The sequence below is a fragment of the Wolffia australiana genome, chromosome 2 (assembly GCF_029677425.1).
Source record: "Wolffia australiana isolate 7733 chromosome 2, ASM2967742v1".
Classification (NCBI taxonomy): Eukaryota; Viridiplantae; Streptophyta; class Magnoliopsida; order Alismatales; family Araceae; genus Wolffia; species Wolffia australiana.
This window is the reverse complement of record NC_135836.1, coordinates 11,871,813-11,941,546: the sequence shown is the minus strand read 5'-3', so window position 1 is coordinate 11,941,546 and position 69,734 is coordinate 11,871,813. Positions and strand designations below refer to the sequence as shown.

The 69,734-nt window shown below is 39.3% G+C and overlaps 8 protein-coding genes across 15 annotated transcripts; 3 read left to right on the top strand and 5 right to left on the bottom strand.

Annotated features, from left to right (window-relative positions):
• The first annotated feature begins 1,404 nt into the window (after positions 1-1,404).
• Positions 1,405-6,131, top strand: UBC23 (ubiquitin-conjugating enzyme 23). 2 transcript variants are annotated; one of them, XM_078592130.1, is made up of 9 exons: positions 1,405-1,607; positions 2,331-4,085; positions 4,189-4,326; positions 4,429-4,509; positions 4,588-4,875; positions 4,957-5,026; positions 5,096-5,235; positions 5,328-5,639; positions 5,731-6,131. In XM_078592130.1, exons 2-9 carry the CDS (start codon positions 2,331-2,333, stop codon positions 5,980-5,982), a joined length of 3,036 nt encoding a protein of 1,011 aa, XP_078448256.1. In that variant the 5' UTR covers positions 1,405-1,607; the 3' UTR covers positions 5,983-6,131. The 2 variants fall into 2 exon arrangements, with proteins under 2 accessions (XP_078448256.1, XP_078448254.1); XM_078592128.1 differs by having other exon boundaries at positions 4,429-4,875.
• A 19-nt stretch (positions 6,132-6,150) lies between these two features.
• On the bottom strand, positions 6,151-8,178 carry LOC144716873 (Putative methyltransferase family protein). Of its 6 annotated transcripts, none has more exons than XM_078592133.1 (7): positions 7,861-8,088; positions 7,431-7,534; positions 6,985-7,084; positions 6,858-6,908; positions 6,698-6,791; positions 6,525-6,609; positions 6,151-6,448 (listed from the first exon to the last, which is right to left on the bottom strand). In XM_078592133.1, exons 1-7 carry the CDS (start codon positions 8,032-8,034, stop codon positions 6,295-6,297), a joined length of 762 nt encoding a protein of 253 aa, XP_078448259.1. In that variant the 5' UTR covers positions 8,035-8,088; the 3' UTR covers positions 6,151-6,294. The 6 variants fall into 6 exon arrangements, with proteins under 6 accessions (XP_078448259.1, XP_078448260.1, XP_078448261.1 ...); XM_078592134.1 differs by having other exon boundaries at positions 6,985-7,071; positions 7,430-7,534; positions 7,861-8,084; XM_078592135.1 differs by lacking the exon at positions 6,858-6,908 and having other exon boundaries at positions 6,698-6,794; positions 7,861-8,178.
• Positions 8,179-24,522: 16,344 nt separating this feature from the next.
• On the top strand, positions 24,523-26,725 carry LOC144716872 (GDSL esterase/lipase At5g55050-like). The gene is made up of 5 exons (XM_078592132.1): positions 24,523-24,847; positions 24,918-25,033; positions 25,126-25,365; positions 25,997-26,246; positions 26,316-26,725. The coding sequence occupies exons 1-5, from the start codon at positions 24,613-24,615 to the stop codon at positions 26,531-26,533; spliced, it is 1,059 nt and encodes a 352-aa protein (XP_078448258.1). The 5' UTR covers positions 24,523-24,612; the 3' UTR covers positions 26,534-26,725.
• A 4,850-nt stretch (positions 26,726-31,575) lies between these two features.
• On the top strand, positions 31,576-33,353 carry LOC144716869 (putative UPF0496 protein 2). 2 transcript variants are annotated; one of them, XM_078592126.1, is made up of 2 exons: positions 31,576-31,696; positions 32,099-33,353. In XM_078592126.1, the coding sequence occupies exon 2, from the start codon at positions 32,100-32,102 to the stop codon at positions 33,183-33,185; it is 1,086 nt and encodes a 361-aa protein (XP_078448252.1). In that variant the 5' UTR covers positions 31,576-31,696; position 32,099; the 3' UTR covers positions 33,186-33,353. The 2 variants fall into 2 exon arrangements, with proteins under 2 accessions (XP_078448252.1, XP_078448253.1); XM_078592127.1 differs by having other exon boundaries at positions 31,597-31,681.
• A 10,494-nt stretch (positions 33,354-43,847) lies between these two features.
• On the bottom strand, positions 43,848-47,233 carry LOC144716868 (putative cinnamyl alcohol dehydrogenase 6). The gene is made up of 6 exons (XM_078592125.1): positions 46,976-47,233; positions 46,778-46,891; positions 45,683-45,910; positions 45,175-45,518; positions 44,351-44,446; positions 43,848-44,213 (listed from the first exon to the last, which is right to left on the bottom strand). Exons 1-6 carry the CDS (start codon positions 47,068-47,070, stop codon positions 44,014-44,016), a joined length of 1,077 nt encoding a protein of 358 aa, XP_078448251.1. The 5' UTR covers positions 47,071-47,233; the 3' UTR covers positions 43,848-44,013.
• A 146-nt stretch (positions 47,234-47,379) lies between these two features.
• Positions 47,380-51,775, bottom strand: LOC144716867 (putative 26S proteasome non-ATPase regulatory subunit 3). Its single transcript, XM_078592124.1, has 6 exons — positions 51,514-51,775; positions 51,261-51,451; positions 48,801-48,938; positions 48,590-48,726; positions 48,465-48,519; positions 47,380-48,377 (listed from the first exon to the last, which is right to left on the bottom strand). Exons 1-6 carry the CDS (start codon positions 51,611-51,613, stop codon positions 47,523-47,525), a joined length of 1,476 nt encoding a protein of 491 aa, XP_078448250.1. The 5' UTR covers positions 51,614-51,775; the 3' UTR covers positions 47,380-47,522.
• A 6,410-nt stretch (positions 51,776-58,185) lies between these two features.
• LOC144716866 (translation initiation factor 3 (IF-3) family protein) lies at positions 58,186-62,337 on the bottom strand. The gene is made up of 7 exons (XM_078592123.1): positions 61,788-62,337; positions 61,566-61,724; positions 61,022-61,120; positions 60,026-60,082; positions 59,228-59,296; positions 59,085-59,162; positions 58,186-59,020 (listed from the first exon to the last, which is right to left on the bottom strand). Exons 1-7 carry the CDS (start codon positions 61,986-61,988, stop codon positions 58,499-58,501), a joined length of 1,185 nt encoding a protein of 394 aa, XP_078448249.1. The 5' UTR covers positions 61,989-62,337; the 3' UTR covers positions 58,186-58,498.
• Positions 62,338-62,842: 505 nt separating this feature from the next.
• Positions 62,843-65,984, bottom strand: LOC144716865 (aspartyl protease family protein 1-like). The gene is made up of 10 exons (XM_078592122.1): positions 65,638-65,984; positions 65,436-65,571; positions 64,536-64,777; positions 64,225-64,449; positions 63,910-64,045; positions 63,760-63,833; positions 63,568-63,661; positions 63,424-63,487; positions 63,260-63,331; positions 62,843-63,185 (listed from the first exon to the last, which is right to left on the bottom strand). The coding sequence occupies exons 1-10, from the start codon at positions 65,946-65,948 to the stop codon at positions 62,947-62,949; spliced, it is 1,593 nt and encodes a 530-aa protein (XP_078448248.1). The 5' UTR covers positions 65,949-65,984; the 3' UTR covers positions 62,843-62,946.
• Positions 65,985-69,734: the final 3,750 nt, after the last annotated feature.

Here is a 69,734-nt window from a genome sequence, read left to right as displayed (position 1 = left end):
CTTTTATAGGCACAAACCAAGGCCTAAATCCCCCCTAAAAACTAGGCACGGTCCTAGAAAGTAGGCACAATCCTATTTTCAAGGATGTGCTAGGTCATCCTACTTTCTAGGATGTACCAAGTCAATCCCCGCAATCCTGAAACTTAGGGCTGGGGGGTTTGACATTTTCAACACCACCACAAACCACGCCGAGTACGAATGCTCAAAGTCCGCTGTCGAAGGCCCCCCCTCTCCGGTCTCGTTGTCTCCGTTGCCCCCACGAGCTCGTCGTCAGAGGCGCAGGCCACGTTCGAGCACTCCCCCCAACACCCCTCCCCACCCACCCCACCCACCCACACCCCGAGTTGTGCGAATTTGTGCGATGTGCGGTACGGATTTCCACACAAATCCACACCGCACATCGCATGGAGCTTCTTGTGCTGTAAAAAATTTGCACAGTCGGTTTGAATTTTCCCAATTGGCTGGGTTGCATGTGCTTAGATTGACAATCTATGTTGTGCCTGCTTCAGTGTGGGCGCTTGTTTGTCGTGATTGACAAAGTGTACTTGAGTGCATGCTTGAGCACTTGACAGCAAGCTGCGGATGTGGGCGCCATTGCTACCTGCTAGCTATGGATAATCTGCCTCGTCTCATTTCCCTTTATTTTTCTCTCTTTTTTTTCTCACATTCAACCCTTGAAACATGATTAACTCTGGATAATATTAGTCAAAAATTTATTCCACTTGTTAAAACCATAATGACAAAATAAATATGGCATTGTGACATTATCTCTCTCATATATTTAGTATGTAAATAATGTAACATTGATAGTGGAAAATTGTCAAAATAATATAATAAGACAATCAACGGATTAGAAATAATTTTGCACCAAGGTGAAGAATATATAAAACACAATATGAAATATAATGGTTATAACTATTCAATCTCTTTAACTATTAGAATATGTTTCTAATCCATTAGTCCAAACATTATATTTATGTTGATAATGGCATAGATATAAAGTTGAACCTAAAAATTATGGAATATAATTCTTCAATTTTATCAATGTAAAAGATGAATATAAACATTTTAAGTTCCTAAAAACTTAAACCTATGGCCCCATCATCCGTCCAGGAGAAATTTTTCCCCGTGGTAATTTCATCTCAAACCACTGTCCCCTAGGGCAACTAGATGATGCACCCCATATATTTCATTCATCCTACCAGACTAGACAGGACCAAATAAGGAAACTTTGGATGTGCCAATTGAACCCAGGGATAATTTGGATGTTCCAAAGGAATTAAAATACACTTGCAAAAGAGATACCAGTCAACAGGGGTGTCATTATAATTAACGGAAGATTGAGTCCTATTTCAGAATATAAACAATAAGGAGGAAGTATAATAATAAAAAATCGGTGCAGTCGCTTCCTTGGCTCGCCGATGCGGCCTTTCTCGCTGCCCACCGCCTCCAGCTCGCAGGCCACACGCTCCCCTTCTGGGTGTTCGATGAAAATGGTCGACACCCTTTTTTCCCTGTTTGGGGAAATGTAATTGGCCAATCGTCGATTCGATTAGGGCTTCTTCTTGTTCGGCGATTCGATTTCGTACTAGATCTCCGATTCCCTGGTGGGTCTTTTTCTTCGTCTTTGAGATGTTGCTATTGTTCCTGGGCTCCTTTTAGATGGTCTTACCAGGGCTTCCAACTGAGTATTTTCCCATTTTTTCTGTTTTTCTGCTTGGGAATCCAGAATATGAGATGCGATGGATTTTCGATTGGTGCGATTGTGTGATTTTTTCTGTTTTTCTTCGGGTAACATAGAGTTTTCGTCTTCTTTGTTCAATATGGAAGAGTTCTTTTTTGTTGCTGGTCTCTGAAATTCGTGTTTAGTTTCGATTAGACTTGAATCAGCTTCTGTTATGATAATTTTGGATATCCCTTCTGGCTGCTTGGAAATTACTAGCTGGGAAGAATAGCTTGCCTTGTTTTATATTTTTTTCCACATTAGAATCTGCTTGCAGTTGAGCCGTTGTATTTTTGTTCAGTTGGTCGTTCGCTGTTTTCCGCTTCATCAGGTACGAGTAAGGCGGAGCTCATATACCCCCTTGGTTCGAGGGCCTGGCTCTGATGTTTTATTTTATCTTTATACAAATGATCCTTTTGCAAACATCAATGCTTGGAAACTACATGTTTGTCGTGGGATTATATACTTGCAAACTACATTTCATTACAAGAGGGTTGTCATTCGATCCTGTTATGATTCCTAGGAAATTACAAAATATCTTTACTAGCTTTTCTTCAATAATTTTAGCGAAAAATCCGTTTTCCTCATAAAATCTTCTCATTTGCAGATGGAAAACGATAAAGTTCAGGGAGTTATGGCCATTTCGAAGGAAGACACCGAAAAAGACAATGCAGTTAAACAACAAGTATCACCATCGAGTCCCATCAAACAGGTTTACATCTACAGACAAGACATTGTCAAGAGCAACAAATCTGAAGACTTGCTCGGGGTTGTATTAGAAGTCTCTGGCGATTCCGACTCGGACGGGGACGTCTCAGACTCCAGCGACGTCGAGAATGATGAACAAAAATCAACCAATGACACAGAGCATAAAAGTGTTGCTGATAGCAAAGATGCAGGCATCACGATTGAATCACAGGGGGAAGTTGAAGTGAGAGTTATGTGGATTAATGGATCAGAGACTACCGAAAATCATGGTGATATTGCTGTTGTGGATAGGGAACTCTTGCATGGGGACATAGTCGCATCCATCTCTGATCCAACAGGGCAGCTCGGTCTAGTCCTCGACGTCCACATGTCCGTTGATCTTCTATCTTCCAACGGAGAAACGACGAGGGACGTGCCGTCTAAGGAGCTAAAACGCATCCGTGACTTCACCGCAGGTGACTACGTAATCCATGGGGCTTGGCTTGGCAGAGTTGATGATGTTCTGGACAATGTTACTGTTCAGTTAGATGATGGGTCCATCTGCAAAGTCATGAAGGCGGATCCACTGAGACTGAAGCCTGTGTCTCAAAGCATTGCAGCGGATTCCGGGTTTCCCTATTACCCTGGGCAGCGTGTGAGAGCAGTTTCATCTTACGTGTTGAAAAATTCAAGGTGGCTATCTGGCTCATGGAAATCCAGCCATGTCGAAGGAACAGTGACAAATGTCCAGGCTGCTTCTGTTTTTGTATACTGGATGGCATCAGCCACGACAGGAACAGGTGATAGTTCTGCGGCAATCCCCTCAGAGGAGCAGAATCCCAAGAATCTTACTTTGCTGTCTTGCTATGTCCACTCCAATTGGCAACTTGGTGACTGGTGCATGTTTCCGGTATCGCAAGTTTCATTAAACAGAGGAGAACCCTGTGCTGAAACTTCTGATATGAAATACTCTGATGATTTGAGTTCGCTTGATACAACTCTTCCTTCTGAAGAGAAAGACGAATCTTCCGGGCCTTCGTCTCATACAGCATCAACGAAGGAACACGCCCGTGAAGCTGCAGTATCTCGAAAGAAACTAAGGAAGATCATCTATAGGAAAGACAAAAAACAGCATAGACGAGAAGAGTCATTCCAGAAGGCTTACTTTGTTGCTTGTACCCGGACAAAAGTTGATGTAATTTGGCAAGACGGGACCAAAGAGTTTAGTGTCAAGGCTAAGTCTTTGATCCCTATACAAAGCCCGGGAGATCATGAATTTTTTCCTGAACAGTACGTGGCAGAGCAGGTGACCAGCGAAGGTGATGATCCTTATCAAGTGAAACGCATAGGGGTTATCAGGACTATTAATGCAAAAGAAAGAACTGCGTGTGTGAGGTGGCTCAAGCCTGTCTCGAGGCCGGAAGACATGCTTGAATTTGATAACGAAGAAGTGGTTAGCGTGTATGAACTTGTGGAGCATCCAGATTATGATTACTGCTACGGAGATCTTGTTGTTCGTCTTACACCCCCGGCAGCCAATATTGATTACCATTCTGACGAGGCAAACGCAGTTGAATCTGATTCAGACTTCTCGAGTTTATCATGGGTTGGGCATGTGACTGGCCTGCATGATGGAAGCATTGAAGTCTCGTGGGCTGACGGGATGGTCTCTTCGGTATGTGAATGTCCACAAACCAATTTTCTTGCAGGATTAGTTTCTGACATTTAAAAGAAATAGCGAAAGCCAAATTAAGTAATGATTTACATTTTTTCCTCAGGTGGGGCCCCAGGCAATTTATGTGGTCGGTAGAGAAGATGGTGAATCATTCAATGGGGGAAGTGAAGTGAGTGATGATGGGGGCAGCTGGGAGACAATAGAAGAAAATGATATGGCTGCCCTTGATGCTGCTAGTGAGGTGGTTCATTATATTAAATGATGCTTATCTTCCGATAAACATATGTTTTTCTTCTCATGTTCTCTCATGATCTTATTACAATTTCTTGTAATGCTTGAGCAGGAAATTGTTGATCAGCCATCCAATGAGAATAGTGTGGATGAGGAAAGCCGTTCAATCATTCCCAAGGACCAAACCGATGCTGTACGGAACGAATCCTCGTCTGTTTTTCACGCCACGCTCGGCGTTTTTACCAGAATATTCACAGATTTCTTCCAACAGGGGAGGAAAGAAGAGAAAACCTCACCCTCAGATGAGGATGCCGTGATGAATACTGAGTCTCATGTTACTAGTCATGGATCTCCGACCACGAAAGATAGTGCATGCAGCATAGCTGATGGGGGGGGCTTATCTTTGGAAACTGGGCAAAGTTTAGATACTGATGATTATTATGATGCACATGAGGAAAAGGATGTCGAGAGCAGTTGTCACCAATCTTCATGCGGATTTAAACATTTTGATTTAGCAAAAGAACCCCTAGACCACCATTTCTTGGATGGAACCGACCAGGTATTAGTTAGTTGGGGAATATCCAGACCTCTTAATTTGTTGAATTTATTGTTTTATTAATATTTCATGTATGGATTGCAGTCGGTTTGTGGGAGGAAGTGGACTAAGAACGTTCAGAAGGAATGGAGCATCCTCGACAAGAATCTCCCTGGTACAAAGAAAGCTGCAATTTCTTGCTTACCTACCAAAGCTGTAAAATTAAAGTGAATTCTCATTGCAGACGCGATTTTTGTGAGGGTTTTTGAGGATCGGATGGATCTCCTCAGAGCAGTTATAATTGGCGCCTGCGGAACACCATACCAGGATGGTCTTTTCTTCTTCGACTTCTTCCTTCCACCTGAGTACCCTCAAGTCCCACCCGTAAACCCTGAGCCCAAAACCCTCAACCATTAAGACCATCAAATAAATCAAGTATTTTCTCTTATGTGTTTTCTTTCTTCTGAATTTTCCAGTCAGCTTACTATCACTCAGGAGGCCTACGTATAAACCCTAATCTCTACGAGGAGGGGAAGGTCTGCCTCAGCCTGCTGAACACATGGACGGGCAAGGGGAACGAAGTGTGGGACCCAAATTCTTCCAGTATCCTTCAGGTCTTGGTGTCCATTCAGGGGCTGGTGCTCAATTCTCGGCCCTACTTCAATGAAGCTGGTTACGAGAAGCAGGTCGGCACGGCCGAAGGCGAGAAGAACGCCTACCCCTACAACGAGAACACCTACCTGCTCAACCTCAGATCCATGCTCTATCTTCTTCGGAGACCCCCAATGGTACTTAACACTAACCCACATGAAAATTATGGAAAATATTTACAACAACGTAAAAATTCATAAAATTATCGGAATTTCAATTATGTTGCAGCATTTTGAGGATTTTGTCAAGGATCATTTCCGGAGCCGGGGGAAGTACATTCTAAAGGCCTGTGATGCGTACATGAAGGGATGTCCGGTTGGGTCGTTGACTAAGGATGGTTGTATGAGCAGTAAGAGTGGGGATGAGCAGTCCTCGGTGGGGTTTAAGTTGATGCTGGCCAAGATCATGCCCAAGCTGTTTGCGGCCCTTAAGGATGTTGGAGCAGACTGTGGGGAGTTTGAGCATCTCTGCGGTTCTTAGTTGGTGGATTTGCTCTTTTTATCTATCCCCCCAGGCACTATACTCAATACCCCCAGGCCCATCTGTCTCCATTTTTGTGATATCGATGGCCGTCAAGCCCCCAGCTAATCAACTGTATTTTTTTTTCATAAGGTCATTATTCAACTTTCTATTCTGCATCCCACAGGATAAATGGAGAAAAATCTTGACATAATACGATATGATATGATATGAAATTTTATGTCTAATGATGATTGATAATACATACAATGATGATACTGTTGCTGACGATGATGATGTAGTCATGATCATAACACAGGCCCTTGGATGGGATTAGGTGATATGGTCATTGAGCACGATCTCGGCCAGCTGAATACTCCCATGGAGATTTGAGGCCTTTGTTGGAGGGACAGTGGAAAAGGCATCTAGAAGTCTTGTGCACTTGCAACCCCATTTCGACATCAAGTACTCAATGAGATGATGGCCACTAAGCAATCCAACGGCATATGTTAAAGTTAAGTCATCAATCAAATAGCGAAACCTTCTGGTATAAAAACACTAACCTCCGGGCGTGATAAGCGGTGATGAAGACGCATCCGGGGCAGTTCTTCATCAAAAACGTCGCCGTGGCAAAGAGATCATCAAAGTCTTCCTTGGTAAATAGTTTGTTTGGAGTTATAATTTGAGGTATAAAGAACTATTAAATTTTCAAAGAAAGATTAATTCTTTTCTTTACCAGAGTTGTCATAAAGAACATCGGCCCCAAGCAGAAAGTCAGGACTCAGGCTAAACAACGGAGGGTCCCATTCTCCCCAGGTGAGCCCCAAAACCTGCTGAAGTGATCAAGTAAGAAGGTGCAGAAACAAATACTCATTTTTCGATCTTGATATCATTACCCTGCAACGGAGTCCGTTGATGTGACATGTTTTTCTCATGTTCTCCAGAACCTTGAGAAAAATATGCTTGATTAATCAGAATTAACAGTATATAAATAGGATAATATGCTTGATTATTTGGTGGTACCTCTGGGTTCTTAGAGTCGTCGGTCAGAGTGACGTTTGCTCCTACTTTGGCAGCTACAAGGCCGGGCAGGGAAGTTCCTGCCCCAAGCTGGTCCACTCCCCGAAGATCATCAACAATCACAGGGTCAGATTTCTATGTATTTATATATATTCCACAAGAAGCAAATGATAATCAAGAAATGGTTAAACACAGTAGAAAAAAATCGGCTTGGGTCGCTGTTAATCTGCGGGAATAAAAAATTGGTTTCCGATGAGTTCTTGATGTTAGTCTCTGTTTTTAATGTTCACAGATTGCTGATTGTAGGTGTTCTACGAACGCGAAATAAAAATGTACAAAAAAGTTTGATGATTTTTTCACAGCGATCATGACTCAATCACAATTAAGTTTGAGATTTCGTGGCGTCCAGCTTGTTATCCATCAGTTTAAAATTCAACAATCCAAGTACCTCAACGACGGATTTGCTCGAGAAACGGGATCTCTGCTGCCACACGTACTCGGCAAGAGCAATGGCGCAAGGCCAAACAAACATCCCATACTCCTCTTGAATATTCTGCAACGTCAAAGGAAGGTTTCGTCAGAAAACACAAATCTGGGAGTCTATCAGACTTTGAAATTGAATCACGAAAGAAGGGATGTTAATCAATGAAAAAAACACTTTCGTGAAGTGTTGATTAATAAAATCATTACTCCTGAAAGCAAAGCTCCCGCAAAACTCTTTAATCCTCTTCCGCGATTCCAGTTTCAACACTATCTATTCGAAAAAAGTGTGTGAAGAAGGTACAGCAAGAGATGAACACTTGCAGTTTCCGAAAAATTCAAGAATCGGGTTCATTCGTCGGGCTCACAGTCGAAGGCAAAGTCGCAATTAGAGCAAACCTCGATGATATCAACGGAGAAACCGTCTCCGGATGAGCGATCGTTGTCATTAGTGAAGTAATGGCGAGAAATTCTGGTCATCGTCTCGTCCGAGACTGCAGACGTGGCGGAGCCAGCAATGGTAGATGAAGCTATGCGCGAGGAATCGTACTGGTCTCCTTCGCCGTTCGCCATTGATATTATCTAATCAGAATCCACGCGAGAAGGAAAGTTAGAGAAAACTGTCATTTTATTTACATTCTGAGAAGAGATGAACTCTCAAGAGCATCAATTTTCTGTAATTTTCACTCGTAGCCTAAGTTCCAGAATATTTAACATGAACGTATAAGAGAAATTGTTTGACTTGCAATCGTTGATTTGGTCCATTTTCTCATTTTTCATGCATTAATCTAGTGGTCGTTCATTCTATTGAAAGATAATTGAATGGAATGGAATGGAAATGAGATACAAAGTTATTCTGGAATTTCTTTTAGTTTTTACCATTTGTCTAGATTTTTAGGAATTTTCCAGAATTTTCAATACATGGTTTGAGATAACCTAGATTTATGTTACATGATTTTGAAGCTGGCTGACCGTTATATGTCAAGTCATCCGACAATGTCAACAACATGAAAAATCTATACCATCCACTTCTGAGTAGACACCACTTTTTTATTTAATAAATGTATGAATGTCTCATCCTATTTTTTCTTTGCCTTTTGATAGACTCTAAATCTTTCAGCACAAGATCCTGTACTCAATTGAATGCTGAGATTCAGATGAATCAATTGGCTCAGAGAAATCATGAATTGATTCAGGATTGAGGGACAAGTATCTGCTGGAACCAAGTGATCTTCGGTTTGAAGCTCAAAGCATAAACCAGGTTAGTTACTGATGCATCTTCATCCTATGATAACTAATAAATATATCAAGGAGTCTGTTTAGATTAATAAATCAAGCCTAAATAAATGCATTTTGTCACTTATAGTTTCCAAGTTTAGGTAATGAAAGACCCATAATTACATGTTGTAGTCTGCTTTTTTACACTAACTCATCCCTAACGAGTTTATGCGCCTTTCCATATAAAAGTTCATCATTAATGATTGAAGTTCAGCAATTTCCCTACGTGTAGATCCCAATTCACAACTGAAGTAATTTAGAGTTGTAATGTCAATGAATATTTAAGTCTAGCTTACAATCACATGCATCTTGAATTAAACTATCACTGATCCAGGACATATTGGTTCTGCCTCCCATGCTTTGACCATTTACAAAATATTTATTCAAGATGAAATTCTTCTACTCTCGAAATAAGCCTCTGATACTCTTAGAAAATTCTCAAAGAGTGAGAGGAGATGAAAATTAAGAACAAAAAATAGGAAAACATTTAACCTAATCAAGGAGAGGAATTATAAATATTTTAGGTCTAATTGATATGTTCATGAAGATCAAGATAACAAGAGGGCTTTGGTAGAGTGAGTTTTCATAGTGAAAAAATAGGATGTCCCATTCATGAGACCCTATGATGCCCCCAAAAACATTCATGCAGCTGTTGAACAACATCTTGGTATTTAAAAATCACATCAAGTCCTATTCTTAACTCTTCCTTTTGGTACCCTCAGTCAAAAGAAAGTCTGAAGTCCTTGCATTGTTGGACAAGGTGGTAGAGCTTCCTTGTCGCCTTTTTTGTTGCTTGATCACAAGAAAAATGTGGTAATAATTATGTTACCCTAGAATAGGTAAATATACATAACACCAAATTGCTTGAACTTATTATAAGCGAGCTTCTTGATTTCTCATTATACTTCCATGTGTTGCGCATGAGTTCATGTTCAAATGATGAATATTTAATGTTTTTCAAATGTTTAAATCTCTCATGTTGTTAACATTATTTCATGAACATTCATAAATTCCAAAAAATATTAGTTTACTTAAATTATTAATTTTTTAAGTTAACCCTACTTGTTGCACTTGGTATAACACATGTTGTATTACTACGAGCCTAAAATTTTGGAATTTTCTTTCTAGATAGGAGAAGCTCAAAGCACTTCAGAAAAAAGCCTTTGAGGCCTATTGGGCTCTGTTAGAAATGGGTGCATTCAGCGAACGTCAACAGTAGGTTGAAGAAGGAAAAAAACACTCTTTTTGTGCTCTGACTTTCATAGTTCAAGTTCAGATATGAAACAAATCAAATCCCCATCAAGGAGTTCTTGAATAAAGGGCAAAAAAGGACCATAAAGTGTTTATCCCAAAAATCAAATACCTCTACCTATATTATTTGCCTCGATGACAAAGTTTATGAAACATTCATTTCAAAATTCAAAATTTATATGGGGGTAATTCAAATTCAAAATCAAATACCTCTACCTATTTTTATGAAACATTCCCCAATTAAAACCAGCTATAAAACTCTCAACAGTATTCATCTTAAAATAGAAGTTACCCCCATATAAAGATGAATGACATGATTCTAAAATCTCCCATTACTCTTGAGTGGTTACACATCTCTGAATCAAATGATATAATCCCAAATGAAATCATTAGAAGTATATTATTTGATCCCTTTAGAGAAATTTTTATTTCAGTTATACCTTAAGCTTTTAATAGTTGAACATCAGCTGAATAGTTCACTATAAGTGCCTACCACAGTAAAAATTTTAGCCCGTACTTCTAAACTGCCCAACAAGCAAATAATAAAATAAATGAGGTCAGCACACAAATGATCAACTACTACATCCTCACAACCATGTATATGTTTGATTTATAAATCAAATCCACATAATAACAAATCCCAACTTAGTAAAAATATAAATTCACATAAGAATATTTTTTACCAAGTAAAAGTATAAAATCAGAATTATCAGAATAAACAACAACTTTACTACATAATGAATAAGAAAAAATTCTTTAAAGCAGATACAATACCAACCCATTATTTTTTATGGTTGAATAATTTATCTTTATGCCTCTTAAAGTATTTCAAGCATAGTATAAAGGAAATCATATTTTTTCACCCTTTGATATAAAATGCTCCTGAAAAAATATAATCATCACACGTTATATCAAACAGAAGTTCCCAATAAGGAGCTTACTATATGGGCTCATGAGTCAAAGGTTCCTTGATCTTTAGAAAGGCAGATTTAGCATTATTATCAAAAATAAAATCAGCCTCTTTGAAGTGATGCTTGTTATTGTTTTTCACATTTAAGAAAAGTTGAATGGATGTCATCTAGGTGCCTGCGTAGCCAAGGAAGCCTCCAAGTTTCTGGATGTTTGTGAGTTATGGTAGGCTCTTGATGACTTTTATTTTTGCCTTGTTTAATTTTTCTCAGTCCCTGTTGATTATGTGCTCCAAATCTATTCCCTATTCCCTAATGAAGTGGGACTTCTCTGAACTTGTATCATATGATTCTCCACACATATATGTGAACCTCGATTATGTTAGAGAACATGAATCAAAACAAAAAATTAATACTGCTAAATCATCCATAAAAATTAAAAACTACATCATAGTAAATCTGAAAAACAGTGTGCTCATATATCTTTGAAATGTATATGGCACATTGTATTATGCAAAATGCATTATTTCAAAATTAAATGTATTATTTCAACCGGGAAAGCAAAGGTAGTTTTCTATTGGTCAGTTTCATGAATTTGTTTCCTCAATTGATGGAAATATATGTGGCCTCAAAGATAATCACACATTCCATATCGCATTCAATGTTTATTGATACAATGTATAGTCATTATAATGCACATATGTTGCCTGTAATGAAGTCCATGAATACATAAAATGACTAAGAGAATTATGATGAGATCACAGTACAGATATCACTATTCTGTAAACATGTATCATAAATATTCATATTAAAAGGATAATTCAAACGGACATCAAAACATCATTATAGAATAGCACCTTCTATTCTTACTCATATTATTAGTATTTACTATCCCATATCCTCTAGTGTGGAAACACCAAGGATAAATGTCAAGTTCTTTTCTAGAGAGAAGAGTTTATTGAATTCATATGTATAGATCTCTGAATATTAGTATACTGAACTATCAATCAGGTTTATTCATTTCACAGTTGTGTCAGTGTTCTTAAATCCTTAGACACCAAATTCAAATTGTGGTAGAACAGACGTGCATTGATGATAACACGTAAATTACTGGGTTGTTTCTGTGAAATATACACATGTGTATGCATTAAAACAATTATAAATACATCTTATCAAGCTTTAAATGTTTCAATCTATTTTTCACAGTGATATTCTTCTTCTAGTGGATTTAATGATATTTTAAAAGATTTTTCCGACTTCATATTCTTAAAGAAATTAATTTTCTGATTCAGAACTTATTTTTTGTGAACTTTTTAACCTTATATTTATGGAGATATGAATTTTCTTAGTCAATATATATATGCATATATTATATTTTTATGACGAATGTAGCCTCCAAGTATTATTTTTAAAATGAATTTTTAAGAATAAAAAAGGGGAAAGAGAAAAGTAAATAATTGGTGTACCCTTGTAATTAATTAAGAAAAAGAAAAAACCCGTGCCACGTTAGGTAATGATTGGGGAATGTTCCCCCTTTCTAATTTGAATGAGACACGTCAATGTGTCATTCACTAGAAAAGGGGAAAGTGGATGAATCTTGTGACACGGCCTAGGGCGATGCAGCGCCACGTCACGCCATGATTAAATAATAAAATGGATTTTGTTTTCCGTATTTTCCTCTTTTCAGGTATGCATGACGTTCTCAGAGCACGTTATCGCAGGAGACTAGGCAATCATGCTAATGATTAGTAGCTGACAATTAGATCACTTAAGCAAAAATGGAAAAAGATGAAGCGTCAGAACCTCTGATGAGGAGAGAGAAAAAGTAGACGACTAGGATTGCTCCAAATTCAAAGTGTGATATTTTACGATCAAGAGGTCCAATTGAGCCAAAATTATTAGAGATGCTTCATCTTCAACCCCTCTTTCCATCTGTACTCTGTGATCTATAAATAGAGGTATTCCACATTGTGACATTCATCCTTAAACTTGCTTCCCACTCATGTAGGCTGATTGAAAGATAGTAAATTTTTGAGATCCATCAAGTATATCTGTGGTGTCAGCGCCGTGTGGGAAGAGGCAATAGAGAAGAGGGGGGGAGCTTACCTGAACTCGCAAAATTTCTGTGATCCTGTCAGAATGTAAATATCTATGGTATGTATCCTTGCCTTTCATTGTTATTCTAGACATCATCATTAGCTTAGATTGATGTCACTATCACATCTCACCATCACCTTACTTCCAGAAACTGTATACCCACATCTTAACACCTTCACATCACTGTCTTGTCATTAACTTACTCATGATTTATCGTACACAACTCGTTTTCTACCTCACTACTACCATTCTTTGCGTTGTAGTCTTTTCATCTTCCCATTCACTCGATCTTCTCAAATTGTCGCTATCTACTAATTACTCTCCTCATCTTATTGTGTCTATCTCACATCACATTTTCTAGTTACTCAATCTCGTAAACAATACGTCTCTCACCTCATCTCAATAATCACTATATTAAGAATATGAAATCCCTAATCATTTTTCCTTGTGGTGATGATCTGTACTCATCACTAGCTAAGATTTATAAGTGAGTACGGTTTATATTTTTATTGAATAATCTCAAAAATACCACCAAAGAGTTAAAACCCTAATTTTTCGAACATATCAATGGCCTATGACTTACAAGTTCCTATTTATGTACTTTGAAATCGCCTTAGATATGGTACAGCACTAAGTTTGCATGATGTATTTAGTGGTCAAGATGGGATCATACACCCTTGCTATCAGAGGAATTAGCTCAAGGAAGATGATATGAGGAAGTCCTTGACGAAGGTCATGGAATATGGAAGAAGCATACCAACATTAAGGGGAGGCAACCAGTGTCCCTATCTCTTGCAGTTGTGAAATCAATATGATTATGGTGTGATTTTGCTCCTCAAGATAACTATTGAATTTTATATATGGCCAATGTTTTTTCAATTTGGATTGCATCAAAGTTTAATTCAGATTTCTTGAGATAACCTCATTGATACATTTTATCAAACACTTTAGGTCAATTTTTAAAATTTTAAATTTCATACTATTCTTCCCTTCGCGTTCATATTAAAAATACCATAAAATACTCTTTAAATCTATAAATATATCCATATTCACACTCTCTTTCGCAAGTTTACCATCATTCTTCCATTAATTCACATTAGTCCCTTGAATTATATATTATTGGTACTCTTATCTTAATTTATATTACTATCTATTTCTTTCCCTTATATCTTATTATAAAAATAAAAATATACTCCTTAACATATATCAAAATCTCTATCTTTGACATGATTCTATAAACAGTTTTTTTCACACTGATCCACTTCCTATCACTTACAAATAATAGATATAATATTTCCTCTCCTAAAATATTATTTGCAGTATTATCGTTTCTCTCCTTTATCTCTATCTATTCTACAGTATTAAACCATTCTGAACGATCTCATAAATATGATACCTAATTATTTTTTGGATTGCTCTGCTTATATACTTATGTATTAATTATCACCATCTTATTCAGCCTACAGTCTTATATAAGTATATAATTACTATATTTCCCTTTATTATAGTAATACATTGTCTTCTTATTTTGTAACTCTAAAGTTAAATCTATCTCTAAGGATCAGTCCTTTTGGAGATGACCCGAGTCACTGCCAGACACCCCGAGTGCACTAAAAAATTAATCAATTTATTTCATTAAAGATTACTAAAACTACAATTCCATAAACATTATACACATTAATATGGCTTCATCACTAGGCACTCATGATGGTGTGCCCCGACATACATCCACTGCTTGCCAACATAACCATTATTGTCGAGGACTACACATATGGTTTCTGTATTTTTTGGTGTATCACAAAAGATAAAATCTATATCATTCCAAAACTTTTTAATTATTTATTCATGTTCTTTCCTTAAAATAAATTATTTAGAAATATCTAAAAATACTAATTATCATTTATAGTCTTCTCTGTTATCATTTAAAATTTTCAAACAATAAAATATAAAATAAATAAATTCCCTTCAAAAATAAAGTAGAATTAAGATAAATTAAGTTTTTACTAATTTTCTACAATTTATAATCTAATATAAATATAAAATTACATTAAATTCTCTAAAATATAGAAAATTTAAAAATATATATAATATTAAAGTGTATTCTTATTTATTTCTTCCAATCTTAGAAAAAAAAAGAAATTTAATTTCAGCCTTCCTATGGATCAACACCTTATTTGTCCTGTATTATTTATAGATGATTCAAACAACATAAGACCATTAAACTTGGACTGATTAACTATTCTTATTCCTCAGGCTGTAAGACAAATTTTGGTTTGTTGATTTCTCAATATTTGAGTTTTTGAGTTTTTTCTCATCACATATTTGAATTTTGGGCTAATTGTATAAGCGAAAGAAAATTCGTGGAAAATATAAGCGAAAAGGCAAAGTGGGTGATACTTTACATTTATTTTCACTTATTTTCCCGCACTATTTTTTTAAGGTGTGGAAATTTTTATTGGTTTTTTTTATCTGCATCTCTATGGGGGCTTCGTCATTTTGTGAATTTTATTAATTTAATCATATTTCATGTAAATAAGATGGGAATAAATTCACAATTTATCTATGAAAAATATATGATATCATCACATTTTTTAATTTATTCCACTGTAGGCTTGCCGTGGAAGAAGTTCTTCAACCTGTTCATGTGTCCAGCCTCTTGATGTATCCACTCAATAGATGTGATGTTAGATCTAGTCCCACTTCAAGTCTACTAGAAGATCTAGTGGATTCCCTAATCATCAAGTCCCACTCAATCGATGGAGTGTTTTGAGAAGAAAAGAAGAAAGGGGGGCACCCAAATATGGATGGCATAGGCTACTAAAATTAGTGTTATCAGCCCCTTTGATTTATACCCCCTTTGATTAAAAAATAAAAATTACCTTAACTTAAGTTTATCCATGAACATCCATAGATATTATGTATGTTACCTTCTAGATCTATGCATTAATTTAGTTAATAAATTTTCCCAATAACATTTAGTAACCATCTTTATAAAATAACTATATCAAAACATATATTAATTTTTCAAGGATTTATTTCAAACAATTGATAGCTTTTGTTTCCAGCATGTGGGGTGTCTATCTACATCTCATGCTCAATAATTTACATAGTAGTTATTTAACGCTCATGGAACCTTTACTCTTTTCAGTTACGTCATACATACAATCCTTCATCAGGAAAGACTCCTAAATGACATAGAGTATGGTTCTCTGTCAAACATAACTCATCATTACATTTAATACTCACATATGTAATAGAAATCATTAGAGAAATCCTCTAATATCTCCACTGCTTTGGCTTGTGATTGATTTCCATCAACTCAGTGAACTTTTTTTCTAAAGAGCCCCCACTATCTGTATGAGTGGTACTATGTTAACTTCAATCAGATCAACTACAATTAGCATATATGAAGGATAAGATAGTGCTATTATTCTGGGTAGTTTGATGTTTGTCTCGAGTAATCATCGAATGAGAATATTTAGAATTTGAGTTTAAACACAAATATCACAATATTATTATCTCTTCATAATTCACTAAGTCATTGCACGTATTCATGGATTTCATTATATACATCTCATGAGAATAATAATAAATAAATATATATTCAAAAAAATTTGAACATGAAAATGAAGTTTGATTGGCTTGAAAGTAACATAATATACATCATGTATGGTAGTAAATATTTAAATCATTATTTATTTGGCTGTAGCTTTTAAGGAAATGTCCCAAGAAATGTTAGACTGGTAGTGTGATCATGGAGGTCAAGTAAAAGTGTACATTTCTCAACATACAAGCAGAGATACACTTATCAAGAAAGAAAGAAAATAATCAGGATATATGTAAAAGCAAGGTAAATTAGTTTATTGATAAGCCAAAAATAGGGGTAAATTTTATGCAATTTTAAACCCTTGACGTTGTCAATTTTAGCTTATACAATAAAATTTATAAAAACTCTACTTAATATGTGTAGTGATAAGTACGAGTGTCGTCCAAGGGAAGCTAGTAAGGAATCCAATTGATATTCTTCTTGAATAATTTGAACCTAATTGGGGTTAATTTAATCTTCAACAGAGATTAAATCACCTTAATTAGATGAGAAATTTGGAAAGGGGGGTAGAATAGATGAGAGAAGTAGAAGAAATAAGGGGCTCTAAATTGAATTGATTGATCCAATTGAAAGGATCAAAGAAGTCAATTCGAGAGATTGAGAAGAATATTTAGATGTGTTTAGGTTGATTCTGTAGATTTGATAATTCAGGAACAACTACTATATTGAATAATGGAATGGGAAATTCAATCTCCTAGAAAGTTACCCCTTTTTATGTTTTTTTATAGTTTTCTTGAAATGCACTTGAATAGCCAGGTATATCTCTCAATTTCTCCTCTCAATCCTAGTCAAGGCTTGTACATGCCGCTCAAGCCAAGGGATTTAGAAGTTCAGACAGAAATTAAGAAGAACGATTACGAGATTCAACTAACAACATTTAAAATACACCAAAAAATTCAAATACAATGAAGGAAAAAGTACCAAGTACGTTGATCCAAGCTAGAGCTCCTCTCTGTCTCGCATCTGTGATAGAGCACCATCAAGAATGAGCTCCCCCTCTCGAAATTTAGCTTTTATACCTAGGTTACATGGTAAAAATCACTATTTTACCCTCATTTAGTAATTAATTTTTATCTATCAATGTAGAGTGTATCTGAATGATCCAACCGTACAGATAGAAAGAGGGGATCAAGACGAACAGATCCATAAAAAAATAGCCTCAATCGGACTTCAGGATCAAAAGTTATTAATAAATTAATTTAAAACCAATTTAATCCATTGGATTTAAATTGATTTATTTATTCATTTCGTTTTTAAACACGCCATGACGTGTCGCTCTCTCATTGGCTGGCACATTTGAATCTTCCTTTTTGCAGAAAAGTCCTTAAAAAGCCTGGAATTGCTGTTGGACGCCGCCCAAAAGTAATCGTGTATATGGCCCTTGCGCACTCTCTCTCCTTTGGTTTCTCCTAAAAACATTAAAAATATATATTAAACAATTGCAATAAAGCCCCATAACATTTTAAATCATATCTTTACGCCTGCAACCACGACCGAGAGCTGTTTTGAGGGTATCATTGCAACAAAACTTTACAAAAAGGCCCTTCAAAGTTCAAAAATAATGTTAATACTCTTTTTTCCTTATAGATATATCTTTTATTCTAAAAAAAAGTATTTCTTCTTCAGATAAATCTCAGAAAAATCGTAAAAAAATCCTAAAAAATCCTAGGAAATTCTAGAAAATTTCCTGATTCATCCCTGTACTGATAAATAACGAAGTTAAATATTAAGATTGCCGTTTTCATTCAAAAATAATCATTTCAAGCTCAAATAAATCCCTTAAAATTCATAGAATTAACAGAAAATTAGGGAAAAATCAGAAATTACTTGAAAACAGTATTTTCATGTAAATCAATGATAACAACCCTATTTTAAGCTCTTTAAATGCCTAAAATTGTGCTAATAGCATGAAATAAAGACCGAATTTAGGGTGTTATCATGTATAATAGAAATTTAATATTTTTGCAAAAATATTTTGCACTTCAGAGAATTTTATATATTTTTTTAGGATTCATACAAAACAAATGGTGGATAGATAGAGTAGCAAATATGAAACTACCCTCAAACCTTCTGCCCAAAAAAAATATTTATTGTTAGATATCATTGTTTGAATTCAGACCAATGAGAGCCATCCAAAATTCTCTTGCGTCTGATTAGTGTGACGGATTGCCAACATGCAATGAAATTCTAGGATGAAATGGAAAATCCAAAGAGTAAAACTATTTTGTAACGTCATCCCAAAACTATAATAAACACTCATTTTTAAGAAAAAAATACACATTATTTTCCAACTTGTAAAATTAATTTGTTCACAAAATGAAAGTCATAAAATCAAGAAAAATCATATATTCATTCTAAAATTTCAATAAATCATTTTGACCTTAATATCATTTGTTTATACTATTTAAATATAAATAATTTCATAAAAGATATGAAATTACTCTAAAAAAATACCATGATAACTATGATTATCTACATTAATGTCCCATTTCCGTATGAGTTTAAATATGAAATTTTAGTATGATCTTCCAACATCCTGTCCAACGCCTAAGTGAAGGACAGTTTTTTTCCTGAAATGAAAAAAAACTTTAATGTCCTTCATTTGGAAGACAAGTTTCCACCTTGGCCAATGTCTGATGCCCTGAATGGGATGATTTTGTCTTCCAAGGATGAAAAAACTGTCCCACTTGCATCAACACACTATTATTACGAGTGCCTAGTGATAAAGCCAAACAAAGGCCTACAATTTTATGGTGTTGCAGTTTGAGTATTTTATACTGAAATAAAATATATTATTTTAAAACTCTGCTGGTATTGCTAATGGTGAATCAATTCATCTCCACAAGGGCTAGCGTTTCAATATAGATCGACCTTTAGAGTTACAAATGAAGAAGAATACAATGAGATATTAAGATACTAATGGGAAAGATCACAAGTATATAGCTATATAAAATATCGACTGAGTACAATAGTGATATTTGAAGTTAATAAGGATATAAGGAGAATAATCCTAAAAATAATAAGGTTACATAGTTATGAGATTGGGAAGTATGGTCTAATACTACATAATAGATAGATACAGAATAGAAGACAAGAACTATTTTTAGTATTGTATAAAGGATACAGATTTAGATATGTGGTTAGAGATATTTTTATTTGTTAACAATATATAACAGGAGTAATAGAAATGAGGATAAGATGAGTAATAATAAAAATATATCTGACTAGATATCTAAATCTCTATCAATAAAAATTTTGAAGGATCAAAAGGTTAATCAGTAGAAGAAAGACGGTAGATTAGCAAAAAAGAGAGTGAATGTGTATAGATTTATAGGTTTGAGTAATTTATGATATTTTTAGTATGTAATTCAAGAGAAGAATACTAAGAAAAGTTAGAATTTAAAAGTGACCTATGGTGTTAGATGAAATATCTGAATAAGGGTATCCTAATCAATCCATTTTAACTTGAATTAATTCCAAATTCAAAAACAAATATTAACAAGAACTTAAAAGTGATATTCATCTAGAAGATGAACATCACACCAGAATAACTGTGGTTTCACGAGTACAAGAGCAATGGGCATCGTTCGCTTCCCCCTAATGTACTTTTGCTTCTTTAATTGGTATCCTTTGTGATGTCACTCTTCTTGGACCATCCTTAACTTCTGGAGCTGTTGGAGAGCTTTCACCATTTTCTTCTAGCTCTCCAAGTCATCAGGCATGTATTCTAACACTTTTGGACTTCAAAAGTGTAAGACGTACTAAAAAGTAGTGAAGACTATGTTTTAATGGAAGATTAAGAAGCTCCTTGATGACATCCATGTTTTTAACCCTCTATTGGACTCATGTGGACATTGTTTGATCAGATCTATATACTTCCCCTCTAGGAATCAGTCGTCCGGTCAAGGGAGGTGATGGCTAGGGGTGGAGATCGGTGGCTGTACCCCTGGCCATCAGATCTCTCTATAAGAGGGACCAATGGTTGTGATGAAATCACAGCTGTGGACCTCTGTTAAATGGTGATTCCCCGATCTCAGCAGCAACCCCAGCAAATAAACCCCCAATCAGCTCGTCACTTGAGCAAGCTTCGGCGTCCACATTAGTGGTCACCAATGAATTGCAGACTACAATTAAAAATAATTAAGCATTGTAATCTCATCATAGAATCTTCTTCAATAATACCACACAGTTGATATTATACTATTATTATTAAATAATGGCATGTTACAGCACCAGCTTTAGATTGGGTTGGCTTCCAGCTTAGTCATTTTTAAAATCTGATTACTTTAAGCTTGCAGCCCATTGGCGAAGATCCTCTTCTCATTTTCCTCAGCCCAACCTCCCTGAAAAATAAAATAATAGCAGGTTAATTCCATATTGGATTGTGTAGAATTCTGAATACATTGTCAACTTTCAAAGAAAATGTATGACATAAAAAAATAAACCTCTGTCGTGCGCAAGGGTCTCCATTCTCTACTTGGTCTCAGTGAAGATGACCTTATTGGGCCAAGTGGGCTACGCGTGTGTGCTCAGATTGACAACATACATCGTGCCTACTTGAGTGCTGGGTGCTTGCTGGTTGCATTTATTAAATTGTACTGCCGTACTTGCATGAGCATTAGTACCCGTAAACTGTTGTTCTTGGCCCTCTCTACTCGCTGGTTGTGGCTGATTTGGCCCATTTTTCCCCCATCATTTTTTAAATATTTTTGGTTCTTAAAATCAACTCCTAAAATGTGATTACTTTCACTTCTTTTACTATGCCCAAATGTGTGACTTTTATATTGTTAAAATACATACCACCATAATATTATCTGTCAGATATTTAACATGTAAATCATGTAAAATTCACAATGAAAAAAGGTTGAAATATTACAATGAGCCGATCAATGCATGAAACTTAATTTTCCACTAAAATGAAGATAATTGATTAACTCAAATTTGGGGTTCAAATTAGATCATTGATTTAAGTTTAATCAATAAAATTTATAGATCAGTACTACCATTACACATCCTCTAATTCATCATAATATTGTTCCTTATTCTCTTCTCCATTTAAATCATAAATCCTAATCACTACCTTCCTATCCTTTCCTTCTTACTCATCTCTTACATCCACCATCTTCCCCTTTCATCCTCCTCTATCTTACTCTCTCATTTCCAATCATCATATTCATTTCATCCTACTTATTTATCTACTTATGCACCATCACACCCTACTTAAATACTTTTTGTCTCCCCTTTCATCTCACTGTTGTCATCACATCACTACCACCTACCCTATATGTATCATTTCTCACCCTACCCAAATCACTGTATAGATATAGTTATATCCCTAAGATCTGTTACCTTATGGAGACTACTCATACTCATCCACTAGCTAGAGTTATTACATGTGATGACGGATAGTAATGGATGGCGATGGACGATGATCGATGATGTATTTGAATAGATGTGATGAGAAAAGGTGGTATGAATCTGACTAATGTGTAATATTATCTCTGTAAAAGTTTAATGTTTAGTATTTTAAATTTAGGGAGAGAGAAAAATAGATTCTACACATAGAAAGTGGTTAAAAGGATGGCTTTATAGAGAAACTAAGGTAAAATCAATGAAAAGTGGGGGAAATGGTTAGGACTAGGGGGAAAATTTGGATCTAGGTTTGTAAATTTATTATGATCATGTTCTGAGCTCCGAATTCCTCTTCTGCAAGATAAAGATGAGCAAATGATGAGCACTTTAATACACTTACTTCAACCAAGTTGAACAAGCAGGACCTTGGAGTGCATTTTCCTACAAGCTATCCACTTCTAGAGCATTTCTAGAAATGGGTGGAGAGAGAGATGAGTATAATATTTATAATAGGGCATGATCTAAAGCATCCTTATATTTTTCCAATTTCTCTCCTTGTCATTCCGTTCCTCTTTTCTCATTTGTTGAATTTATATTTCTAAAGTCCTTTCATCTGAATTTTATGCTCCCCATGAGAAAGGAATTTAGAGGAAATTATAGAGGGATCCAAGATGCGCTTCATACCCCTCTAACTGCTCCTTTCTGGCTGAAACTCAAAATTGCACATACTTGGCTAAATAGCCCAAAGAAATAGCTACAATAATTACATGGATTGCTCAAGCCCTTCAACCATCATACTATTTAACTTTTGTAAATTTATGCACAATTGGTAGAGTAAAATATTGAGTAAATAAAACTTATTGATATAGAAGTCATGTAGGGTTAGTTGAAAATATCCAAAAGATGCATAAAGTGTTAATTATTTGAATGTCGTAAATATTCAACTAATCTCGTTAATATTATGATAACTGCAGTATTTAGGTGATTAAAGTCATATAAAATGTCAGGACTTATATGCACATTTATAATATTATCAACATGTCAAATGGTGACTATTAATGCAGAATCAGGGCATAGTGTTTAGCAAATCTGAGGATTCCACGACACACTAGCAATCTGACATGAGGATCGACGAGAAGGAAAATATCGATGTCTCATAATGACCCCACTTCATAACGCGTTATGTGACGGTCTAGGAATTGTGGGCCAAAATTTTGTGAGTAGATTGATCTCTCTCCTCTATCCTTCCATATCCTTTAATGTATCAATAGATCCATGTATCCTTATAAACTTAAGCTTTGAATTTTCTCCTCTAGACTTTGTGAAATTAAGTGATTCTACGATCCATTGATTTTCTGGGCTCAAATCGTTGATTGAAGTTGGAAGGCTATACAGAAGTGGAGGGGTCTCCTGCGGCCAGAAATTTTATGAGAGTTACGCTGTCATCTCTTTCTCAACTACCCATTCATCCATCCATATCCATCTACCCACATCCATCCATATCATACATCCACATATATTCATTGGTATTCCATAAACCTTTATTTGTATTGCTCATGCATTACATATATCTATACCTATTTATCATCCATTTGGGTTTTCTGCAGTTTATCCCTCATTTATCTGCTGTTTCTATATTCCCCATCTTTCACATATATTCTGTCATTATCGCCATCTCATATCACCATATTTCTTATATTAAAAATATTTCTTAATCACTATTCCCTGTGGAGACGACCCTTGCTCATCGATAAATAAGCATATTTTTTGCGAGTCAATGACTCATAAATTTTTTGCTGATTACGCATAATAAATATGAACGGAAAGTGTTTGAGAAGTGATTCAAACTTGTCCAATCCTGCGCGTCCTTTTCCTCTCTGTGCTAACAGATGGACCGAAGTTTACGATTCTAGTCTGCGTTCGTCTACGAGTCAGCTCAAAATTTTGTTTTCTATCGCATTCATTGGCTTCAACCGGGATCAAGCAGCGGAGAAAATCTTTGAGCTCTAAAGTAACTTTGGACCGCTCAAATAAGGGATCGAGGACGCAATATTTTCTACAATTTTCGTAGGTTTTTCGTAGTTTGCAGCTGTACGCAATATTTTCGCATCGACAATTCTCCATAGCTTATGATTCATTTTCTATTTTTTTCTAACTTCCTTTAGACCTCTCTGCTCTCCTCTAAATAATAAAGCTTCTCATCTTTTCCAAAATGGAAGCTTGAGAAAAGATAAATTTATTTTGGAAAATTCATCCAAGGAAATCAGGCCGCCAAGATACGGAATGACTATTATCAATCAACATCACCGGAATAAGTTTTCTTGTTCATGTTACCATTTTTCTCCTCACGTCGCCTCAAACGGGAATGGACAAATTTCTTCAATATTCTCGTTCAATAATCATGTTACCATTTTTTCTCCACACGTCGCCTCAAACGGGAATGGACAAATTTCTTCAATATTCCCGTTCAATAAAGTCCAGCGATTTAATTACACCCCGTTCCTATCAGCGACTATCACCTTGCTGGCGAGTATTCGTCACTTAGAATTCTGTCTCTGTTCACACACGTTATCAGTCAACAGCCACTCCGAGATTTAGGTTAAGAAGTTCTATCTTGGCAGAAAACAACTATCTTGGCAGACTTCTAGCCAGAGACAGATGGGTTTTCTACTCCTCGCCGTAGTTGTGACCTGCACCTTGTTTTCGGGAACAACGGCAAGCGCTGACGTTCCGGCGATCTACGCTTTTGGCGACTCCTCGGTGGACGTGGGGAACAACAAATTTCTGAGGGGAAACAAAAGCAACGAAAATTTCCTTCCCTACGGAATTGATTTTCCCGGCAGCAGACCGACCGGGAGATTCAGCAATGGTTATATTGGTATCGATTACTTTGGTAGGATTCTCTCCCTCGTTTCTTTTCTTTTGGACGTTTAGGTTTAGAGCTGATCTTCTCTCCTTTTCAGCAAAGGAGCTGGGCTTTAAGAAGAGCCCACCGGCGTCTCTCTCCCGAATCAACAACGCGAAAGCGCGACATGGATTGAATTTCGCATCCGGGGGCTCTGGCATCTTAGATATCACCGTAGGTCCCCTGATAAAACTTACTGATTAGAGTTAATAATCCGACAATTAGATCATCCTCAGTTAGTCTGATAAGCCCTGTTCTACTGTCAGTCTGGCGAAACTTCCGTTAGCCTCAACAAGCAGATCAGTTACTTCCGAAGAACTGCCCACCAGCTGAGGTCCCGACTGGGCGCCAACGCCTCCGATCGATACGTTTCCAAGTCCATATTTTTCCTAAGCATCGGAAGCAATGATCTGTTCTATTTCGCCGGAAAGTTTGGACTTAAGAATGCAACAGAACAACATACGTTCATCCAGTGCTTATCTCAACATTTTAGAACCCAGCTGACGGTGATTACCTCTCTCTCTCTCTCTCTATCAATCTATCTATCTATCTCTCTCTATCTCTATCTCTAACTCTAATTCTATCTCTATCTCTATCTCTAACTCTACTTCTATCTCTATCTCTATCTCTCTATTTCTCTATCTATCTATCTCTGTCTATATCTTTATCTATCCATCTATCTATCTCTCTTTTTCTATCTACCTCCATTTTTACCTATCTATCCATCTATCTATCTCTCTTTTTCTATCTACCTCCCTTTCTATCTATCTATCCATCTATTTATCTCTTTTTCTTTCTTTCTATCTCCCTTCTTTTTATATATCTGTCTCTCTCCCTCTATCTATTTATAAATCTATCTCTATCTCTATCTCTATCTCTCTCTCTATCTACGTATCTCTCTCTCTATCTATCTATCGCTCTATCTATAGATCTATCTTTATATATTGGTATCTAAATATCTCTCTGCCTATTTATCTATCTATCTATCTATATATATCTGTCTCTATCTATCTATGTATCTATCACTCTATATATAGATCTATATACATACATATCTACATTTACTTCTAATTTGTCTTTACACCTTTATCTTTCTCTGTTCAGCACAACTAATACTTGCCGATTATTTTGAGATAGACGCTGTACACAATCGGAGCAAGGAAATTCGTGGTTATCGGAACTTCTCTCATCGGCTGCGTACCGATTGCGCGGCTCATTGAACCCGGCGGTCAATGCATTGAACCCCTCAATATTATTTCTCGCAACTTCAGCATTGCTACCAGGATGGCACTTCAAGATCTGGCGTCCAGGTTGAAAGGCTTCTCTTACTCCTTCGTAGACGTCTACGCTGCCGACTTCCGCTTGGCGTCAAATCCCCAGAAATTCGGTCTGCATTACAAGTTTTATTTTCTTTCACTCTTCATATCTCTGACCCTGCCGCTCTTCATTTCCCTAGGGTTTGGGAACATCAGCTCGGCCTGCTGTGGATCTGGAAGGTTCAACACTGAAGTTCCTTGCGGGCCAAATGCGAGCTACTGCTCTAACAGAGATAATTACGTTTTCTGGGATTCAGTTCACCCATCCCAAGCTTCTTATAAGTTGCTCATACAAACCGTGTATCGTGCGCAGCGGTACACCACACCCATAACTATCAAGCGGCTGGTGCGCCTCTGATGGTCTCCGTTAGCCTCATAAATGATCGTTACAATATCCTCCCCCCCACCCGCGTGGATTTGGGGTGCTCTGTGAATTTCATGGATCAATTGTGTACGACTCCCTAAGTTATCCTATTGAAATAATGGGAATTAGGCTTCCCATCTGAGAATGGAAATGGATGAGAATGATGTGCGAGCCTCTTAATTGTTATACTGGACGCGCGCTCCCTCTTTAACCTCATTAACTTATTTTCTTTATTGCTTGGTCTCTTTTATCCTCCCATTATTATGGTTTGGTGTCAAATAAGGCTATGAGATGGCCACATGAAACGAAACGACCTTCCCCAATAAAGTCTTCCCCGCCAAGTGGCGAAGTAGCCAAGTCCAAGCGACCCCACATAAGCAAACACTAGAACCCGGTACGCCTTCAAGAATACGTATAAAATGGAAAGAAGCAGATGATCAGGATCTACACCCACATCTCCTTTAACAATAGATCCCACTTCAGCATGAGCTAGCCGGGTTCGATCCATAACAACGCAGTTTTTCGTTTCTTATAGGAGATGCAGTTGATAGAAATCATTTCGAACTTTCGCCCCCGTCGCTAAAGGTATAATATGCCATTAATTAGAACAGATGAGTCCTTCAAAATGGAATCAAGAGTATCGCTATCATGGGTATCTACCCTATTATTCAATCATCATAGGTAGCGATCTTATATCAGAGAGTTGACTTTCTACCTGTCACACCTTGCGCATACCTTTAATCCTTATTCCGTACCTATCATACTTGGCGTTCATTCTCCCTTCTCTTCCTTGTTTCCCTTATTCTTGGCATTATCTACTGACGAGGACTCGATTTAGAATGTAAGTGCGGATTTGTGACCACTAAGTAGCTAACCAAAGAGAGACTACATGCATTACATAGACAGAAGGGAGAATCACCGTTTCATTGGGAGAAATGAGGCCGTTTCATACTCATAGTGTCATATGCAGAGACAAGAATGTATATTTTAATGTTTCTTAGCCAATTCAAACGCGATGAGTAGTCAACCAGTATGCTCACTACTTGAAAGACTCAATGGTGTTTGGTATCTAATGGGGATATTCATACTTATAGATGAGTCCGATCCGTTAAATGATAATATACCTGCCTCGTAAGATTAGATTAATTCAAGGTCGAATGGAAATATCATCTCTGAGGAACTTTTAATTGTTCAAGATGGGAAGGTGCGATAACATATGATTATGTATCATGAAATTTTACATTACGGTCACAATTAATTATAAAACGATGTAGAATCCCATCTTATCTACATTGCTATATAAATTATGGATTTAGACATTTACGAATGAACCGAACCTTAAAAAATATATATTTGATTGCAAAAAATCATGCATTTAATTGCCCCATTGATCTGCTCATGTGGTATTTAATGAGGTCGGTCAACAAAGACTAGACGATCCCCTTGGACCATGCATCGATGTCCAAATATAACCAATGTGGACACAAGGGCAGGATTGTCAGGCTTTTGGAAAGTCCCATTTTGGGACTCTGGATCAACCCCCATTTTTCAACATCACGGCCGAATGTCTAGTGTGTCAACCCTCAAACCTGGTTCCTGACAAATAATTAATTCTCGGAAGAATAGAATACAAATTCAGCAAGAAAGAAAGGTCTGAGTACATTAATAGAACTTCCGTAGCTTCTTCGCTCCGCTCCCGCCGCTCGCTCGTCTTCATCTTCACGCTCGTCGCGCCTCAGTTCTTTATTCCCTTCGGAACCTTCGGACTTCGTACCAGGCATCACCTTCGGTGATTAGCATCACCTTCGTTCTTTCTTGCCGAACCAAACACTTAGGTTGATCGGGGCCCAAGCATTATTTTTTGAAAGCTTAAGATGCCCACGGAAGTTATATACCCCAACTTTCATATTTCTTTGATAATGGAGTAAATCTTCAGTGATCGACAATCGGAAAAACCGAGTATCCCCCTCCATTTTTAACCTTTAATAATGCTCAAACTGGCCCTTAAATTGAGTACTTCAGATTTTAGTTGCGAAACATATTTGAATAATTATTTTTTTCATTTTAGTGATTAGCTTTTTGAAAGCGACCTATGTTAAATGGTATTATTAATTGTTCATCAGTATTTTGAAATACAATAATGAGCATCGTTATGTACCCAATAAGGATATTTCCTAATGTGTTTATAAAATAATAGTTATTCCAAGATTAATTGTACCTATGATATGGGATGAATGGAGCGAATGATGAAAGGACAGGGGTTGATTTCCCACATCCTCTACAACCATACAACCAGCTCTTTAATGGGCGACCATGTAGTCCAATGGGGGACAGCCTGTTAGTCTGGTCACGCGAGACAATTATTTCAATCCGCACGAACCAACACAAACCCACCACATGCCTTCCATAATGGCGGGTTGAATTTGTTGACTAGAACACCTGACAATCTAGTATTAGCCTCCAAAACCTGCCAACGCGATGGGTGATTACTTAATAAATCAACTCGCGACCACCGTTCCAGGAAATATCCAGATACTTTCTTTCATTTTACCTTCGTTTCTTTCAAATACATCACCAACACCAAAGATTTAATGTGAGGTATTAGAAGTACCTAAATCCGTTTTCTTTCATGTACAATGTTGCTGTAGGAAATTAGCATTAAATAAGGGTTAAAACCAATGCCCGAGGAAGTGTGACCACCTGAAAGGGCCAAAAACGTCCAGGAAGTTCCTGGAATTCTCATCTTTGATTTATGGTTCTCACATCTCTAACTCTCGCCTATCAGGGACAACTTTACAGCCGCCTCCTATCAAGAGAGAGTTTATATATCTCGTTTTTTCTATCTTTTTTGGTGCAAAATGGTTTGCTCATTTCTCTCTAGGAGAACATTTTTCTTATCATCTATTGACCACAAGTTATGAGATTATATCATAAACATTATCCTATTTCCGTCCAAATAGATTCAATATTAGATCCTAGAATATCAACACGTCATACATTTGCTGCATGATGGAGACAAATAGGAAAAGGACATAAATTCATAGCAACGCTAGAATATTCAAGCCAATTGGCTGACTCTTGTTGTAGAAAAAGGATTTGGCAAGGGATCTTGGCAATGAAAAACCAGTAGCTGAAATTATCTAATGCATACAAAAACCAAGGAATTAGTATAAACCAGGATATCCCATGAATGTGAACAAACCATTCCCCGAAATTTACCATCAAACACGTTACCTTAGTCTTTAGACAAACGTTACTGTAGTGGACAGACAAAAGGCACAGACATCTGCCTTTACCTGCCATGAGAAATGGAGAGAGAGAAGAGTCAAAGGAAGGGAAGAGAACTAATGTATGTCTCTCTGGCGGCTCAAAGGTCCCTCATGTTACGGGGCTAGTGGCTCGTCCTTGTGATCTCTCCCCTGACTATGAAGAACAGTCGTTTTTGAGTTGTTATAAAGATGGCTTGAGCAGTATTATCTTCCACTCCTCACATCTATCACAAAATGAGATGCTCAATAACCTGCCTGATGGACTCCAGCTACATTAGAAAAAGAAATCTTTTGTCACACCACATATCAACGAGAAACATGTTTTCCTGTCCCTTTGTGTGCAGTGCACTCTCTTTCATGACCACGTCATTATTGTTTCACGAAGGGCAACATAGAAGATTTAAGTGAATTATTTATTGGGTAACCAAAACTGCTAATCATTGATGAAGTCAAATTTTCGGTCTGGGTTATTTGAAATAATTTAAGAGGGGATCTTGGCAAACAGTTGACTATGATCACGGTAACACCGGAATACAAACAAACTTTCATGGCCTTTCTGTGCTCCTTGGGTTCGAATTCTATGGTTACGTGGTCTGATATCAGATATGTCTCTTACACGACACGACAGGATATTTCTTTCCCCGAGTCGTTGACCCATGGGACAATTCTAGAGACTCCGAGCAAACGGGAAGGAGGCACCCTCCGTTATTAACATATTGACTCTTTAAATAAAATACTGGGCAACAATCTGGACCAACTAAACTGATTGTTATTGAAAAGTATGATCGCCTAACGTGTTAGAAAATGGCGTCATGGAGGGACCTCTAGTTTGAGACTCCGAGCGCCCGGGAAGAAGAAACCGTCTTGGTGTTACATGATGATCCTTTAAATAAAACACTCTGTATCAGTCTAGACCAACTAATAAAAAAAAAATCGTTTTAGATGTTACAAAATGAGACTTTTAACAGTTCGCTCTCCGAGTTCCATGAAGAGAAACGATCCAGCAAGCAGAGCACGCCAAGCTCCCGACCCTTTCAGAGCCAAGTTTTTAAGCAAGAAGCAACCGCTGATCATCCAAAAACTTTCCCTTCGCTCCGTCTCATCTGCGAGGATTACCTCCCGATAGACACCGCATAACGCAATTGCGTCGCCGATCCGCGTCCCTAAGAATTAACGCGACGTCATCCGTCTTCCAAACGGTGGACACGTCGCAGAGATAGTAGAGGAGGAATCATCAGTGATCTGTGGAGGGTGTTGTCTCGAATGGTCGGTTTTGTCGTGGCGACGTTCTTCCCGTCGCGCTTTTTTGCCGCTTACAGGAAACAAGAAAGACCCTCGTTTAACGACCACGGCGGCTTTTCCCGACCGAAGTCTAAGGAGACGCCTCGTTTATCTCTCTGAGAAGCATTCGACCCTTTGGATAGAGGCATGGGAGCAAGAAAACTATACTCCTAAGATTGAAAAAGGACAACACGAGTGGATATACCACGAAGCAGTGCTTCGACCAGACGTTGCACTATAGCGTGAGCTTGTGACTTACGTGGGGCAAGAGATAGAGAAAGACAAAGACAGCGGCGGCGCCATGTCGTGTGGCTGTTCATAAGCCACTCCCTGTTCAGAGAGGGCAAACCGTGCCGATAAAGACCCGGAAATCAGGATGGGGAAGCGCGTGACGTGCACCGGGGTTAATTAAATTCCTCGGTGAAGAGCGCGTCGCATCCTTATCCATCTCTTCCTATCGCCTCTATAAGTACCTCATCATTACTACACCCCTTTCCTCTCTCTCTCAAAGATAGCAACCAGAATACTATCTAAATTTCAGAGAGCTCTGGAACTCATCGTGCTTTAGGATTGGGAGATACTTCATAAGTTGGTGAGAAGAAGTTAGGTATCTCTCTTTCTACCAAAACGCAGGGGAGGCAGACCGCGGATGATGAAGTGGCCAATATTTATTTGTTAATATATTCATCTGTCTGTCTATCTATTAATCAAGTTCTTTTTTTCTTCCGGTTTCCAGATTCCTTGATATTCAATTTTCCAGAGTTTTTACTTCTTTTTTGGTATTTAGTCCATCCCTTTTTCCCAAACCTTTTCCAAGGGACTGCTTCCGAAGAAGCCCCGGCATACTTCATTTTTGGCGTTTCTTTCTCCTGATCTAATTATATATCTCTCTGTTGGTATCTTTCTATCTATTATCTATCTCTTCTATTAATCTATTTATTTATCTATCTCTGTATCCATCTATCTATCAAAAAACATATCAATCCATCTTCTCCGCGGTCATTTTCAGGATGGGGACAGCGATAAACTTAAGCGACGAGTACAGGGAGGTCCTGAGAACCCAGTCCTACGCGCAAGTCTACGCGCAGATTCACGGCCACCTGCGCTCATGCAATACCCATACCCCCTTCTCCTCGCCACGCTCTCGCCACGAGGACGACAGCGTCAGAAGAGCGCAAAACGCATCGCTCGCCCCGAGCCCCGCCTCTTCAACCTCTTCTCCGCCCTCGTCTCCCTTCTTCTGCTACTCATCTCTCCCAGAACATCTCCTAGCGCCGCACGACCAAGACGCCCTTTCTGCCGCTGTACCCCAGCCAGATCTCCATAACCTCTTCGCCGACTACTTCAACGCCAGCGTTGAGGCCTGCAACGTCTGCGCCTCTCTCCTCTGGTCTATAGAGCAGCTACGGCGAGAGCGTACAAGTCTTCAGAGGATGCTCAACCCGTTCCCCGAAACAAGAGACCTCTCCTTCTTAGTCCAGCTGCGAAATCCTCTCGTTCCCCTCAAAACAGTGCATCTCCAACGCATGCTCGACCTCTATCAGTCCCTCATTGACCGCCTCATTGAAGCAAGGAATGGAGTCTTGAGGCGAAAGAGGATTCTCGGGGTCGTCAAGCGAGCTTCTGGGTTTGTTTTGGTAGTGGCGTGCGGCGCGCTGGCCGCGGCTGTGGTAGTTCTGGCGACGCACGCGGCGGCGATCGTGGCGATGGCGGGCGTGCCGGCCTTGTTCTTTTGGGCGAGGAGGAGAAGACGGCCGTGGCGTCCTCGCCAGCTCGCAAGGCTGGCGGCGCAGCTGGACTTGGCGGCGCGGGGGGCTTACATTATGAACAGAGACATGGAGACGATAAGCAGGATGGTGACGAGGCTGCACGACGAAGTAGAGCACGAGAAGGGAGTGCTAAGGCTGTTCCTACGGAGCAGAGAGAGTTCCGTGCTAGAGGAAGCGGCCGAGAGTGGCGGAGCCGCCTGTGGAGGCATTGCGGGGCAGCTGGATGAGCTCGAGGAACACGTCTACTGGTGCCTACTCACGATCAAACGGACGCGCGAGCTCGTCGTCAGGGAAGTGATGTCCCCTGGATCTCAGGAATTTAATTAATCCCGGTGTCTGTGAATCGTTGAATTCGATCACACGATAGCATCCATATTCCTTACGTCGGTTGCGATCTCTCTAACTACTATGTACCATTTGTCTATAAATGTTGTTATCCATCTCACTCACGTTTACACACTCCTTCGAAGGCTGTTATCTATCTGTTTTGCTATCCATCTTTCTCGCGCTACTGTTTATCTTTTCTGTCTATCTAGCACTCCTGATGGGGCTTGGGAACAACTCTCTACTCTCTCACTTGGGTATGCAACATACCATAGACGACAGAAAATGGAAAATAAACTTTTTTTCTTCTCAAACTAGGTACATATAAATGGACTTGTATTCTTACGGACATAGTCACCCACATAGTAGTCATAGTAAACATAGTTGGGAAGTCAACATTACTAACATATCCTCCTTAATGTTGACTGTTTGACACCCAAATAATCTCTAAACTTCTCAGTTTCTTTTTGAGCCAAGGCCTTGGTGAACCCATCAGCTAATTGATCAAGAAATGAGCAATGTTGCATATTAATCGCTCCGGCATTGACCTGCTCTCTAATATAATGATGCCCAGTCTCTATGTGATTGGTTCTTCCATGAAATACTGGATTCTTGGACATGGAAATTGTTGACATGTTATAACAAAATAAAAGGTTTTTCTTCATCCACGCCTCCTTTGACTTGCACTTGCCACAGCCACATACTCAACTTCTAAAGAAGATAATGCAACCATCTCCTGCTTTTTTAAACTCCATAAAAAAACTCTTGAGCCAATGAGAAAAACATCAGCTGAAGATAGATGATCTGTCATTAATAATGCGTACTCATTGGTTCCACATATATATCTCATAATTCTTTTCACAGCTCCAAAATGATGAGTAGAAGGATAACTCAAAAATCTTGACCCCAAACTCTCAGATTGCATAATGTTTGGTCTTGTATTTGTCAAATACATTAAGGTCCATACCATGCTTCTATAAAATTGCTCATCCACCAAAGTCATATCATCATCCCAAGTGAAATTTTCATTTAAATTCTTAGGAGTAGTGCATGGCATGCATGATATCATATTAAATATTTTTAACATTTTGGTCACATATGTTTCTTGAAAAATAAATATCCTTTTTTTCTTGAAATATTTGAATACCAAGAAAAATATGAAGTAAACCAAGATCAGTCATCTTAAATTCAGACATCACCAAATTCTTAAATTCTTGAATAAGAGAATTAGAAGATCCGATATATATCATATCATTCACATAAATACTCACAATCATAACATCACCTTTGCTCTTCTTGATATATGAGGTATTTTCATTTCACTTCTCTGAAAACCAAACTTTATACCATCCATACCATTCTTTTGTGTTTGTTTTAAACCATATAAAGCTCTCTTCAACTTGTATACTTGTCCTCTTTTCCTTTAACCGCAAATCTTTCAAGCTTCAAAACTTATATTCTTCATTCAAAATACCATTCAAGAAAGTAAGTTTAACATCAAAACGATATACTATCTTCCATGCTTTTTGAACTGCAATGGCTAACAAAATTCTTATTGTTTCAATAGTCTTGCAATAGGTGAAATTTTTCAAAATAGCCAATTCCATAATTTTTTGCTTAACCTTTGGCTACTAACTGTCAATTATACCTCTCTACACTTCAATCTGATGCATGCTTGAAATTCTAAACCCATTTTACTCCAATGGATTTGATTGAAGGTGCTAGATCCACAAGCTCCCTTGTGTCATTTTTCTAAAGACACTTGATTTCATCTTCCATTGCATGCTTCCAATATTGTTTGTTTTTATCTTCTTCACAACATACTAGTTCATCGTACAACAAAAGTGCAAATATACTTATCTCATATAATTCTCTTACTAACCTTGTCTTTCTATCGTGTTGAGGATTCATCTCCTATCACTCTTGATCTAGAATCTCTATCTAAATCAGAAAAAACAACCAAAATCTCTTCATTTCATTCCTTCTGTTTATGATTTCCGCTCTCCTCCTTAACATGTAAGATTTTCATTCCAATCCCATAAGTGTTCCTCATAAAAATGACAGCTCTTTTATTAATCATCTTTTTTGTTAAAGGGTTTTACAATCGGTAACCCCTGCTTTCATTATTGTACCCAATGAAAATGCATTTTTCACTTTCATTGTCCAACTTGCCACATCCACTTTGATCAACTAAATCAAAAGCAACGCATCCAAATACTCTTAAATGACCAACGAGTGGCTTCTTCTCATCCCACACTTCATAAGGTGTCATATCACTCACTGCTTTTGTAGGAGCAATATTCTAAATATAAGCTGCAACTGCTACTGCTTCAGCCCAAAATCTAGTAGGCAGATTTTTTACATGCATCATGCTCCTAGAAGCTTCAAAAAGTCGCATGTTATTCCTCTCAGCAACCCCATTCTGCTGAGGAGTTTTCCTTACAGTCAACTGTCTTCGAATGCCAAATTTTATGGAATAGTCCTCAATTGTCATAGAAAGAAATTCTTCTCCTCTATCTGAACATCGAATTTTCAAGGCATTTCCACATATTTTCAGACATAGCTTTGAATTCAATAAATTCATGAAATGCCTCTGATTTCTCCTTAAAAAAAATAAACCCAGCACATTCTTGAATAATCATCAACAAATACTAAGAAATACTTACTTCCACTCAAAGATGATGTTTTCATAGGTACACATACATTTACATGAACTACTTCCAAAGGTGCTCTTCATCACCATGGATGCTCATTTAAAAAATGTATGTTCTTTTGCTTGTCAAATATGCAACCCTCAAAAATATCATTTTCTTCATAAATAAACAATAGGTCGTATACAAGCTTCCATTTACTCAATAACTTTAATGAATTGAAATTCAGATGACCAAAACTCCTATGCCATAACCATGTATCATTCATCTTTTCAAAATCATTGCACGATGAAGAAAATCTTTTATTTTCACAGGAAACATCCTCTTACCAATACTTTTCATATACATGACTGGATTCTCCTTCCTCTGGTTTTTAACAATACATGAATTATTTTTTTAATTAAATTTCATATCGTTCTCCATCAGTTGTGCCAAACTCAATAAGTTGTGATGAAAATTTGGAACCAAATACGTATCTTCAAGCCTGTTTTTTCTTTCTAAAGTCTGAACTTCAACTGTACCTTTTCCTTTGATCTGCACTTTTTTTCCATCACCCCACTTAATTTCTTATCTTGGTGTCTCAGAAAATTCAGGAAACATGTCTCTGTTGAAGACCATATGATTGTTGTAAGCTGAATCAAGAAACCACAAATCTTTAAAATTACAACAAGATATAATATTAAACATAAATGCATCATGTTCTTCAGCTTCCACATGATCGGCTTGGTTACTTTGTTCTGCATAGAAGTATGATTTGATATGCCTATATCTCTTGCAATAACTACACCAAAATGTTCTTCTTCCATCTGTATTTTCATTACCCTCTCTTATATCCATTGATATCTTCCTCTTCCTTGATCTCATCCTCTACATAAACCTCTACCTCTAAAGCTTCTTTCATATCCTCCTCCAAATGCTCTTCCTTGATTGAAATGGTATCCTTTCTGGTTGTCTTGCCTACCTCCTCTTGTTGATCTTCCTCTATCTCTTCCTTTGTAGAATTGAATTGAGCGTGACAGCATACCTTGACCTTCTATATTAGACAAATCATTACTTGCCTTAAATGTTTCTTGAATTAATTTCTCCTTTAACCTCTTCATTATATCTTCATGAGCAATCAAAGAACTCATTAGATCCTCATGTGGATCTGTCTCAAAATATTTTGATTCTTCAATTGTGGAGACAACATGATCAAACTTTGTAGGCAAGTGTTGTAGGATCTTCTTTATACCTGCTCATTTGATTTACAATCAAGAAAACTCTTCTAAAATAGTCTTGGACAGGATCTTCAACCTTCATAGACAAATAATCAAACTCTCTTCTCAATGTTTGTAATGTTACCGTTGCCACTTTATCTCTACCATTAAAATATTTCTTCAAAATAAACGAAGCATCATGAGCTTTAGTTGCCTGTGAAATAAACACCTTTTCAGTAACTTATTCTTTGAATAATAAAAAACATTTGAATCTTTTTTATTGAAATATCTAAGTTCAGTTTTCATTATTTCATCAATATCTAAGTTTTCATTATCTAAGTTCAGTTTTCATTATTGAAACCATTTTCAGCAATTTCCCATAAATCTTAAGTTATGAATAAAGAATTCATCTTAGCACTCCACATAGGATATTTTGCTACATTGAAAGTGTTGGGTTCTAGAGGCCTTGACTTGGATGAACAAATGAAAACATTGAAACAATGTACCTTTGCACGAATCTCATTCGTGATTTCTTCGATCCCGGAGCGAGACGAGTCGAGCTGCTCAAGTGTGCAGCCTCTAGACGTATCCACACGGTCCTCGGCGCGTCGGATCTCCTCCTTCTCATTGACAAGCCCCGTTCTTTCTCCGTCGGCGTCGTTACGTCGTCCCGATCACATCAGGGATGGAGAGGGGGTGTGGGGAGAGTGGAGAAGAAGGGGAAAGGCCCCTGAACAATTCTGGCCTGGGTGAATTTCGTTCAGGGCCTTCCCCTATTTATACTAAGTGGGTATTTTGCATAAAAACCCCCAAAACTTAAGTATATCTTCCAACGTCCAAAAGACCATTTGCGTGTGACCCTCTAGGTCCATGTATCAGTCTAGTTAACGACTCCAACGACCCAATAACCTTTATTGGCCTTCCAAATTAATTAACTATATCATCATATTGATTAATTAATGTCGGATCAATTTAACCCAATCGATAGGTCGAGACTCCAACACGTGGGGTGCCAAGCTACACCTCGTGTCCTAGAAGATACAAAGGAGTGTGTATCGACTCACTCATGGAACCTGTTCATCATCGGTTACTATGTATGTATAATCCCTCATCCACTTGACGCTCCTTGGACGACTTAGGGTATGGTCAACTGTCAAACCCTAATCGGTCATCCGAGTTAGTACTGATGCATTCAAAAATCATCGGAGAACTCTTCTCCGATATTTCACTGCCTTGGCCAAGGACTTCATTGCATCGTCTTCCTTGAGTTGTCACCTCTTATACTGAGGGTGGGCGATCCCATCTTAACCACTCAATCGCCTTCGTGTATTTATTGATGCACCCGAACTAAGACCGTTTAGAATCCCATGATTAGAGACTCATTGGCCATAGCCAAAGTACAACTGCCCGTCCACAAGACATCTTTGGTGTCCCAAGTCTAAGGACCACTTACACAACCGTGACGCGAATCAACCTGATTGACAGTTCGGTATAATACCATTCAGGGATTCGTACGAATCAATTCAGTGAAATCTTTCCACTAAAGAGCACCCACTATCTATCCTTAGTGTCGCCACACTAATGGCTACGGGACCGGCCATACTCATCATATGAGTGAGGCTACATAGTGTTATTCTATTCGGATACTTTGATGCCCTTCTCGCGTATCCTTTGAATAGGAATGTTTAGAACACATGCTTAAAGACTAGTGATCTCCATATTACGATCTCATCATAATTCACTAAGTCCGATCATGTATTCATGGACTTCATTATGAGCATCACATGTGCACTATAATGAATATGTTCTATTAATGAATATGGAACGAGATGCGGAATGTGTGATTGGCTTGCCGGCCACATATATTTCCATCAGAAAGGAGTTTCAATAATAATAGAATCTTCATACGAGGCTTTCCAGCTATTTAAAAAAATTCTAAACCAAAACAAAAAAAAGTTAACTCAACTTTAGCTTACTCTAGTACGAGTTCAGCAGGTTGAACCTTTAGACCTTTGCTCTGACTTCTCTTACACAATTCGCATTGAAAACCAGGTCTGATACTACCATGTTGGAGTTGGGTTCGAGAAGCCTTGATATAGATGAACACTATGATTCTATGTAGTGGGAAACTTATAATGGAATCGTAACACCATCATTCAAATCATTAAACAAAGAACCTTTGCACGGATCGCATTTGTGATCTCTTTGATCTCAGAGCTAGATGAGTCAAACTACAAGTGTACAACCTCTAGGCATATTCACGTGATCCTCAGCATGTGAAATCTCCTCCTTCACCCTTACGAACTCCATTTACCCTCCATCGTCGTTACACCATCTTGATCGCATCGGGATTGGAGAGGAGGTGTGGGGACAACAAAGAATTTGAAGGACACTAAAATATTCTGGCCTGGGTGAATTTTTTTCGGGGTCTTACCCTATTTATACTAAGTAGGTATTTTCCATAAAAACCCCTCGAACTTAAGCATCTCTTTTGACGTCCATAGACGATTTGCATGTGACCCTCTAGGCCTATGTATTAGTCTAGTTCACGACTCGTGCGACCTAATATCCTTTATTGGCCTTCGAAATTAGTTAATTATATCATCATATAGATTAATTAATATTGGATCGATTTAACTCAATCGATAGGTTGAGTCGCCAACTAGGGTGCCAAGTTACACCTCGTGCTCTAGAAGATACAAAGTAGTGTGTATCGACTTACTCATGGAACTTATTAGTCATCGGTTATCATGTATGTATAGTCCCTCGTTCAGTTGAAGCTCCTAAGATGACTTAGAGTATGGTCAATTGTCAAATCCTAATCTGTCGTTTGAGTTAGTACTGATGTGTTTAACAATCATCAAAGAACTCTTCTTTAATATTTCACTGCCTTGGCCAAGTACTTCATCTCATCATCTTCATTGAGCTATCACCTCTCATACCAAGGGTGGACAATCCCATCTTGACCACAATCATCTTCGTGAACTTCTTGATGTACCCGAACTAAGATCATTTAGAATCCAATGATTAAAACCCGTAGGCCATATTGTAAGGCCCCAAAGTTTGATGCATTCTTACATAGAGACCTGCGTACTAATTGTGGGGACATGTCCGTTTGGTGGTCTCACGATTTGGAGACTGTCTTTTAGTGTGACGCCACAACACTCACTACGGACGGCGATACCTGACCCTGATCTTTTAGGCCATCACCCTTATGGTGTGCATGCCCGTCGGCGCTCAAACGCAGCGGATCAAGCAAGGCCAGTGCATGCTGGGCACGCGGGCCACCAAAGGCGCACGTGAGCGTTAAGCGTTGCGCGTGCGCTGGATGCGCATGCTGGGCAGCAGTGTCGCAGCACTATGTATGTGCGAGGCACATAAGCTGGGCAGCAGTCACGCGATGCTGCGCACAGAGTTGTGCGGGTAAGCCACATGGCTGCCAGCACGCATCACATGTGCAGGATGTGGGGCGAAAGATATTCCCCCAGGAGACGGTGTATAGAGGGCGCCGAGACGACGCATGCGCTGGGCGCCCCCGCGGGTAGTGGGCCCAGCTTGAGGGGCCAAGCACGGCAGCGTCCAGGCATACCACGTGCGATAGGTGTCAACGCTGGTGCTGGCGATGTGTGGAGCGTCAAGGTTGGGATGGGTGTCGAGGTTGGGAACATGTGTAGGTGCGGGGCCGGCGGGTGCGCTGGGAGCGACGGGCCTCAAGACGCAAGGGCGACTCTACCGAGACGTGAAGCCTCGTCACGTTACTTCGGTATCATCCCACGTCTTCCCCCAAGTAATGTCCATGACTATGATGTAACCTCTTGATGATATTAATGCAATTATCCTATTCCTTGATGGTGTTATGCCCCTATGCTCTCCTCTAATCCCTTCTATGCATACTAAAGCTATTGTGACCAGCTTCAAGAAATCAAGGCTGCTCAATGTTCTTCTCCGAGCACTAAGTCCGGCAAGCGCCAGATTTGAGCGTTGTTCTATGCTTTGAATTTGACATCGTTACACATAGTCAAAGTAATTATTTCCACCCACAAGACGTCTTTGGTGTCTTAGGTCTAAGGACCACTTACACAGTCGTGACATGAATCAACCTGATTGGCAGTTTGATATAATATCATTGAGGGATTTGTGCAGATCAATTAAGAAAACTATTTCCACTAAAGAGCACCCACTATCTATCCTTATTGTCTCCACAACAATGGCTACGAGAATGGCCATACTCATTATATGAGTGAGGCTAGATAGTGTTATTCTATCCGAATACATTGTTGTCCTTCTTGAGTATTCTTTGAATAAGAGTATTTAGAACTTTAGCTTAAAGAGTAGTAATCCCTTTATTATGACCTCATCTTAATTCACTAAGTCTGATCATGTGTTCGTGGACTTTATAATAGGCATCACATGTGCACTATAATGAATATGTTATATTAATGAACAGGGAATGAGATATTGAATGTGTGATTGGCATGGCGGCCACATATATCCCCTTCAGTTGGGGGTTGCAAACCACTCTCACTCTTTCAAGTGGATATGCAAAACACCATACACAAAATAAAATCAAAAATAACCTTTTTTTTCTTTTGTAACTAAGAACATATATATGGTCTTGTATTCTTACCAACATAGTAACCTACACACTAGTCATAGTAGACATAGTAGAAAAATCAAGTACCAAAAAATCCATCTCTCTCACACTACTTTTATCTATCTTCTCTACCTAGCTATCGATCTCTCTCACTCTATGTTTTTTTTGCCAATATTTTCATTGATATAAACGTGAAGGTATATTGTTTTTGTGTGTCCTTTGGGCAGAAAACACCATAGATATAAGATTTCTTGTGTCGATGTGCTTTGATTTGAGTATTCTGCACTCTTTTCCCCTGCTATTTTAAATATTTTCAGATTTTTTGGTTACCAGTTCAGGAGTTCAATGGTACTGCCTTTCTCCTTAATTCCAAATTTGTCATGTCATGTTCCTTTCCTGCACTGGCTGTATTTCTCTTATGTTGACGTTGCTTCTGTCCCCATCTCTTCTTCTTGGTCATCTCTTCATTTAGCTTTAATATTTGCTCCATCTCTTTGTCATCACATTACAATTTCAAGATAGCACGGATGTCTCTTTCGCATTCTTTATGTCGTATTCCAATATATTCAGTTATCTGCATCAAAATTACCAAATTGTGAAATAGAGGGATGATCTTAAGCAAATGTGGATAAAATCTTCACAAGTCATTTTGCAAAATTAAAACGGGCTTTATGATATTAATTCATACCATGAAGCAATTTATGGAGTAATAGATATATGAGTTTTAAAATCAGAATAGATCCATGGTTCACCTATGATCTCTCACTCTATGTTTATCTATCCTCTCCATCTATTTAGAAATCTGCCTATCTGGGTATACATCTCTTTTTTCTTCTTATACTACCTTTCTTTCCTCCTAACCATCTTTCATTCTATAAATTTATCTTTCATCTATACTTTATCCATCTCTATATCAAGCTATCTATCCATATATATATATATATATATATATATATATATATATATATATATATATATATATATATGTTGGGAGGGGGAATACACTTATTAAAATTTATGAGAACAGAAATTAAGTGTGTGATCAGCCCGTGTACCCCCTCGTATCATAGGAAGGCAAGAACAGTTCTATAAGAACAAAACATCCCTTAGAACTAGGATTTTAGACATAGTTTTAACGAGGGTCTAAAATCAGCTATTTTAGTAAGAAATTAGCCATTTTTGTAAAATGGTGTATAGGAGTTAGAGTAACAAGTAATAAGTTTAAATTGATTAAATTATAAATGAGATAGCAAGGATTGGCTGTGAGGCTTCGCCAATTGAGAACTCCTCAGCTCAGTCGAAGGAGGCTTCGCTGATTGAGAACACCTCAGCAAAGGCAATGGAGGCTTCGCCGATTGAGAACACCTTAGAGACTTCGCTGATTGAGAACACCTTGAGGCATCGCCAATTGAGATCACCTCAGGCTTTAGAGGCTTCATCAACTGAAAAGACCTCAAGCTTGTTTACTCGTGGTTAAGCAAAACCCTTATATTTGCATATATATGTGTGTGTGTGTGTGTGTGTGTGTGTGTGTGTGTTTGTGTGTGTGCAAATATGTCTAGCTTCGTATCCCTTACAACTTCCATATCTACAGATCTATCTCTCTATCTCTTTCACCTTTCATATCAATATATCTATCTTCCTTTCTATCTCTTAGGACTCATATATTTATAGACATATCTACATTATAGCTAGTATAATATCTCTACGTATATAACACTCTGTCTCTTATACACCTATCTACGTATATACCACTCTGTCTCTTACAGCATATCTATGTATACATCTATCTACGTATATACCACTGCCTCTTACAGCATTTCTATGTATATACCTATCTACCTCCCTATCTCTTATGTATAGACACATATACCTCTCTATCTCTTCGGACATTTCTATGTATATACCTATCAAACACTTTATCTCTTACAACACATATGTATATACCCATTTACCTCTCTATGTATTACAATATTTACCTCCCTATATATACCAATATAATTCTCTATCTCTTACGACTTCTATATCTATAAATTTATGTCTATCTTCCTAACTGTCTCTTTTGTATATAATTATCTCTCTGGTCCGTCTGCCCACCTATCGCTATCTCTCGGGTCTACCCACAACTCCCTGGGGACTATCCGTATATAAATCACATTCTCTCTGTTAGCCTTTCCATCCACCGACATATCCACCCATTTATATCGATTTGAGAGGAAGTCAGATCAAAGACAAAAGATCCGGTTATTGAATGCATCTTACGGCGTAGTTATTCTGAAATAAACGTCGACAAGTAAATCACAAACTCCAAAACGAAGACTTCTACGGTTGTCCAATGTGATTACGGAAAGAAACGCGTGAAGAAAATCAAGAACATTGCAGAAGGCTTCTCAGAGATTCGATTCCCCAGTGATGTCGATGACGAACCGATATCGAACGTCGTTCCTGGCGAGTCGATTCATGGCCTCGTTGATTTGGCTCGTCCCCACGCGCTCGATATCGCAGACGATGTTGCGCTCTCCGCACACGTTCAACATCTCCTGCGTCTCTTCGATCCCTCCGATCAAGCTCCCCGCCACTATCCTCTTCCCTGCCACCAATAAACCAGACCACGGCTCCCATTTTTTAAGAATCAGCATTCTTAAAAGCTTATAGCAAGCACGCTACTTCTCATTTACGGCGTTTTGTAAGCATTTGACGGGAAGAAGAACAAGATAAAGAACTCACCGAAGATGAGAGGAAACGATGGTAGCTCCACGGGGGCATCAGGCGCGCCCACGAAGACGAGCGTGCCGTTCACCTTGAGCAGGTCGAGCACAGGACCTGCGACAAAAATTATTGAGCTTTCAATTTCTAAAGGACAGTAAGATTTATGATTCTTGATTATAAGCTTTTATATGATTTAATAAGAAAATTATGAAAATCTAGACATTTCGAATGAGTGCGGGGTTTGATTAAATGCGCAGGCTGCAGAGGCTATGTCTGTCCTTAAAGCCACGAAGAAACAATTCAGGATGGACTAAGGAGTGGTCAGATTTCTCATCTTGCCTTTAAAATAATGGAAGTCATGATTCAAGATCGACCTACTTCAGTCTTCTCTATCCTCTCTCAATCAATAGACGCATCCTTGAGAATTTAATGCAGGATGATCCTTTAAAGTATTCATCATGGAATATTTAACGGCCATCTTAGAGAAAGTAGTAGAAAAATTACAGGAAAAGATAATAGAATGATGAAATTCTACGTATAATTCAATAAGTAAAATAAGTAAATGATTCAATCATTTAATTTTCAAATTTGGACATTTTAGATAAATTCTGCAGAGGCTGTCTGACCGAAGGATAATGAAGGAATAACCAAGGATGAACTAAAGAGGTTAAGATTAATCTTCTTTCATATGATTCAAGATCGATCTACCTCAATGTTCTATACCTTCTCTCAGTCAATTGATTCATCCTTGAAAACCCATTGCAATACTTAATGGCCAATTGGCCATCGTAAAGAGAGAAAGAATGGAATAGAAAAATAGCAGGAGTGTGCAGAAGAACAACCGAGAGAGTGCTTGGCGGAGACCGTGTCGAGGACGAAGTCCAGCGTCCTCGCGGAAGCTCGCATCTGCTCGGCGTCGGAGCTGAGCAGGAATTGGTCAGCGCCGAGCCGGCAGATGGACTCTTCTCTCTTCTCCGGCGAGGTGCTGATAACGGTGACTTCGAGCCCAAAGGCCTTGCCGAACTTAACGGCGACGTGGCCGAGCCCGCCCAGGCCGACGACGCCGAGCTTCTTCCCCGGTTGAAGCATGTTGTGGCGCTTCATCGGACTGTAAACTGTTATCCCGGCGCAGAGAAGCGGCGCTGCCGCGTCCATTGGCAGAGTATCCGGGATGTGCACAACGTATCTGCAAAGACCCAAGAAGATTAGATAGATTGATGTCATCCAAGACCCGTCGTCGTTGCAATAATCGTAAGAAGAGTGAAGATTATCGGAAGTATTTGCAATAGTCGAAAGTATTTGACGATGATGTCCCATGGTAGAGAGATGTTTGGAAGAGGAGATAAAAACCTCTTGTCGGCGACGAGAAAGGAGGAGTAGCCGCCGTAGGTGATGCTGCCGTCCCAGAAAATGCCATTGTAGGTGAACTGCACCTTGTCGCAGTAATTCTCCTCCGAGTTTTTGCAGAACTCGCACTCCAGGCACGTGGCGGCGAGGCAGCCGACGCCGACGCGGTCTCCAATCTTGAACCCGCTCACATTTTTACCGATCTTCGTGATCAGCCCCGTGATCTCGTGCCTAGAGAAGAAATGAATATACCATGATGAGATTTATTCATCAGACGTTTGAAAGCGGTAAGAGACAGATAGATTATGCAGCGTATATATGGATAGATCCGCATTGCTTGCCTAAGTGGATACGGCAAGGAGGGAAATCCATAGTTAAGCGTGCGGTGATGGGAGAAATTCAGGATGGGTGACGACGAATGTCTTCTTCATGTAGAATGACTATCTTCGACAAACTTAAAAAAATAGATAGAAAGAGAAGAGATGGGACGAACCCAGATAGGGAGAGAGAGGAGATTGGACGAACTCGAATGGAGAGAGAGAGAGAGAAAAGAGATCAGACGAACCCAGATAGAAAACAGAAAAGAGATCGAAAGAACCCAGGTAGAGTGAGAGAGCAGAGAACAGAGCGCCCACATAGAAAAAGAGAAGAGATCTGACGAGCCCGGGGACGACGGGGTGCATGGTGATGCCCCAGTCATTAAAAAAACAAGACAGATGGAGAGAAAAGAGATGGAACGAACAAAGATAGAGAGAGGGTAGAGATTAGACGAACCCAGAGAGGGGGAGAAAGATGCGATCGGACGAACCCGGATATATATCGCGTGAGAGAAGAGATCAAGCGAACCGAAGGAGAAAGAGAGAAGAGATCGGACGAACCCGGGGACGACGGGGTGGATGGTAATACCCCATTCATTAAAAAAAATACATAGATTGATGGAGAGAAAAGAGATGGAACGAACAAAGATAGAGAGAGGGTAGAGATTAGACGAACCCAGAGAGGGGGGAGAAAGATGAGATCGGACGAACCCGGATATATACGGAGAGAGAGAAGAGATCAAACGAACCGAGAGAGAAAGAGAGAAGAGATCGGACGAACCCGGGGACGACGGGGTACATGGTAATGCCCCAGTCATTGCGGGCATGGTGTAGATCGGTGTGGCACATTCCGCAGTAATGAATCCTGATAGTGACATCGTCTTCACCGTTTTCTCTGGCAAAGCAAGACGGACCAAAGACAAAGCATTGAGCAGAAGCAGCGTCTTTTTTTGGCTGGGGAAGAAGGAACTGCACTTACCTGCGCTTGAAAGTGAACGGGCTTATCCTCCCCGTCTCGTCGTGGGCAGCCCACCCCTCCACCTTCTGCGTGTGCTTAGCCGTCTCCCTCGCCATGGATCTGTCTTCCTCGCAGCTTCTCTTCTACGTCAATTGGACCCGGGAGAAAACTCCCTCAAGTCGGCAGTTTAATAGAGAGCCAGTAAGCACACCGACGTGGACAATTCGAAATTATTTTTCTCCTAAGAACCAATAATCCTAACAAGATGAGAAGCCATTACAACGATCGAGCTCTCGGAGACATTACATAAACAGCAATTTATACAAGTTTTCTTATCCTTGATCATCGTCAGGATCTTAACAATAGTGCCCCGCCCGTCTCCCACCTGACCCAATTCAATGGAGTCACTAAATGCATCACAGATGGAGAGTGAAAGAGAGGTGCTTTTAAATGCCACCACGCACCATAAATCCGAGCAAACACGAGGAAAAGATGAGGAAGAGCCGGTCTATGAGGAAGAACAAGGGAGTAAAATTATGGAAAACAAATAAGAAAAAAGAGGGGAGGATCAGAAGTCGTCGTCGTCCTCCTCGGCGATGTGCTTGGCGAGCTCCTCGACCTGCTGCTGGCGCTCCCGGCGCTTCTCGGCGCTCTCCTTCTCCTTGTGGGAATTGGGAGGGAATCGCAGAGCCCGGACCGCCTCGTTGTGCATGTTAAGGCAGAAGGCGATACGGGAATTGAACGCCGACTGCGGCTCGTTGGACGAGTACACGTCGCCTGTCTCCTTGGACAGCACCCAGCCATTGCCATGGTCAAGACTGGCATCAATCGCACCGTCTCGGACCGCCTTTGCCACAATGCTCTCGGCGTCTGCCACCGACTCCAGCCGCAGCTTGCGTGCCACATCTGCCAGAGATATCCGTGAGTAGGCGATGCTCACGTTGCGCAGCCCGGTGCGGATGACGTTGTGCCGCAGCCGCACAATCAGGTTGTGAGTCCGGTCGATGCCGAAGGCGCCGGCATGCTGGTCGGCGACCTGCCGGAACAGGGCCAGGTCTCCCACCCGGACCGCGTTGGTCAGCTCGAAGTAGGGGGTCAGCGCCGCCTTCATCCCCTTCTGCATGAAGACGGTGCGCTCCGGGATCTCGCCCAGAAGGAGACGGACCAGGATCGCCCACTTGTTGCACTGGATCCGAAACCCACGGGCCCGCGAGGGCGCCTTTCGGGCCGCCTGTAGGAGGCTCTCCTTCGCGTCAGTGTACTCGAGTTGGATGGTCATCATCTTCCCATGGTAGAACAGGTACCGGCACAGCTGCTGGTTCGAGTGCGCCTCAAACCGTGGCGCTTTCGACCGCAGCTTCTCAGCTTGGTCGTACAGATTGTAGTGCAGGTAGTTGCGCAGCAGTAGATTCAGGAGAGTTTCCTGCGCCATGAAACATACATGAATATAGATGACGACAGAGTAGATTCGGGTGTTTAAAATTCTGGTGAAGAGAGTCAGTCAGTCAACCTGTCCCAGCTCGTCGCGGCGCAGAGTTGCCAGGCGGTGCAGAGCAAGCAGATTCCTGAATTGATTGCGGTGAATTATATAAAAAACGAAATGCTACGGGATGTAGATTGTAATGGCTCCCTCACCCTCGGATTTCGGCAAGACTGTTGGTGAGCTCGTAGCTGAAGGAGTAGTAGAAGTAGAGTCGTGCAGCCAGGACATCTACTGTCCTCCGGTTAAGTGCTTTAAGCCGTGTGATGCTCGCAGAGGAACAGGCCTTGGCCTGCAGAGAAGAAAGGAAGCAGATGAATTTTAAAAATGTGAGGTAGAAAGTATTAATGAAACCGTCCAATGTACCTCCTCATATTTCTTCTTGTCTATGAGGAAAATGAGCACAAGTAAATAGCAGTAGATTTCCAGCTCGGGCAAGCCCTGTCTGACAGGGGTTTGCACTGTTGTCGTTGCAGTGTCTACGTCCATTTCTGTATCATCTTCCTGAAATCAGTGGCAAATCTGGGTGAGTGTCGATAACATTGGTTAATGCTGGCACCGTATCACGTTCCCTATCATCGATGGACTTTTTTTCGCAATAAAAGAAAAATAAAAGTCTCTCCAAGTGCAAAGTTAGGAAGCGCTGGGTCAGATACCATGGAAGTCCCCACCCCTTTCAAGAAAACCAATCAAGTTCCCAAATATTAATATAGTTGATGATTAATGGCCTAAGTATGCTCGTTTCATTCCTCTGAGAGATCCCTTCTCGGCCAAGGGCATGGTCTGGTATTCACGAAGGATACTGAAAATACATTGGTTAACAAAATCAATTGTCTCAAAACGAGCATTCACCAGTTCTCTCTAAAGAGAACTGTTTATGTTACAAGGAACACAGCGCAACCCCAACCCAGAATTCGAGTGCTAACACATTCTCCGTGTCAATTATTTGAAGCTACAGGACAACGGTTCAGAATTTGGATTGGATCTAATATGATCAGGTACGATCAAAGAGATTTGATCAATCATTTAGGGTTATCGATGATGAAATCAAGAGGGCTGGTTTGACCTGATCTGACAATTTAACAAATGGACCAAAGGTTCTATCCAACTGTTTCCACTTGGATCACCCAAAAAAGCAAACATGATACGAGAATAGATACGAGATAAAAATAGAGTGTAAAATAATTAAGGAAGATGAATAGTCGCAACGGAGCCTTCCAGAGAATACAGTAACATGATAATCAGAAATAAGTCTCCATGCACCAAAAAGGAAGGATCCATCAGATAGAATCTCGGCACGGAAAAACACCATAAAGTGTATGTAAATGTGCACAGACAGAAGCACACGAAAATGAATCTGTCTCTGATGAGAAACTATCATAAAGAATTATGGATTAACCCATAATTTGGAGACAATTGGTGATCTAACAGAGAAGAAACAAGCATGAGTAAAAATCAAATTGAGGACTACGACTATAGGGCAAAAACACCTCCTTATCCAAAGGTCTACCAAAAAAAGAGAACGCTACAGTGAATAACTTAAATGTCTGCTTAAAAACAAGAATATGCGTCCTCAAAATGAGAATATTATGACTGGGACGAGAGCAGTATGTGCCTTACAGTTTTTAAGGAAACATGAATATTCTGACGGCATTAATGTGAAGTGGAAGTCGTTGCCAATATATTCCATTACTTGATCATACAATACTCTTTCTTTTTTTGAAGAACATATAATACTCTTTCTGTCGAAGGAAAACTATTCTTTATCCAAGAAAACCAACAGCCATTACTCAAAAATTAATACATTACCATACCAAAGTAAATCATCGCACAGAGCGTTCAAAATCATCAGTAACTCGAAGAAATTCGGATTCGATCGGTTGAATGAAAGTCACTTCGAAATTCATTCAAAACAAAAGCTTATCATTTGAAATACTAGCATACGCACATCATATTTTTAATGTACATTTAAGAAAGATAACACAGACGCCAAAGTATTAGAATTCAAAATAAGAAAACTCCTCCGCTTATAAATTGCAGTACATTTCATGTATCGACATACAAACCTGCTTGGAAAATAACTAAAAAATCAGAAAAGTGCGAGTAACCACATCAGATAAAATATAAACCACAGATGAACTTCCTTATCTGCGAGTGAATGTTTTACAAAAACAAAATAAGCAAGTCTAAAAGTAAATTGAGAAATTATTTATGATAATCCATAAGTTATCGTAAGCTGCCAGCAATTCTTGCTATAAGCATAAAATTAAGAAGGAAGTTAAGCGTGCAGTTCTGGATGGTAAGCTTAAGGAATTGGTAGACGTTATCACGAGCGTCGAATGGGTTTTTCTAAAATGGGGAAGGCAAACGATGGGTGCTCTCTTAGCTAATGGATTTCACTAATGCATAAGCCTTCAGCCAAAAATAAGGTGCTCGCTCCACAGAAAATGGCTAAACGATGGGTGGAAAATTTATGCTACAAGCAATCACGAGCTGGAAATCCATAAAAACATCGTCACATCTGCCAAAGTGAAGAGGTCACAGTGGCTATTTAGCACGGATTTCGTCGAAAATCGACAAAAATATGAGGGAACCACGCATTCTACATGAAACCATTGTCTCTCCCGATGCAATAGTCCGATCACTTCGGAATATTCTACAGAAAAAAGAATGCTTGCGGAGGAAAAAAACGGAATTGGAACAAATAAACACAACCCGTAAAAATCCCCCAACCACGGGCATTGCCTCCTTCATTAAACAGGACCCCACTCAATGTTCAAAGACATGAAACGGCAAAATAAAAAAGCTCCGCTAAAAAACAATTACCTTCGGAAGATAGGACGTCAAGCGAGAGAGGACCTCCGAGCCTGGCACCAAAGCATGGTTGAGGAGTGCCGCCACAACCCGCGACGTCAGCTTCCGTCGAAGCACGATCGTCAAGCGCACAGCCCGAACAATACGTCGAATCTCCTTGGTGTAAGCCCCGGTCTCGATCAACGATACGATTTCCTTCAAATCTGAGAAATTACAAAGGTCAAAAGAGGACAATAAATTTTTGAGAAAAAATTCATCAACTTACGATGGAGAACCGAAGGAACAGCTGCTTGGGCAGAATTGGAAGCTGGGGCCTGGGGATCTTTCATATCGACATCTTCCGAGACGCGAAGTTCGGCCGACATCTTCTCAAATGGATGCGATTGAAGTGGAGCGAAGAGCAGAAACTGTAGGCCGGACGGATCTTGCTCTAGGGTTCAGATTTCTCCCTAAGAACGCTTGCGCACTCGCACTCCCGAAGAACTGAAATCCCTCGAGCGCTCCCTCTTTCTTCTTCCCCACTCAAAGAAGAAAATTAAAACGAAAAAAATAAACTGCTTCTTTAGTTTTCCCCACACTGAAAAAGAAATTGTATCTATACTCGCATCTTCTAGGATGGAAGTATAAAGGGAATTTATAGACTCTGTGGATTGCTTAAAAATTCCAGGCCTTTCAATTACTTTTATTAGTACAACTATTTGACCAGCTTGAATAATACCTCTCAAATTATCTGTTTTTTCCTCATATTTGCAACAAAAAACTTCATTAATGAATGATGATAATCGTTCATCACGATGACGGTCCACATTAAGGCCGTCATCCAGACTAAGTATCCGTCTGCGTCGTCATTATCAACATTATTACCTGTAGTGAGAGAATGAGGTTGATCTTGCTGCTGTTGTTTTTGCTGTTTTTTTCCAAGGGCTCATTATGAATTTTTGGATTGTAGGGCTTTTCATAATTTCTCAATTTTCATAACCATTTTAATTATTACTTTTTATATCATATATTGTTGAAAGGGTTTTTATGAGATCTTTGAAATACTGGGATATCTGATGAGGGCAATGGTTAAAGCAGGCAGTGGTTAAGGGTGCAATCAAATTTGGTTAATTGGTCGAATCAGGGTAACCAACACAGGTCTGGGCAAATCAAACTCGCAAAAACAGAGCACACAAACAGAGAAAATTGGTTTTAACCTGGTCTTGATGAAACTTGGGTACGTGGCACACACATATAGCATCTCTCAATGATGTTGTTTTTTGAATCCCTTTTGTTACCATATGAACTTAATTATACAGCTGCTCCACTTCTTATAAAAAAATTAAATTTTTATGCTTAAATTTCACTTGGTGATAAAATATAAAACAATTAACCTTATAATAAACTATGCTAAGTCGTAGTTTTTTTAATTTACAGATTATAACTAAATATTCTTTTAAAACAAGAGCATACAAATTGGTTGAGAATAATTGAAAAAGTTAAAGGTGCATATTTACACAGCATATGACTGATAACATGCTGATAATAGCATTAGAATAATAAAATTGAAATATTTAAAGGTATTAAAATTTTTGTGCTGTCATGTACAGTTATAATTAAAATCCTGCTCTTTTGTTTTATATTTTCTATCTTTTTGTAGATTTTCATTACTCCTATTTCAATTATAACTTAAATTTTAAGTTATAGTATATATTTGCGAGGGATTTTGGACTTTCATATCACTATATGGCAGTAAAATTTAATTAAGGAACGTTTCAAATCATCTATTTAGATTATTGTAGGATTAACACATTTAATTTTTTATTTTTCTCAAAATATTTAAAAATTTAATATAAAAAACTTGTCTCCTAGTTTAAGGAAGTTGATGTGAAAATTATGATCTATAATTTGATGCAGATGTACCATTAAAAATGAACTTTGTATTCAAATTTAATGCGATAACTCTGATTTAAAACACTTTTATTATGAAGATCGAATGAGATGGGGAATTATAAGAATGACACACACAGTTTCACTTAAAATACTATGATGTCGACTTAAATTTTTTCTCAAGGTGACGGAAATTGGGAGAGACAGGATTGATCAAAATCAAAAAATGCAGCATTATGGCACCACAGTTTACATTCCCATTAAGTGAGTTGGCACTCTTACACTAAATGTTCATTTTTAATGTGTGTGCATGGAAACATGCCAATAAGTGATTAGTGAGGCATGGAGATCCATCTTAAAACGAACATGACTATTAAGGAAACTGTGAGAATCCAGTTATTCAATCTGGTTTGTTGGCTCTAAAGAGGATGGGGAAGTGTTAAAAGAACCAGTTTTCTTCAACTTCCAAACATGATACCTGGTGATCCAGAATAAGTTTATGGCTGAAAGTTACAGGTTTTTTTTTAACTTTCTCATTTGCCCATCCTATTTATAAACACAACCTCGAATATATGTACTCGTATGTTGAAATTACTCCCAAGATCAATTGAAAAAAGTAGGCTTGTGATCCGTCCATTTTTCTTGATGATTTGAGTTGCATTAATGCTAGGGTCTATTTGATATCCAACATATCAATAGAAATATAATTCAACTAATTTATTATTGTATTCGATGACATGCATACTTAAGTGATTTGAGTTGTATATATACTCTGTGAGAGTAGAGTTAATACTTTATAATATATATCAATATTTCATTACATATGACTGGTTGAAATTATAAGACAAAACAGTTAGTCAACCCAGCCCAAATTGGTTCGATACCAGGACAACAAAACCATGTCAGATCTGGTCTTCCATGTTTATTGCTCAACGGGTGGATCACAATGCTTTTCTCATTACCTTTTTTTTTGAAACAGTTTATATTTCCTTTTATCCTTCCTTTTTTCGGAATATGACTACGGGTGCTTATTTTTTCAACTGATATCCGGATATCAGATATCGATAACTGGGTACCAATTTTCAGTATAGATTTTGACATCCGATATTGAAATCCGATATCCAGATCTCTAATATCAAAATATGTACAGAAAATTGGTTTCCGGATATCGATGTCGGTATGGACCACGTCTTGACTCCCTATGATATATATTAGAAAACCATCTTCCAGTACCTGAAATTGTCTCGATTTCGTTCAGATATTGGTTCTCCGATATCAGATATTAGACGGGTGAACACTACTCCACTCACTCTTTAATGAGACCCATCAGCAGCTTTATCCCCTGCATCCCTAATGCTAAAAAGAATAAATAACTTTGTTCAAAAGCACATAAAAATTGCTTATGATTTCAAGATGATATCAAATGAGCTATATGCTAAGAGTAGACATGGTCGTTCTGTTCGTTCTGTGCGAATGTGTGCAAATTGTGCGTTCTGTTCGGTTATCCGAACAGAACAAAATTGAATTCGCACAGAACTTCGCACAAACCCGTGTGGGTTCGGATTGTGCGAAGTGTGCGAATTGTGCGAATTTTTTAAAAAAGTTTTTAAAAAACCATACTGGATTCTTCCCTCTCTCTCAGTCTCTCGTCGGTCGTCGCTACCCTATTCCTGTCTCTCTCTGTCTCTCTACTCTCTAGTCTCTACTCTGAGCCTAGAGTCTCTACAACGTCTGTCCCCTGACTCGCTGCTCTGGCGCCAGATTCGGATGAGGAGCATAGTGGAGGCAAAAATAGGTGGAATTTTTTCGGATTTGTAAGGTTTTGGTACGTTTTTTTTATTTTTGATTTCAGTTCGTGTTAGAATATTGGTTGTTGTGAGATGTTTTTATTTTTTGAATTCAGTACGTGTTTTTTAATTTTGAAGTACCCACTCTCTCTCTATATATGTATCTCATGTTTTTCTCAATCCGAGGCCTTTTTTGGGCATCTTTTGATCCACCCCTATCTCGCTGAAGATGTATGTACATGTCTCGGTTGCTCTTCTGTTTGTGGGATTAATTCACCCTTGTCCTTATTGGGTTTGTCTTGTGTGTCCAAAAGGTAATCAAGCTTGGGATACAGGGATACTGCCGATGGTCACCTGTTAAGTATGGATACAGGGCAGCGATTACAATGAACATGATATCTCTTCATCATTATCATCGTCCATCTATCCATGACCTATTCGTCAACATCATAGCCATTCCTCCAAGACAAGAATGGATACCGAAACTCATATTAGAGAATAGTGAATTCACCATCCATCCGCAGAGGAGGGAAAATTTCTCAGCGTAGAGTCTGTGCATCAATATTAAGCGAATCAAGGACGAATTTGTCATTGTCATCATCCAACCTCCTGTATCGAATTTGACATCAAAACCAACCACTCATCATCCATGGACAACGATGATGAAATGTAGGGATGATGTTGGGTTTGGTGATGAATTTTTTGGCTCTGATCACTTGTTTCTTGAGTTCGATGGATAGAGTTGTTTGAAAATGTTGTGTCGATGTGTAGTCTAATTGGGTAACTGAGATAGGTATTCTTGATATTCTTTCTTTGTCACAGCTCTGGATCCTTCGATCCTTTCTTGCTTCGCCACACAATACGTGAAGAAATAGGACGGAGAATCAAAGAATTTTATGTGATGTAATGTAAGATAAAAGGCAATTATGCATTATTGGACAAGTTACCTGATATCTTGAAGCGAATTCTTCCTTGGAGTTCTCGGATCGTTCCACGACACGATTCGATGGGAAAGAATTGTGAGAAAAAAATAGAACAGAAAAATTTTAAAAATCGTCTAACTTTACCAATAACATATGTAAGCTAATCCAGAAACTTGGAGGAGTTTAAGAAGTGAACATTTTGCAGTCCTTTATCAACCAAACCTGCTCATTTTTTGATGATTTATGTTTTTGGGTACAAAGGGTAACCCCATTAATTTACACTTCGGTGAAATTCTGATTAACGTGCGCTTAATTTTCCCTTTCATGATTCACTGGAAATATGGTACTGATTGCCAGTTTTTTTTCAATAAACATTTTAACTGCTACTTGCAAATAAAGCTTTAATACTTCGAACATATTTTTTATGCAGGAGAACTCACTTACCCCATTTGAGATTGATGTTAACTATGCTTCATCACTTGACTTTGAGACATATTTCTGTTTCTTGCTTTCCATGCGACTAGCTTCCCACCCAAGAATCAATAAATGTCTGTAATTGACTTGCAATATATTGAAGAACTAGAAAAATCATCATCATAAAATCCAACTATTTCCAACACGTTTAATTTTGAAATTTAAATTTCACTTCCCGCTGCCCGTTCAAATACATGAAGGCACAGTGGGCAGCTTTAAGATGCATGACTCTTGTGGAATGCATAGTATGACTTTGTGCATTGGCAGCATAGGCTATATGTGTTGTAGTACGAGCAAAAGACCTAAATTTACCCATTAATCTTTTTATAAACTAACATATTATCAGCTTCCACTCCTTCCTCAATCCTGAGTTCATGATTGGAATTGACTGTTCAATGTTTCACTCAAGAAAGCAATAACATAGTTTTGTTGTCACAGAAAATACAAGATGGGCAATATGAAATTTCAATGCGGGCGATTCAAGGAACGATGATTGTCGCTTTCAGCATCCAGATTACTCTGGGTTACAGCCAGCGGTGGGACATCTGGATTAGATTCTTTAGCCCTCTTGGGATGACCTCACTTACCTTAATAAAGAATTGATTATGCTATCTTTTATAAGACCTCACATTCCAGGAATTTTACTATGTATTAGATTATTATGTTTCCTAATACAGGAACTTTATTTTAGCTCTCTTGTGGATAATTTGGCAACTTGAGCTCAAGTCGAAGTTACTACGCCATCTAAGGGAAAGCGAGCCCTGTTCCAAGTACTGCAAGAAAACATCGAGTTAAGGGAGGCTAGGCATTTACTCACGCGCGCGCGCACGACGTGCAATAGCAAAACCCACCCTAAAACCGGCGTTTGAGCCCCGAAATGTAGTTTGTATCATCGAAGCCAAAACTCTCATTTTGGGCCCACCTTATCTAAACAGTTTTGAATGTTAGAGCTGGGAGGAGACCCGGATTTCGGGACGAGGAGCTGCCCGTACCCACAAACGTGCTCGCACGCGCATCACACGAGCGCACGTATGTGCGCGAACCATATCGACTGAGGGCGCGTGGGCATGCGAACTATATCACACGTGCGTGCACGCGTGAGTGTATGATGTATAATGGTGATTATTTAAAATATGTCTATGCATTACAGGTGGTTCTGTAATGCTGCCTCACATGTGACTACATGTATTTCTTTATGTTAAATTACAGTATGCCTAAATAACACATAAATTAAAATTATTCAAATAGTATTTCTTTTCGTGGAGGTCCTTGAGAATAGACATCACTAAATAATTGGAAGAGGATTTATGAAATATTTTCATTTTTATTCTATTGGCCTTTAACCAAAGTGCACCGATCAAGGCTCCGATACTATGCTTCCGCAACAAGTCAATTTTAAATTTTACGTCAATTTCATCAGGATACCCAACAGTTGATACTTGATTGCAGGGATTCATAAACATGAAGTCATTAACATATGCGAACAATAACATTATCACATAGACGATACATGCCCATTAAAAACTTGTTTTTAGGATCATTTGGAGTACCAATATTATTTATTCAATGTCAATGTTATTCAACATCCACTCTTACTAACAAAAAAAATACTATAAACATTTTTTTCCAGATAATTAATATTAATTACACAAATTCAGTGCAATTCTGTGGCAGCCTGTACGGATTTTACTAATTTTGAGAATTTTGTGCGATTTTTTACTCCATGCGCAAATTTTGTTCTCTTTTTGTGAATTTTATTAGGATTGTGCGAATTATTCTAATTCTGCAAATTGTTCAAATTCTGTGAATTGTTCTAATTGTGCAAATTTGTGCCAATTCAATGAACTGTGCGAATTTCTCTCACAAAAAAAAAACACAACAACGAACAGAACAGAACAACGACGTTCTAAATGAAAGTCTAGCTAAGAGGAAAAGACCTACATGGCTTCAAGTGTCATGTAAATTTTCATTTAAGGCAACTGCAGGGATGCCACAGTCGACAAAAACACTCATGAATCCGTTTCAGGCGAAGGCGAGAAGGCAAGAAAATCTTCGCTCTCGATGTCCCGGAAAAAATTGCAGGAAGAATCAGGGGCAAAAATCGCGGTTTCGATTTCCCCGAATCGAACGTTTCCCGGCAGATATTCATCATATTCGATCAGAAAGACGCGCCCGATTCCCGGCAATCGCCATTGCTTCATCTTCTTCGATCGTTGCTAGAAGCGGGGCGCGTGGGAGCGCTGAAAATTCCATAGCTCGGGGAAGAAGAACCGCCATTGCCGCCGGAAACCGAGCTCTCCTTCGTATCCATCGCCTGCCGATTAAAATTTTCCTGCCGCCGCGGATTGTTTGACGGATTTGATCCGACCGGCCGCTCAGAATTTCTTCCAGATGGCCTCGTCTGTTCGAATCTAGGGTTTGCTTCAACCCGTCGGCCATATCTCTGATCCCGTTCCACGACGAACGCCTCGCCTGGTTTCTCGATCGGAGGAGTTAGTTTTTTGTCCGCCGCGATCGGGATTGAAGCTTGTTCTTCAGGAAAGACGTCGTCTTCAGAAGTGGAGTCGCTGTCCGACTCCGCGGCCGCCGGAGCTGACGCGACGGCGATTGGCTTCTTCCTTGTTCCTTTCTTCGAGGCGAATTTGACATGCCGGACGACGACGTAGGCCTGCTGCTTCTCCAAGAACGGGCCGCTCTCCACGCTGATCACATCTTCGATCTGCAGAGATCGAGTGAAAAGCTGTTCCGATGAACAAGACGATGAACAGGGAGATGAAGATTACCAAATCGACGAGACGATTGAGCAGGCCTTCGAGATCGCACTCTTCTGAGCCTCTCTGCTTGGAGGGAAGCGCCATGATCTGCGAGAAAAGCTTGGTTGAATCTACGCCATGAACTCGGTTGAATTACATTCGATCTCTTCTACCTTGACCCTGTAACCTCGTTCCACAAGCCCTTTGACCGCCTCCGCCTTCACTTCGATATCATTTTGTGCCTGCCCAATTCTCGAAAATTAATGTCATCTGATTGTGGAGTATGTTGTGTTGATAGATGTCAACATTTTAATAGATTCAAGAATCATAGAGTTTACATCTCATGTCGATCAAGAAACAGTGTCAATTTCAGCATTTTATCAAATCTTTCAATCTGATCCCATGCAATCGCACACACTAGATAATGCTTGTGTATCACACCACAATTTAGATAAAATTAGATATAAAAACAGAAAACGTCTCAATCAAGTGAACATCGTCCTGCATTTTAATAGAAATGGATCAAGAAAAAGGTTGGACGACTTTCGAGAAAGATACATGGTCAGTTTTGGCTGACCATTGAGCAGTAATCAAATAATGCTTCTGTATGTCTCGCCACAATTTACATAAGATTTAATATTTAAAACGAAAACGTCTAAATTAAGCGAAAACGCCTTGCATTTTAATAGATACAGGAGTCTTAGGGTATAGATCTCATGAAGATATGGATCAATAAGAAGCTAAGACGAATTTAGATAAAGATACAGGTTCAGTTTTGGCTGATCATTGACCAGTAATCATCAGAATTGAGGTACATATAAAATATTGGGATAGAAAAAGGAATAAATCAACTGAACATCAATGATGATAATGTAGAAATTTGTGTTTTTAATTATAGCACTAATATGGCTTGGCTCTACGCATTAACTAAAATTATAGAATGAAACACCAGGATGGGAGCGAAAGCTCACTATTTTCCCCTTCAAGCGGACTTCCTTGAAATCACCTTTCCGTATCTTGGATTCTGACTGCAGGGTAAACAAAGAAAAATAAAAGAAAATATTTGTAATTAGAAAAATATATAATTACATGATCTTGCAGACAGATTAAATAATTACATGATTATTGGATCATGACTGCAGGGTAATATTCTGACGTTAATGAGTGAGAAAAATGAGGATTCATATGGGGGAAAATTCTACCTCGCGGATGTAACAAGAAGATATTTGTAACTAGAAAAATGGAAAAAATATGAGAGCTAATTTATGTATTTTTTGTTCCATGACCGTCGATTTTTTTTCTTTTTAAGTGCACACAAGTGAAAGTTAATGATGGAAGAAACACTTATTAGAAGTCAAATATAGGGGATAAGTTTCCTGCCTTCCGGCAAACTATTTGAGATATTTAGTATTCCATTGATTGGAAGCTTCATAGCTAGCCCCCGAAAATCTTTTCTTTATAATACCTCTTCGTTTTGACTGGAATGTAAGGATGGGGCCCCCCAAGGTTTTAAGGCAAGTAAGAAGGGGCCCCCCAGTGTTTGAAGTCGAAGTTGACTCTATTTTGATTTGAAAAGATAAGAGGGTTTTAATGGAAGGAACGCGACCCCCCTCAATCCCCCTCGGGGGGGAATTACAACTCTTTCATAGATACAGATACTTATCCTTGTATTGCTAGCACTACAAAAGCTCCGGTCTTAACGCCCCCACAAAAGCTGTGATAAATACTGATAACTCTCGGATAGAGTATTAGAACAGAAAGATTTCAAGATAAATGAAGAAAAAAAGGGAGAATAAAACACCATAGCTCGATTAATAGGCTCTTTGAAGCAGAAAACTACCATGATCTCTTCGAAGAAAATTTCTTCAGTTAGATTACCAAAAAAACATTAAAGAGACTCCATAAATATAAAGAATACTTGCATCAGGAGGGGGAAACAAACGAGAAACGGTTTAAAGAACTTTTACCTTGGTTTTGGCACGCTCCTTCTCCACGGTTTCCTTCTTAAATCTCTCTTTATGATAATCCATGATTTTGCAGACAGGTGGCGTTGATGTTCTTTGGACCTTCAAAACCCAGGGAGCAAGTAACAAAAATAAAACGACTGACAAGAAGAAAACATGTTGAGGAATCATGGATTATTGTTCATCGCATCAGAAAGTTGATTCATTTTAATCCGCATTAAAAACCAAGCACACTAAAATTTCAAGGGTTATCTGAGTCATGCTAACGAGTAGGTGTTTACCGATGGCATTGAACTCAGAAATCAGAGAAAAGGGCGACGCATGAGATTATAACAGATGAAGCAAATGAAGATCTTGATAACAGCATAAACCCAAAGAGAAAAAATCGAATTTTAAGAGGGCTACAATGAACACATCAAGAACACAGCAAAGAATCAAATTTCCTTATAAATAATCAGAATACAGCGCCTATAATCTTCTCCGTCCACAAAGCAAAATTCAAGCGATCACCTCATTTATTTCTGTAAAAGAAGAAAATAGCGTTTACCTCGACGAGATCAACATCGAGCTTTCTCGCTCGATCAAGCGCCTCATCCCTTGACACAATTTCATGCCCTTCGTCTGTAACCAGACGAACAAACTTCGCGGTGATCGCCTCGTTCAGCCTGGGTCCTTGAGCGGATTTCAGGTCCTCTTTAGGTTTTCCCTGCACAGCAGAAAACCATGAAAATCTACAGTCTAACAATCAGCCTCGTGCATTAGACTTCACCTGAGCAGGAATCGCGAAGAACCTGGCACCAAAATACTGTACACCGCTTCTAAAGCGGCTCGTGCAGGCAAATTCGTCCTCTGGCACGATAAGAACAGGCGAATTCGGCCTCGCTGATTGCAGCTCAGAGAGAGAAGTTATTCGACAAGGAAGCGCGAGTCGACCCGATTGATTTCCCGCGATCCTCCGCAAGAACGCCATCGCCTGTTAGCTTCGATTCTTCCGAGCCCTGTCAAAGTTGACGCCTTTCTCGCGGAGAAACTATCAATGGCGAAGATGCATCGAATCTCTTCTTCCCTTCTCTCCCCCTTCCCCTGGCATGGGAAAAAAGACTTGACCCATGAAAAAAGAAGAAAGATTTGAAGCTGCCCGGCACACAAAAAGGATTTAACAGAATATTTATTTCAGATTTCCTTGACAAAAAAAAAAAGAACTTTCGCTCGTGACCCATACAAAATCATAAAGATAGAGAGAAGAAACAACTTTGGCTCGATACCAATAGAGGCTATTAGGACACGCACAATATTATGGATTTTATAGAATGATCGATTTCCGAATTCATTTACAAAAAAAACCCGATTGATTCTATGAATTAATTAGAGAAGAAACTACTTTGGTCCCCCGACCCATATGAAATCATAGAGAGAGAGAGAGGGAGAGAGAGAGAGAGAGAGAGAGAGAGAGAGAGAGAGAGAGAGAGAGAGAGAGAGAGAGAGAGAGAGAGAAGCAACTTTAGCTTGACCCAAATACAAGTTACTGGTGTTCCAATATAATGGATTTTATAGAATGATTGATTTCAGAATTCATTGACAGCCGTCCCCAATTGATTCTATGAAAAAAGCAAAGAAGAAATAACTTTGGTTCGACCCTGATACAAACTACAGGGGACGAAATATGTTGGAATTTTTAGAATGATTGATATCAGAATTAATTTACAAAGAAAACCAGATTGGTTCTATTAAGAAAGAAGAGAAGAACCAACTTTTGCCCATGACCCATATGAAGCCATAGGAAAAGTGAGAGAGGGCTGTCAAGAGCCCAATAGAAGCTGCACAGGAACAAATATTATGTATTGTATAGTTAATTTATTTCAGAATTCATTTATGACAAGTCCCAATTGATTCTACCAAGAAAGTGGAGGACCCAGTACAGAATAAGATCAATGAATGGAGACAAAGAACAGGAGAGAGAGCAGAAGTGGTAGAACACCCTGCAAGAAGGAGAGAGAGAGAGAGTGGCCAATCGAAGTCGGCGCCCGAGCCTTGTTGCCATTACTGGGAGAGGAAGTGGGCCCCTCTCTCACTGGCCGGTCAAAGTCAAAGCTGCTGGGGCCCACACCGACGGTCGGAGAAGCCGGCGGCGCCGCCTCGCAAGAACTGTTACCATTCTCTCTATAACCTGGGCCAAACCAATACTCCAATCAAAGGCTATAACAAGCAAGAAACAGTACAAATTCCAACTGCTTTGCTTACAGTTGGCTTCCTTCCAGCCCAGCACAAGTTTCTCCCCGTTGAAGACGATCCTGAGCCCAGTCATGAAGTTCTCTGAGCAAATCAAAAAGATATATGAGTTCCCTGTCCGGAGGGCAGCTTTTTTTTTACGACATTAATCGGGGGAGTAAGCACTCAAGAATTACGTCCAATGATGTTGATATTATCGCTTTTCATAATCGCTAAGCAGTATATCAGGTCTCCTCCAGGCTGCATCATAACAAAGGATAAAGTGAGAAAATTATGACTTAAGCCGAGGAGAAACTTCATGGAGTTAATATCTATCCCACCTCGAGATGAACTAAGAGAATAGGGTGGAATATTGGGAATTCTTGGCCCCCCTCCAAAGTAAGTCCAAGAGTGGGCACCGTTGACTGATTCCCTCTGCATTCGAGGCCGTGTCAGCAGTAATTTGGGAGTAAATGTTCAACAAAAAAGAGGAAGGGAAGGTACGGAAAACATAATTCATTAATTAATTTAACCTTAGAACGTAGCAATATTCGAAAGGAATACGTGAATCGGCAGAAATCCTCTGATCTTGAACGGATGAGTCAAACTGTGGAGAAGATGAGGAGCGACGGTTGGTTGAATGAGGTGAATAAATATACTGCTTATTTTTTTGAACTGCTTACTGTATTGGCTATGACCGAGTACAGGGGATCAGCCAAGTATGTGAATGAAGTCCCAGAATCCATAATGGCACCTGCTATCCCAGTAAAGACATTTCCGCCGACCCTTAACCCAGTGATCTTGACTTGGTAAGTGGGGCTGACAAAAGCATTCAACAGAGTCAGAAAAAAGACATTGATTCTTTGGTAATTTTTTTGAATTAATATTCTGATGGGCATCAGATAAGGCTCTTTGGATACCCCATCTGAAATATAAACCAACTAATGGTGAAAAGAAAGAAAAGTGAAAAAGTATAACAATATAAGAAGAAGACTCACTGCCTTGGATCAATAACCAAAGGGGTTTCAGCCTGATCAGAGCTCCCCTGATCACCAAATCTTATCCGTCCGACGCCATCTGGGCTGAAGCACATCGAAAACGACTTTGCTGTGATTCCCGACTTTGACAAAATGCTGGGCACCGAGACAGGATTCAGCCCAAGACCAAAGAGACCGTTCGGGGCCGCCCTATCCAGAAAATGGCCCGTCTGAGTCCGCCCGCACCTCCAAAATTTACATAAATTAGACCAAAAGGTTAAAAAGTTTGTAAAGATGTGTTTAAAGTTCAAAGTTTTCTCATAATTTAATACCCCACTATGATCTTAGCATCCACTGTACTGCATCCAGAGTCATCTGTTCTCAGGCGTAAGATGTCCTGAACTAAGACCCCAGTCGTTGATGTGTTCTCAGACACATATTTGACATTGTATGGACATTGACTCTCTATGCTCGAGCATTGACTTGACAACTCGCAGTATGAACTGCCGCAGGGGACGCTCTTGCTGGTCAACGACAACTTGGGATCATAGATGTTGAACGTTACATTTGGACTCTGCCACAGTACATAAAATTAAGCATGTTAGAGATAGTGGTGGAAAGACGATTTGAGACAAATATTTTGAAGAGAACTTGGAGGATAATTCAGTACGGTATAAATATATTTTTTTAAAAAAGTATGGTATTTTTATGATTCCCTGCTTCAGTAAGGTGTTCTGAATTCTAGGATTAATTTCAAGCTCCAAGGCCGGCAGGATCCTCCCATTTTGCGTTGAGTTCAAGCTTAAGGATGAAATCAATTGATTGAGAGAAGATGGGGAAATGCTTCAGTACATTGATGATTGATTGATCTTGAGGGGTAGTCTTTTGACTCAACATGCAGGAACTTGCTCTCTCTCTTAACAGTAATAAGGGGGTTTAACTTTACATATCACCCAAGGACTGGCCCCTTTTTATAAGCAACATGAGAAACTAAATCATGTTTGCGCTATCCTAAGTTTTCCCACCCTTTTAATTGGATAGACTTAAGCTGTGAATCATTTAAATTAAACCTCACTCGCTATGGAATATCCTTGGGGAAATCTCAAATTTATTGATAGTTAACAATCTAACATAGCACAAATATTGTCCATCGGGAAATTCAAACTCAACATGTAACCGCATAATTTGGGAGAAATTCTTCATCAATGAATCTAGTAGGAAAGAAATAATACCAGCCCGTACTTGGGGGAAGAAATCGGAGCACAACTGGTGCAGTCGCAGGGCAGCCAGAAGAGATCGCTTCCAGTATCAAGGGCGACGAAGAATTTCTTCCCGGGAGTTCCAACAGACACCTCTGCGTAATGCAAACTGCCGCACAGAAAAATATGAGCTCGAATCGGAGAATTCTCCTATCTTGTGACAAAGAAAACTTACTATCCAAGCCCAGGCACCCGAACAGTATCGTTTCCACTCAAGAACGTGACCGGCGGCTCGGAGCCGGCGAGCATCCGCCCACGGAAGACGCGATCATGATCCAAAAGCGCCGCGTAGTAATCAACGCTACCCTTCTCGGGCCAGTGCCAAGGATTTCCATGCCGATCGACCCAATTCTCCGATTCAGCCCACTGCCTGACTCGATCCGAGAACCGATGATGAAATTCGAAGCCGAAGGTCGCCGCAGAGCTGCTCTTCTGAATCAACGCTCCGACGGCGAGGAGGAAGCGGATGAACGCGGAAGCGGCCATCGCCAAAAGGGGCGAAGTCGATGACGAAGACCGACATCGAACGACTCTTTGAAGGAGTTAGCGTGAGAGGATTGGCGACGACAGCGATGGGTCGAAGCAAAGTCAAAGGGGCAGGGAGATTTGCTGAGGAGAGATAACCGCGTGGGTTGGCTCGCTTTCTTCCCATCTCCATGGCCATGAACGCTTAACATTTCCATGGCCGTCGCCGTCGAGGACGCGGTAGAGGAAGGAAGTCATCGATGGGGAGTTCCGACGCAGACTCTTCACCAAATCTGCGCTTTGCGTTTTCTACGTGGAAGTTCTGGTGAAGGCGACTAGGAAAGTGGGACTCTTGAGTAGACATGGTAGTTTTGTTCTGATAGTTTGGCGTTGGCCTTGAGTAGACATGGCACAAATTCGCACATTCGCACAAAATTAGACTAAAATTCGCACAAATCAAACAAAAGAACCGCACAGGGGTATGTGCGATGTTCAGTTCGAATTCGTTTTTGTTCTGTTCAGAAAACCGAACAGAATGAACAATTCGCACAAATTTGCGCCAAAAGAACAGAACGATCATGTCTAGTCTTGAGAGAGATACATAGATATGAATAGGGGACAGAAAGGGGAGGCGGATCATTAATAGTTGAGGAACGCGGACAGGACTTCTTTTTCGCCCCGGGATGAAAGAATCGTTCCGTCTGGCGATACGAATGAATTTCAGGACAAAACTTTGTCCCGAGGACCACCGGACAGGACGAAATTCGTCCCGTGGGATGAAAAAACCGTCCGTCCGGAGATTTCAGACAATGGACAGACGGATGTGGGTGAAAAACCACCGGATTCACATCCGACGGTTGAGATCTCGCCACGTGGCTTCACTATGACAATTTGTATCAAGGTCCCTGTATCTTTTGGCGTGTGCAAACTGACGCCGCTTAGAATGAATTGTACATATGTCTATTTGCACTCTCTTTCCTTCATATTTCCCTTAAAAAACTTAGAAAAATCTATATTAATATATTAAAAAATATAAAATGGGTTTTTTTCATCCGAGATGAAGTTTGGGACAAAAATTTATATCACAAGGACTAGACGGGACAAAAAACCATCCCTGTATGATTGGACGGGACGGTTTTTTTATCATTGAATGAAAAACCGTCCCATCCTTCGTCCCTGAAGTTACGCGGGACGTCGGATGGGAACAAAACTGTCCCGTCCTGTCCTGTCCATCGTCCACGTCCGGGACAATCCAAAACTATGGGCGGATGACGACATCAAGACGGTTAACGATATTAGATATCGGTACAGTAGCAACCGTTATCCGACATCGTTGTACGATATCCGGATATGAAACAGATATCAGAAATGTGGGGAGGCGGATGAAGACATCGAGACGGATAACTATATCAGATATCGGTACTGTAGCAACTGTTATCTGACATCGTTGTATGATTCAGCATCAGTCCCGATACCGTAATCTGATGTCAATATCAGGATGGGCAAACACTAGTTTGCATATTATCAAGCAAAATAAAATGGGATTGATGACGGTAGTTTCCGAACTCCCCCACAATCTTATACTTTTTCAGTTGGGTAGTCAACTCTTGATTGAAATTTTTGTGGGGTATGGCTCTTTTGTAAAGAAGACCCATAAAAATAAAAGATTTTTGTACTGTGTTGTCGAAATCTTTGCTCGAAATTGTTGACATGTGCTTGCACAACCCTAGACATGTGTTTCTGCTGTTTTGTGGCTGGAGAAGAGATGACAAAAGCGATAAACTTTAAGACTATATTTTTATTTGTGGGTTTCTTTATAACATTTGAGCAAGGAAATTCTCCAATGGATGGGATTTGAGAATAACAGAATCTAAGGGTAATGCAATCAAATTGGATTGAAATGTTTTTTATGGTTAGATTTTTATCAACTTGACAGCCCTAATCACACGATCAGATTGAAAGACTCCTTCAATGCCACTAGCTTGATCTTGATTAATCAATCTATCCGAGGATGAGCCGAAGTCATAAATTGAATCTAATTTATGGATCCATTATGGGTTTTAGGCTCATTCAGAAAAAAAATTCACTACATCGAATAAAATGATACCATGTGAAAAGCCAAGCCAAACAAATTGGACCATCATATAGTCTCTTCCATGACCTCATTTTGTGCACACTATTGTAGAGCTCTACACCAGCCATCAAGCTCTACTATGCTTTTGTGCCAACCACACCTCCACTACATTGCTACAAGTGAGGACCTACAATCGTGCTTTGTAGATTTAGTCTATTTTATGCTCTACTTTTTTACTCTATTTTTAGCATATTCTTATCTAATTAATTCCTTATGTTGGCTTCATCGATCTATTAAACTGATTAGGGAGCATGATGGAGGACTATGTGGAAGATCAAGCCCGAGCTCGTTAGCAGCCACGCCGTGGAGCCCAAACCGAGATAAAGGACCCGAGCTTCAAGTATCCAGCTTGATGACAGGCCTCCAAGAGTTTGTTTACTTTCTACACGTTTATTTTCATTATGGATTTTATTGAGGGCCCTGTGTTTGAACTCTCGACGTCTTTTTTTTAGTGTCTTTTCAGCTTTGTTCGGTCCACTAGGGTAAGTCCGCCACTTTGGACGTTCCCCTAATAGGGCCCATTAGGGCAACCCTTCCAGGGAACGTACGCCCGAAGAAGCACTTGGAATTCTGTTGTTAAAAAATTTAGTTTTCTCTTTACTTCGACGTTCCCACCCTCTTTTCTAGGGAGATTATCTCTTCTGTTTTCCTAGCATATCTACAAGGACGACGATCGCCGATTGACCGCCGCCGCCACTGTGAGCCGACACCGCCGCCGGAAGAACAACCATCACTGCCACTGTCATCGTCCTATCCGCCTGATAGTTGTAGGAGCCCTTTTGGTACTTGAGTACCGCAGTACCATGCCCTGCCGCCACCTTCTTGCCACCCTATCGTCTGGCTACCTGAGTAGTAGGAATGATGAAGTTCATGAAAAATGCTTTGACGTAGTGGATTATGATGAGATCATAATACGAAGACCACTAGTCTTTAAGCATAGGTTCTAAACATTCCTATTCAAATGATACCTGATAAAGACGTTCAATTGTCCTCATAGAAATGTATAACCTAGTGTTGCCCATTTGATTGGTATAATTGATATTCGAGCCATTGGTGGGCACTCTTTGGTAAAAAGAGTTCACAAAACTAATCTCTAAAAATCCCTAAATGTTAGTATACCTAAATGCCAATCAAGTTTATTCACTTCATGGTTGTATAAGTCATACTTGAGACACCAAAGACATTTGATGGGTGCTTTGACTATGACCTACTGATGGAGGACCATCTAGTCAATCGCATCCAGACTCGTCACCAGCCACTTCACGGAGCCCGAGCCGACGTGAAGAACCCACACTTCCACTATCAGGTTTGAGAATCGACATCGTCGTCTTGCTTCGTGTCATGTGTCTTTATGTTCTTTTCTTTTTTTGTCATCTTTGGATTGCTGGGAGGCCCATCCTGCGTGAGTACCGACCTCCCCCTCGTATGTGCTTGTTGCTTAATTGTTCTAATTGTGCCTTTTATGGTTGGGGGGGAGAAGAGTCCACGATAACTCCTCTTTTTCCCCCTAAAAGACCCTTTTAAGGGGAGCCCAATAAGCTTGCTCTTATAAGGGCCCATTAACATCCTCCCAACTGCCACTACTTGACTATAAGTAGTGGGAGAAGGGTGGACGTGTAGAGATCAGGCTTGTTGAACTGAAGAATCAGATCTGTTTGTTGAAGTGTTAGTTA

Excerpts from the sequence above, each read along its gene's own strand:
- UBC23 (XM_078592128.1), top strand. The coding sequence starts at position 2,331 with ATGGAAAACGATAAAGTTCAGGGAGTTATGGCCATTTCGAAGGAAGAC. Across the intron at positions 4,327-4,428 it reads CCCTTGATGCTGCTAGTGAG|GAAATTGTTGATCAGCCATC; the intron begins GTGGTTCATTAT and ends ATGCTTGAGCAG. Across the intron at positions 5,236-5,327 it reads AGTACCCTCAAGTCCCACCC|TCAGCTTACTATCACTCAGG; the intron begins GTAAACCCTGAG and ends TGAATTTTCCAG.
- LOC144716873 (XM_078592133.1), bottom strand. The coding sequence starts at position 8,034 with ATGGCGAACGGCGAAGGAGACCAGTACGATTCCTCGCGCATAGCTTCA. Across the intron at positions 6,792-6,857 it reads TCAACGGACTCCGTTGCAGG|GTTTTGGGGCTCACCTGGGG; the intron begins GTAATGATATCA and ends TCACTTCAGCAG. Across the intron at positions 6,449-6,524 it reads ACCGCTTATCACGCCCGGAG|TGGCCATCATCTCATTGAGT; the intron begins GTTAGTGTTTTT and ends TGGATTGCTTAG.
- LOC144716872 (XM_078592132.1), top strand. The coding sequence starts at position 24,613 with ATGGGTTTTCTACTCCTCGCCGTAGTTGTGACCTGCACCTTGTTTTCG. Across the intron at positions 24,848-24,917 it reads TATTGGTATCGATTACTTTG|CAAAGGAGCTGGGCTTTAAG; the intron begins GTAGGATTCTCT and ends TCTCCTTTTCAG. Across the intron at positions 26,247-26,315 it reads GTCAAATCCCCAGAAATTCG|GGTTTGGGAACATCAGCTCG; the intron begins GTCTGCATTACA and ends TCATTTCCCTAG.
- LOC144716869 (XM_078592126.1), top strand. The coding sequence starts at position 32,100 with ATGGGGACAGCGATAAACTTAAGCGACGAGTACAGGGAGGTCCTGAGA.
- LOC144716868 (XM_078592125.1), bottom strand. The coding sequence starts at position 47,070 with ATGGCGAGGGAGACGGCTAAGCACACGCAGAAGGTGGAGGGGTGGGCT. Across the intron at positions 45,911-46,777 it reads ATGTACCCCGTCGTCCCCGG|GCACGAGATCACGGGGCTGA; the intron begins GTTCGTCCGATC and ends TTTCTTCTCTAG. Across the intron at positions 44,447-45,174 it reads CTCCGCCAAGCACTCTCTCG|GTCCTGTGCTCGACCTGCTC; the intron begins GTTGTTCTTCTG and ends TTTTTGTCGCAG.
- LOC144716867 (XM_078592124.1), bottom strand. The coding sequence starts at position 51,613 with ATGTCGGCCGAACTTCGCGTCTCGGAAGATGTCGATATGAAAGATCCC. Across the intron at positions 51,452-51,513 it reads TGTTCCTTCGGTTCTCCATC|ATTTGAAGGAAATCGTATCG; the intron begins GTAAGTTGATGA and ends GTAATTTCTCAG. Across the intron at positions 48,520-48,589 it reads AGTCTTGCCGAAATCCGAGG|GAATCTGCTTGCTCTGCACC; the intron begins GTGAGGGAGCCA and ends CAATCAATTCAG.
- LOC144716866 (XM_078592123.1), bottom strand. The coding sequence starts at position 61,988 with ATGGCGTTCTTGCGGAGGATCGCGGGAAATCAATCGGGTCGACTCGCG. Across the intron at positions 60,083-61,021 it reads AGGAGCGTGCCAAAACCAAG|TCAGAATCCAAGATACGGAA; the intron begins GTAAAAGTTCTT and ends TTTACCCTGCAG. Across the intron at positions 59,021-59,084 it reads TCAATCGTCTCGTCGATTTG|ATCGAAGATGTGATCAGCGT; the intron begins GTAATCTTCATC and ends CGATCTCTGCAG.
- LOC144716865 (XM_078592122.1), bottom strand. The coding sequence starts at position 65,948 with ATGGCCGCTTCCGCGTTCATCCGCTTCCTCCTCGCCGTCGGAGCGTTG. Across the intron at positions 65,572-65,637 it reads CGGGTGCCTGGGCTTGGATA|TTTGCATTACGCAGAGGTGT; the intron begins GTAAGTTTTCTT and ends TCTGTGCGGCAG. Across the intron at positions 64,778-65,435 it reads CTTCCCCCAAGTACGGGCTG|AGTCCAAATGTAACGTTCAA; the intron begins GTATTATTTCTT and ends GTACTGTGGCAG.